Source organism: Ranitomeya variabilis, chromosome 1, assembly GCF_051348905.1.
Source record: "Ranitomeya variabilis isolate aRanVar5 chromosome 1, aRanVar5.hap1, whole genome shotgun sequence".
Classification (NCBI taxonomy): domain Eukaryota; kingdom Metazoa; phylum Chordata; class Amphibia; order Anura; family Dendrobatidae; genus Ranitomeya; species Ranitomeya variabilis.
Window position 1 is genome coordinate 544,267,094 of NC_135232.1, and position 72,089 is coordinate 544,339,182.

Here is a 72,089-nt window from a genome sequence, read left to right on the forward strand (position 1 = left end):
TCAGCCAACGGCAAGAAGGTCACCCAATCATCCTGATCAGAAGAGACAAAACACCTCAAATACGCCTCCAGAGTCTGATTAGTTCGTTCCGTTTGTCCGTTAGTCTGTGGATGAAAAGCGGACGAAAACGACAATTCAATGCCCATCCTACCACAAAAGGATCGCCAGAACCTGGAAACAAACTGGGATCCTCTGTCCGACACAATATTCTCAGGAATGCCGTGCAAACGAACCACGTTCTGGAAGAACACAGGAACCAGATCAGAAGAGGAAGGCAGCTTAGGCAAAGGAACCAGATGGACCATCTTGGAGAAACGATCACATATCACCCAGATGACAGACATGCCCTGAGACACCGGAAGATCCGAAATGAAATCCATAGAGATGTGTGTCCAAGGTCTCTTCGGGACAGGCAAGGGCAAGAGCAACCCGCTGGCACGTGAACAGCAAGGCTTAGCTCGAGCACAAGTACCACAGGACTGCACAAATGACCGCACATCCCTTGACAAGGAAGGCCACCAAAAGGACCTGGCCACCAGATCTCTGGTGCCAAAAATTCCCGGGTGCCCTGCCAACACTGAGGAATGAACCTCGGAAATGACTCTGTTGGTCCATTTAGCAGGCACAAACAATCTGTCAGGTGGACAAGAGTCAGGCCTACCAGCCTGAAATCTCTGCAACACACGTCGCAGATCTGGAGAAATAGCTGACAAGATAACTCCTTCCTTAAGAATACCCACAGGTTCAGCGACTCCAGGAGCATCAGGCACAAAGCTCCTAGACAGAGCATCGGCCTTCACATTCTTAGAACCTGGTAAATACGAGACCACAAAGTCAAAACGGGAGAAAAACAATGACCAGCGGGCCTGTCTAGGATTCAGGCGTTTAGCAGACTCGAGATACATCAGATTTTTGTGATCAGTCAATACCACCACACGATGCTTAGCACCCTCGAGCCAATGACGCCACTCCTCAAATGCCCACTTCATGGCCAACAACTCCCGATTGCCCACATCATAATTTCGCTCTGCCGGCGAAAACTTCCTAGAGAAAAAGGCACAAGGTCTCATAGTAGAGCAACCAGGGCCTCTCTGCGACAAAACGGCCCCTGCCCCAATCTCCGAAGCATCCACCTCAACCTGAAAGGGAAGTGAGACGTCAGGCTGGCACAAAACAGGCGCCGAAGTAAACCGGCGTTTCAACTCCTGGAAAGCCTCCACGGCAGCAGGAGCCCAGTTAGCCACATCAGAGCCTTTCTTGGTCATATCCGTCAACGGTTTAACAACGCTAGAAAAATTAGCGATAAAACTACGGTAGAAGTTAGCAAAACCCAAGAACTTCTGAAGACTCTTAACTGACGAGGGTTGAGTCCAATCATGAATAGCTCGGACCTTGACTGGGTCCATCTCCACAGCAGAAGGGGAAAAAATGAACCCCAAAAAGGGAACCTTCTGTACACCAAAGAGACACTTTGAGCCTTTAACAAACAAAGAATTTTCACGCAAAATCTTGAAAACCATCCTGACCTGCTCCACATGCGAGTCCCAATCATCAGAAAAAAACAGAATATCATCCAGATAAACGATCAAAAATTTATCCAGATACTTCCGGAAGATGTCATGCATAAAGTACTGAAAAACTGAAGGTGCATTAGAGAGCCCAAATGGCATCACCAAGTACTCAAAATGACCTTCGGGCGTATTGAATGCGGTTTTCCATTCATCTCCTTGCTTAATGCGCACAAGGTTGTACGCACCACGAAGGTCTATCTTGGTGAACCACTTGGCACCTTTAATCCGGGCAAACAAGTCTGACAACAGCGGCAAAGGATACTGAAATTTGACAGTGATCTTATTTAAAAGCCGATAGTCAATACAAGGCCTCAAAGATCCGTCCTTTTTGGCCACAAAAAAGAATCCCGCACCAAGAGGGGAAGAAGAAGGACGGATATGCCCCTTCTCCAGAGACTCCTTGATATATGAACGCATCGCGGTATGTTCAGGTACCGACAGATTAAACAGTCTTCCCTTAGGAAACTTACTGCCTGGAATCAAATCTATTGCACAGTCACATTCCCTATGAGGAGGCAATGCACTTGACCTAGACTCGCTGAAGACATCCTGATAATCAGACAAATACGCCGGAACTTCCGAAGGCGTAGAAGTAGCAATAGACACGGGCAGGGAATCTCCATGAATTCCATGACAGCCCCAACTTGACACTGACATTGCCTTCCAGTCCAAGACTGGATTATGGGTCTGTAACCATGGCAAACCCAAAACAACCAAATCATGCATCTTATGCAGAACAAGAAAACGTATCACCTCCCGATGTTCAGGAGTCATGCACATGGTAACCTGTGTCCAAAACTGCGGTTTATTTTCTGCCAATGGCGTAACATCAATACCCCTAAGAGGGATAGGATTTTCTAATGGCTCAAGAACAAAACCGCAGCGCTTGGCAAATGACAGATCCATAAGACTCAGGGCAGCACCTGAATCCACAAACGCCATGACAGGATACGATGACAGTGAGCAAATCAAAGTTACAGATAGAATAAACTTAGGTTGCAAATTACCAATGGCGACAGGACTAACAACCTTAGTAGGACGCTTAGAGCATGCTGAGATAACATGTGTAGAATCACCACAGTAGTAACACAAGCCATTCTGGCGTCTATGAATTTTCCGCTCATTTCTAGTCAGGATTCTATCACATTGCATTAAATCAGGTGCCTGTTCAGATAACACCATGAGGGAATTTGCGGTTTTGCGCTCCCGCAACCGCCGGTCAATTTGAATTGCCAGGGCCATGGAATCATTCAGACCTGTGGGAATGGGAAAACCCACCATCACATTCTTAATGGCTTCAGAAAGGCCATTTCTAAAATTTGCAGCCAATGCACACTCGTTCCACTGGGTCAGCACGGACCATTTCCGAAATTTTTGGCAATACACTTCAGCCTCGTCCTGGCCCTGAGACATAGCCAGCAAGGCTTTTTCTGCCTGAATCTCAAGATTGGGTTCCTCATAAAGCAAACCGAGCGCCAGAAAAAACGCATCAATATCAGCCAATGCCGGATCTCCTGGCGCCAGCGAGAAAGCCCAATCCTGAGGGTCGCCCCGTAAAAAAGAAATAACAATTTTCACTTGCTGAGCGGAGTCTCCCGAGGAACAGGGTCTCAGGGACAAAAACAATTTACAATTATTCCTGAAATTTCTAAACTTAAATCGGTCTCCGGAAAACAGTTCAGGAATCGGTATCTTAGGTTCTGACATAGGATTTCTGGTAACATAATCTTGTATGCCCTGCACACGAGCAGCAAGCTGGTCCACACTTGTAATCAAGGTCTGGACATTCATGTCTGCAGCAATCACAAGCCACTCAGAGGTAAAGGGGAAAAGAAAAAAAAATGAGAGAAAGAAAAAAAAAACTCAGAACTTTCTTTCTTATAATCCCGCTTCTGCAATGCATTTAACATTTAATACTGGCCTGGCAAACTGTTATGACCCCAATGGCGAGGGTCTCAGAGATATCAGCCAGTCTGCGAAGTACAAAAATCCAGCACATAGGGCAGTGGTAACTGGGTTAACCATATATCTACTCCTAACGCCAACACTAGAAGTAGCCGGGGAACATGCCTACGTTGGTCACTAGATGTCTCGCGCCAGCCGGAGAGCTAACTACCCCTAGAAGAGGAAAACAAAGACCTCTCTTGCCTCCAGAGAAAGGACCCCAAAAGTAGGATACAAGCCCCCCACAAATAATAACGGTGAGGTAAGAGGAAATGACAAACACAGAGATGAACTAGGTTTAGCAAAGAGAGGCCCACTTACTAATAGCAGAATGTAGTAAGATAACTTATATGGTCAACAAAAACCCTATCAAAAATCCATGCTGGAGATTCAAGAACCCCCGAACCGTCTAACGGCCCGGGGGGAGAACACCAGCCACCCTAGAGCTTCCAGCAAGGTCAGGATACAGATTATATACAAGCTGGACAAAAATGCAAACAAAAACAAATAGCAAAAGGCAAGAAAGCAGACTTAGCTTAATCAAACAGGAACCAGGATCAGAAGACAAGAGCACTACAGATTAGCTCTGATATCAACGTTGCCAGGCATTGAACTGAAGGTCCAGGGAGCTTATATAGCAACACCCCTGACCTAACGACCCAGGTGAGCATACAAGGGATGAATGACATACCCAGAGTCAAATCACTAGTAGCCACTAGAGGGAGCCAAAAGGTAAATTCACAACAGGAGTCATCTGCGGGGGCGTTCAAACCAGCTATCTCTAGCACATGTACGGCTAGATCCGTTATGGTGTGGATATTCCAGCTGGAGGAACAGCTGAAATCCAAGGCGCCCAGAGACAAAATGCTGAACTCCCTTTCACAAATACGGGATGGTGTGGCGTATTTAGCGGATGCATCAGTGGATTCCTTAAAATTAGCAGCGAGATCGGCGGGTCTCTCAAATGCTGCTCGCAGAGCCCTATGGCTTAAGACCTGGAAAGGGGATGCCCAGGCAAGAGCTAAACTGTGTACAATACCGTGTAGGGGTGAGTACCTGTTTGGCCCAGTATTGGATGACATCCTAGCTAAGGCTGAGGATAGGAAGAAAGGTTTTCCTAAAACTTTCAATCCTACCTTTAGGAATACCTTCAGAAGACGCTTCCAATACCGAAGACCTTACCACAACCGAGATTGGGAACCAACGGACCCAAAAAAGAAAGGTTCGGACTTTAATGCCTCATCATCTTCCTCAAGAAGAAGAAGAAATTATCGCTAATAAAAATCTTCCAGTAGGGGGCAGATTAAAATATTTCTATGCTCAGTGGGCTAAAATAACTGCAAGTAACTGGGTTTTAGGTATAATTAATTCAGGGTTAAAATTAGAGTTCCGGGAGAGACCTTCTGACTTTTATGTTTTGACTGCCCCCGATTCCTTACACCAACAAGAGGCCCTTGAGAAAGAGGTCCAGACGTTAGTAAGGAAGAAAGTTATAGTGGAGGTTCCTAAACATCAGCAGGGGAAAGGGTTCTATTCCCCTTTATTTTTAATCTCCAAACCAGATGGTTCCTTTCGAACCATCATAAATTTACGGAGATTGAACAAACATCTACAATATCATGCCTTCAAAATGGAATCTATTAAAACGGCATCTAAACTTCTTTTTCCCAGATGTTATATGACAGTCTTGGATTTAAAAGATGCATATTATCATCTGCCCATTCACCAGGATCATCAACAATTCCTCAGAATGGCGGTGCGCTTAAACGACCAGGTCAGACATTTTCAGTTTACTGCAATGCCGTTTGGTCTATCTATGGCACCGAGAGTGTTTACTAAGGTCATGGCGGAAGTAATGGCCTATGTCAGGGAACAGGATACATTAATTGTACCCTACTTGGATGACTTCCTGGTAGTGGGAAATTCGTATTTCCAGTGTGGTGGTCGCCTAAATCATGTAATATCTTCCTTACAGGACTTGGGTTGGATAGTCAATATGGAAAAATCAAGATTGGAACCATCTATGACTCAGACTTTCCTAGGCATTCTGCTAAATTCGGAAGAGCAACTATGTTTCCTTCCGGAAGAGAAAAAGCAGAAAATTCTGCACAAAGTCAGTACGGTAACAAGAAAACCAGTTCTGACTTTGAGAGACGCTATGTCCCTGCTGGGGTCTCTAACGTCTTGCATACCAGCCGTTCAGTGGGCTCAATTCCACACCCGGGTGTTGCAGGCCCAGGTCTTGAATGCAGAGAGCAGTCTTCAGGGGCAATTAAGCAGAAGACTCAGGCTGTCCGCCGCCACTCTACACAGTCTGAGATGGTGGTTAAACAAGCGACATTTAGGGAAAGGAGTACGCTGGAGTATAATTCCAGACAATGTGGTTACAACCGATGCCAGTCCCATAGGATGGGGAGCTCATATAGGAGATGTTTGGACTCAAGGGCAATGGTCTCTCTTAGAGGCCCAGGAGTCCTCCAATTGGAAGGAGCTCACGGCAGTAAAAAAGGCCCTTTTCAGGTTACTACCATCTCTGCAGGATTCGCATGTAAGAGTCCAATCAGACAACACAACAGTGGTAGCATATCTCAACCATCAAGGAGGTACAAAGTCAAGATCTCTAATGAACACCACCACAGACATCTTCAACATAGCCGAAAACCACGTTCGCTCTCTGTCAGCCGTTCACATTCAGGGAGAGCTCAACACAGAGGCAGATTACCTCAGTCGTCATTCTCTGCATCAGGGAGAATGGGTTCTAAGTCGACGGGTGTTCAAACGGATAGTAGACCTATGGGGATTGCCCGTTATAGACCTATTTGCAACGAGAGAGAACAGACAGACCAACAGATTTGCTTCTCTTCGGGTGGTGGACAAGCCCTGTATAATAGACTCCCTTCAAATACACTGGGATTTCCCTCTGGCTTATGCGTTCCCCCCAATGTGTCTGATCCCTGTAGTACTCAGGAAGATCAGGGAGGAGAGGGCGAGAGTGATCCTGATTGCCCCCTTTTGGCCCAGGAGGGCATGGTTCTCGTTACTCAGGACAATGTCTGTGACCGATCCCTGGGTATTGCCAGACAGTCCGGAGCTTCTTTCGCAGGGTCCATTCCGTTACCCCAATGTGGAATCCCTGCATCTGACGGCGTGGAATTTGAGAGGGAGCTATTGAGGAGAAGAGGGTTTTCAGAGGCTCTGATAGCTACCCTTTTAAATAGTCGTAAAGAGATTACTACCAAGATCTATGCTAAGACTTGGAAAAAATTCCTTGCCTTCTACCAAAAACCCTTTTCAGGCAAGGTCCCAATTCCGGCTATTCTGGAGTTTTTACAGAAAGGCCGAGAGTTGGGCTTGGCAGTAAATACTCTTAGAGTCCAAATTTCAGCTTTAGGGGCGTTATATAACAGCGATGTGGCGGGAAATAGATGGGTTTCCCGATTTATTAAGGCCACTGAACGCAGTAACCCAGTGTATATTCCTAGATTACCCCCATGGGAATTGAATTTGGTATTACACGCCTTAACAGAACCCCCCTTTGAGCCATTAGATTCTGTCTCCATAAAAAATTTAACCTTAAAAACAGCCTTCCTGCTAGCTCTGACCTCTGCTAGGAGAGTGAGTGATTTACAAGCATTGTCAATTGATCCTCCTTATTTAATGGTCTTTCAAGATAGGGTAGTATTAAAACCGGACCCTGCATACCTACCAAAAGTAGCTTCTAAATTTCATAGAAGTCAAGAAATAGTTTTACCGTCTTTCTGTGACAATCCGAATTCGGCTGATGAGCAGAAATATCACATGTTGGATGTTAGAAGAGCTGTATTAGATTACATACGCAAAACAGAACCATGGAGGCAGAGTAGGGCTCTGTTTGTTTCCTTTCAGAATCCAAGGAAGGGGGCGACGGTAACTAAGACGTCTATCGCCAGATGGATAAGAGATGCCATATATCTTGCTTATACGGCTAAAGGCCAGACACCACCAGATGGCATCAGGGCCCACTCCACTCGAGCCATGGCCTCATCCTGGGCGGAAAGAGCGGACGTCTCCATAGACGTAATATGTAAGGCGGCAACGTGGTCATCTCCTTCCACCTTTTATAGACACTACCGTCTTGACCTATCATCAGAGGCCAATTTAGCTTTTGGCCGTTCAGTACTTAGTGCTGTAGTCCCTCCCAGGTGATTGATCTTTGAAAATCTCTCGTAGGGGTGCTGTCGTGGCGATAGGAAAACCGGTGTTTACGTACCGGTAATAGGATTTTACGGAGCCATGACAGCACCCGCACATACCCCCCCGTAGTTAATCACTGGATTCCTGCACTCTTTTGAAGGTGTGCTATTAGTTATCACTCTTTAGAGGTGATGGTGTTTAGTAATGTTTAAGTATATTTGATTATGTACTAACTCAATGGGCGGTGTCCCTTATACTCTGAAACACAAACTGGAGTGGTGAGGGGGACCGCCCCTTTAAATCCTGTAGGTTCCTGTCCGGAAGGTGGGCGGATCCCCTCTCTCGTAGGGGTGCTGTCGTGGCTCCGTAAAATCCTATTACCGGTACGTAAACACCAGTTTCCCTGTAATACGGGTCCTAGGATTGTAATTACTTTTTACATCATCATGCTGATCTTCAGCGGGAAAATTACACTTTTGTTTGGGACCTCAATCTCCCAGATCCCTTAAAGAATTGCCTCCAATGTATTGGCGATTGTTTTCCCAGTCTGATTTACCATTAGCGTCATCATGACATGTTTATAAGCTGGAGGGGCATTTCTAATGATACTATTTCTAACAGACACATTTACAACAACTTGCATATAATCATCATAGGTGTTTGCTGAAATAGCATTTTTCATGACCTCCTCCTTCAACCTCTGAGCACAATCTTTCAACGAGAACCATGGTTTTTCATTGGGCCACCAGTCCACCTCAGATGGGTATTTATGCTGCAATGCCATAGCCACAACATCAAGCATACTACACACCACATGTGGTTTCTTGGTTATCAAAGTACGAAATGCCTCCTTCACTACAGGCTCATGACTGAGTTGGACAAATTTGGGGCCATCCACAGCGTCCACCTGTACTCCATGAGCCCCCATCTCCCATAATCTGACTGCCCAAGCTACCAGAGATTCATTTGACTTTTGAGAAAAGCGATCATGTAGGTCATTAAGCTCCTTCTGACTGTAATCTACCGCATTCTCATTCGCATTCTCATTCCATCTACCAGTCGCTGTCTCTACAATCTATATAGGATGAGCTTTCACTGGGTTAAGAGGAGGATCAATTTCCCTCTTCCCATGGAAATGTTCATCCTCAGACTCGGGATCGGTGATGTTTTCGGAGTCTGTTGAATTCCAAATATCCACATCCCACTGATCTGGGTCCCACTCTATCCCTGCTTTGGCTATGGCCAAAGCTACTTTGTTTTTATTCACCTTCCCTCGCCTCTTCTGTATTTATACTCTGCTACACGTACGGCAGCCTTTTCTGCAACATGCTGATACCCATCACATCTGTCCATTAATAACTTATTCTGACATTGTGCTCTAACCAATGCATTCTGGGCCTCACCCCCAACTGTTTTTCCAATTTCTGGACTTTTGTTAACATACATATTCTTTCCTCATGCTGTTTTCTATATGCCGACAACAATATCCATCCGCGCCTAGCAACAGCGCCCAACTCTTTACCTTTCTCCACTTTCACTTTCTGCAAGCATGCAACAACATCAGCAGGTTCAGCATCCTTCAAACATTTGTCCCATGCTTCACCCAAACCAGCACTGTGCGACCACTTGGTTGCCAAAATATGATAAGGAGCCTGTTCCCAACCTGGAATAGTCAATAGACTCACTCACCGCCACCTTTTTCTTAAAGAGAGGCATGTTTTACACAATATGACACTATCACACAGAGTCCTGTAAATATTATAAACCTCTGAGCCTTCTGTGTATCCTGCCGACTACGCCAAATTATGTATTGCCAAGTTTTTAACACTAAGGTTCGGATACGGCTTTAAAGAAGGCTACTACTTGCGATATAACGCAATTTTATTTCAAAGTACAAAATTAAAGGAATAATATGATTGAATAGCATGATTGCATAAACATTAGTATATTTTAAGATACAAAAGGTTAAGTACTGTACATATAAGGATTAAATTCATATAATGATTAAGTACATATACTCACATCATCCGTCACCAAGGAGCTTTTAAACAACATCCGTCTGGAAAATCAGAGAAGAAACAACAAGACAGAGAACCCCTGGAAAATTCACAACACTGCATGGGCATCCCCACTTATGCAGGTATTACAACACTGTACACATGTAAGTACAGGTACACCAGTTTATGCTTCTATCTTAGTCATGTTTTTCTGGTGTTATATAGTGATTTGCACTATGTGTAACTCTAGTTTCATCCCGCCCTTCAAGTGGCCAGCTTTCAAGGTGGGATGAGACTGAGATACCATGGAATCATCAGACAATGGGAGATAAACCCATAGATACATAAAAGCCCACAAGGGTTAGATAAAACTACCATAGACAGAGATTAAGGGTACCGTCTCACAGTGGCACTTTTGTCGCTACGAAGGTACGATCCGTGACGTTCCAGCGATATCCATACGATATCGCTGTGTCTGACATGCAGCAGCGATCAGGGACCCTGCTGAGAATCGTACGTCGTAGCAGATCGTTTGGAACTTTCTTTCGTCGCTGGATCTCCCGCTGTCATCGCTGGATCGGTGTGTGTGACACAGATCCAGCGATGCATTCGCTTGTAACCCGGGTAAACATCGGGTTACTAAGCACAGGGCCGCGCTTAGTAACCCGATGTTTACCCTGGTTACCATCGTAAATGTAAAAAAAAAAAAACCGTACATACTCACATTCCGGTGTCCGTCAGGTCCCTCGCCGTCTGCTTCCCGCACTGACTGACTGCCGGCCGGAAAGTAAAAGCAGAGCACAGCGGTGACGTCACCATCAATAGTAAAAGATAGAATGTTTAAAAATAATTAAAAAAATTAAAAAAAAAGGTTATACTCACCTGCAGACAGCTGATCTCCTTGGCGGCGTCCGTTACTATATATGGTTTGTGTGTGAAGGACCTTCGATGACGTCGCGGCTTGTGATTGGTCGCGTGAGCGGTCACATGAGCGGTCACGCGACCAATCACAAGACCGTGACGTCATCGCAGGTCCTTCACACAGACCATCTAAAGGAACGGAAGCGGCAGCATGCACCGGAGAGGCGGGAACACTCCGGGGGCCATCAGAGGGTGAGTATATGACTATTTTTTATTTTACTTCTTTTTTTTTACCAATTATATGGTGCCCAGTCCGTGGAGGAGAGTCTCCTCTCTTCCACCCTGGGTACCAACCGCACATAATCTGCTTACTTCCCGCATGGTGTGCACAGCCCCGTGCGGGAAGTAAGCAGATCAATGCACTCCTAGGTGTGCGGAATCCCTGCGATTCCGCAATTTTAATGAACATGTTGCTTTTTTTTCCGCTATGCGATTTTTTCGTGGAAAAAAATGCAACATTTGCACAAAAAATGCGGAATACCCTTTAAATAATAGGAGGCATATGTTAGCGTTTTTTTCGCGTTTTTATCACATTTTTATAGCGAAAAAACGCAAAAAAAAGCGAAAAATCCTGAACGTGTGCACATGGCCTTAATAAACCTTAATGTTTTACAATAACAAACAAACTTAAAACTGTTTGTAAACTCAAAGGTCTTCAGACAATAAATAAACAGCTCTCAAGATTGTGTCACAATGAGCATTGTCTGTCTGTAAATGTATGACAAGAAATGCTGCTCTGCAATGGTCTGTATGCGTTCAGTGTATTTCAATATGGACTCAAAATAGCAATTTTTATATTCACATTACAGCGTCATAAACTGTAGTGAAACACCTGGGGTTCAAAGCTCTCACAACACATCTAGATAAGTTCACTAGGGGGTCTACTTTCCAAAATGGTGTCACTTGTGGGGGGTTTCAATGTTTAGGCACATCAGGGGCTCTCCAAATGCAACATGGCGTTCCATCTTTATTCCAGCCAATTTTGCATTGAAAAGTCAAACAGCGCTCCTTCCCTTCCGAGCTCTGCCATGCACCCAAACAGTGGTTTACCCCTACATATGGGGTATCAGCGTACTCAGGACAAATTGCACAACAATGTTTGGGGTACAATTTCTTCTGGTAACCTTGGGAAAATAAAAAATTGGGGGAGAAAAGTTCATTTTTGTGAAAAAATATTATATTTTATTTTTACGGCTCTACATTTTAAACTTCTGTGAAGCACTTGGTGGGTTAAAGTGCTCACCACAAATCTAGATAAGTTCCTTAGGGGGTCTACTTTCCAAAATGGTATCACTTGTGGGGGGTTTCAATGTTTAGGCACATTAGTGGCTCTCCAAATGCAACATGGCGTCCCATCTCAATTCCAGCCAATTTTGCATTGAAAAGTCAAATGGCGCTCCTTCCAGTCCGAGCTCTGCCATGCACCCAAACAGTTGTTTACCCCCACATATGGGGTATCGGGGTACTCAGGACAAATTGTACAACAGCTTTTAACCCCTTCCCGACATTTGACGTACTATCCCGTCGAGGTGGGGTGGGCCCCCATGACCGCCGACGGGATAGTACGTCATACGCGATCGGCCGCGCTCACGGGGGGAGCGCGGCCGAGTGTCGGCTGCATATCGCAGCTGACATCCGGCACTATGTGCCAGGAGCGGTCACGGACCGCCCCCGGCACATTAACCCCCGGCACACCGCGATCAAACATGATCGCGGTGTACCGGCGGTACAGGGAAGCATCGCGCAGGGAGGGGGCTCCCTACGTGCTTCCCTGAGACGATCGGTACAAGGTGATGTACTCACCTCGTACCGAACGTCTTCTCCCTGCAGGCCCCGGATCCAAAATGGCCGAGGGGCTGTATCCGGGTCCTCCAGGGAGCACTTCCGGGTCGGAGCAGGCTGCAGATGAAAGCTGCAGCCTGCTCCGATGAAAGTATGATCGCCGATCTGATAGAGTGCTGTGCACACTATCAGATCTGCGATCTGTGATGTCCCCCCCTGGGACAAAGTAAAAAAGTAAAAAAAAAAATTTCCACATGTGTAAAAAAAAAAAAAAAAAAATCCTAAATAAATAATAATAAAAAAAAAAATATTATTCCCATAAATACATTTCTTTATCTAAAAAAAACAAACAAAAACAATAAAAGTACACATATTTAGTATCGCCGCGTCCGTAACGACCCAACCTATAAAACTGGCCCACTAGTTAACCCCTTCAGTAAACACCGTAAGAAAAAAAAAAAAAAAACGAGGCAAAAAACAACGCTTTATTACCATACCGCCGAACAAAAAGTGGAATAACACGCGATCAAAAAGACGGATATAAATAACCATGTTACCGCTGAAAACGTCATCTTGTCCCGCAAAAAACGAGCCGCCATACAGCATCATCAGCAAAAAAATAAAAAAGTTATAGTCCTCAGAATAAAGCGATGCCAAAATAATTATTTTTTCTATAAAATAGTTTTTATCGTATAAAAGCGTCAAAACATAAAAAAATGATATAAATGAGGTATCGCTGTAATCGTACTGACCCGACGAATAAAACTGCTTTATCAATTTTACCAAGCGCAGAACGGTATAAACGCCTCTCCCAAAAGAAATTCATGAATAGCTGGTTTTTGGTTATTCTGCCTCACAAAAATCGGAATAAAAAGTGATAAAAAATGGTCACGTGTCCGAAAATGTTACCAATAAAAACGTCAACTCGTCCCGCAAAAAACAAGACCTTACATGACTCTGTGGACCAAAATGTGGAAAAATTATAGCTCTCAAAATGTGGAGACGCAAAAACTTTTTTGCTATAAAAAGCGTCTTTTAGTCTGGTTTCACACTTGCGTTTTTATCTGCATGCGTTTTTTAAAAAAACCACGTGTGAAAAAATGCATGTAAACGCGTTAAAACGCATGCGTTTTTATAGAAAAACACAAGAAAACAAGAAAAAAACAAAAAACCCTAACCCTACCCCTAACCCTACCCCTAACCTGAAATACGTGGCACTGAAATACGTGGCACTGAAATATACGTTTATATACGTATATACGTATATAAGTGCCACGATATTTCAGAGGCCACGTATATAAGTGCCACGTATTTAAGTGCCACGTATTTAAGTGCCACATATTTACGTGCCACGTATTTACGTGCCACGTATTTACGTGCCACGTATTTTTCAGTGCCTGAAATACGTGGCACTGAAATACGTGGCACTGAAATACGTGGCACTGAAATATCGTGGCACTTAAATACGTGGCACTTAAATACGTGGCTCTTAAATACGTGGCACTTAAATACGTGGCACTTAAATACGTGGCACTTAAATACGTGGCTCTTAAATACGTGGCACTTAAATACGTGGCACTTAAATACGTGGCACTTAAATACGTGGCTCTTAAATACGTGGCACTTATATACGTGGCACTTATGACTGTCAGAAAATGTTCAGTAAACGGTTAGGGTTGAGGTTAGGGGAAGGGTTTCAGGTAGAATTGGGGAGTTTCCACTGTTCAGGCACATCAGGGGCTCTCCAAACGCGACATGGCGTCCAATCTCAATTCCAGCCAATTCTGCGTTGAAAAAGTAAAACAGTGCTCCTTCCCTTCCGAGCTCTCCCGTGCGTCCAAAAAGGGGTTTACCCCAACATATGGGGTATCAGCGTACTAGGGACAAATTGAACAACAACTTCTGGGGTCCAAGTTCTCTTGTTATCCTTGGGAAAATAAAAATTTGGGGGGCTAAAAATCATTTTTGTGGGAAAAAAAATATGTTTTATTTTCACGGCTCTGCGTTGTAAACTGTAGTGAAACACTTGGGGGTTCAAAGTTCTCACAACACATCTAGATAAGTTCCTTGGGAGGTCTAGTTTCCAATATGGGGTCACTTGTGGGGGGTTTGTACTATTTGGGTACATCAGGGGCTCTGCAAATGCAACGTGACGCCTGCAGACCAATCCATTTAAGTCTGCATTCCAAATGGCGCTCCTTCCCTTCCGAGCTCTGTCATGCGCCCAAACAGTGGTTCCCCCCCACATAGGGGGTATCAGCGTACTCAGGACAAATTGGACAACAACTTTTAGGGTCCAATTTATCCTGATACCCTTGTGAAAATACAAAACTGGGGGCTAAAAAAATCATTTTTGTGAAAAAAAAAATAATTTTTATTTTCACGGCTCTGCGTTATAAACTGTAGTGAAACACTTGGGGGTTCAAAGTTCTCACAACACATCTAGATAAGTTCCTTGGGGGGTCTAGTTTCCAATATGGGGTCACTTGTGGGGGGTTTGTACTGTTTGGGTACATCAGGGGCTCTGCAAATGCAACGTGACGCCTGCAGACCAATCCATTTAAGTCTGCATTCCAAATGGCGCTCCTTCCCTTCCGAGCTCTGTCATGCGCCCAAACAGTGGTCCCCCCCCCACAAATGGGGTATCAGCGTACTCCAGACAAATTGGACAACAACTTTTGGGGTCCAATTTATCCTGATACCCTTGTGAAAATACAAAACTGGGGGCTAAAAAATCATTTTTGTGAAAAAAAAAAATAATTTTTATTTTCACGGCTCTGCGTTATAAACTGTAGTGAAACACTTGGGGGTTCAAAGCTCTCAAAACACATCTAGATAAGTTCCTTAGGGGGTCTACTTTCCAAAATGGTGTCACTTGTGGGGGGGTTTAATGTTTAGGCACATCAGGGGCTCTCCAAACGCAACATGGCATCCCATCTTAATTCCAGTCAATTTTGCATTGAAAAGTAAAATAGCGCTTCTTCCCTTCTGAGTTCTGCTATGCTCCCAAACAATGGTTTACACCCACATATGGGGTATCGTCGTACTCAGGACAAATTGCACAACAACTTTTGTGGTCTAATTTCTTCTCTTACCCTTGGGGAAATAAAAAAATGGGGGTGAAAAGATCATTTTTGTGAAAAAATATGATTTTTTATTTTTACGGCTCTGCATTATAAACTTCTGTGAAGCACTTGTTGGGTCAAAGTGCTCAACACACATCTAGATAAGTTCCTTAAGGGGTCTACTTTCCAAAATGGTGTCACTCGTGGGGGGTTTCAATGTTTAGGCACATTAGGGGCTCTCCAAACGCAACATGGCGTCCCATCTCAATTCCAGTCAATTTTGCATTGAAAAGTCAAATGGCGCTCCTTCCCTTCTGAGCTCTGCCCTGCGCCCAAACAATGGTTTACACCCACATATGGGGTATCAGTGTACTCAGGACAAATTGCACAACAATTTTTGGGGTCCAATTTCTTCTCTTACCCTTGGGAAAATAAAAAATTGGGGGTGAAAAGATCATTTTTGTGAAAAAATATGATTTTTTATTTTTACGGCTCTGCATTATAAACTTCTGTAAAGCACTTGTTGGGTCAAAGTGCTCACCACACATCTAGATAAGTTCCTTAGGGGGTCTACTTTCCAAAATGGTGTCACTTGTTAGGGGTTTCAATGTTTAGGCACATCAAGGGCTCTCTAAATGCAACATGGCGTCCCATCTCAATTCCAGTCAATTTTGCATTGAAAAGTCAAATGGCGCTCCTTCCCTTCCGAGCTCTGCCCTGCGCCCAAACAATGGTTTACACCCACATATGGGGTATCAGCGTACTCAGGACAAATTGCACAACAATTTTTGGGGTCCAATTTCTTCTCTCACCCTTGGGAAAATAAAAAATTGGGGGTGAAAAGATCATTTTTGTGAAAAAATATGATTTTTTATTTTTACGGCTCTGCATTATAAACTTCTGTAAAGCACTTGTTGGGTCAAAGTGCTCACCACACATCTAGATAAGTTCCTTAGGGGGTCTACTTTCCAAAATGGTGTCACTTGTTAGGGGTTTCAATGTTTAGGCACATCAGGGGCTCTCCAAATGCAACATGGCGTCCCATCTCAATTCCAGTCAATTTTGCATTGAAAAGTCAAATGGCGCTCCTTTGCTTCCAAGCTCTGCCATGCGCCCAAACTGTGGTTTACCCCCACATATGGGGTATCAGCGTACTCAGGACAAATTGTACAACAACTTTTGGGTTCTATTTTCTCCTGTTACCCTTGGTAAAATAAAACAAATTGGAGCTGAAATAAATTTTGTGTGAAAAAAAGTTAAATGTTCATTTTTATTTAAACATTCCAAAAATTCCTGTGAAACACCTGAAGGGTTAATAAACTTCTTGAAAGTGGTTTTGAGTACCTTGAGGGGTGCAGTTTTTAGAATGGTGTCACACTTGGGTATTTTCTATCATATAGACCCGTCAAAATGACTTCAAATGAGATGTGGTCCCTAAAAAAAAATGGTGTTGTAAAAATGAGAAATTGCTGGTCAACTTTTAACCCTTATAACTCCGTCACAAAAAAAAATTTTGGTTCCAAAATTGTGCTGATGTAAAGTAGACATGTGGGAAATGTTATTTATTAAGTATTTTGTGTGACATATGTCTGTGATTTAAGGGCATAAAAATTCAAAGTTGGAAAATTGCGAAATTTTCAAAATTTTCGCCAAATATTCATTTTTTTCACAAATAAACGCAAGTTATATCGAAGAAATTTTACCACTAACATGAAGTACAATATGTCACGAGAAAACAATGTCAGAATCGCCAAGATCCGTTGAAGCGTTCCAGAGTTATAACCTCATAAAGGGACAGTGGTCAGAATTGTAAAAATTGGCCCGGTCATTAACGTGCAAACCACCCTTGGGGGTGAAGGGGTTAAGGTCCATTTTCTCCTGTTACCCATGGTAAAATAAAACAAATTGGAGCTGAAGTAAATTTTTTGTGAAAAAAAATAAAATGTTCATTTTTTTTTTTTAAGCATTCCAAAAATTCCTGTGAAGCACCAGAAGGGTTAATAAACTTCTTGAATGTGGTTTTGAGCACCTTGAGGGGTGCAGTTTTTAGAATGGTGACACATTTGGTTATTTTCTATCATATAGACACCTCAAAAAGACTTCAAATGTGATGTGTTGCCTAAAAAAATGGTGTTGTAAAAATGAGAAATTGCTGGTCAACTTTAAACTCTTATAACTCCCTAACAAAAAAAAATTTGTTTCCAAAATTGTGCTGACGCAAAGTAGACATGTGGGAAATGTTACTTATTAAGTATATTGTGTGAGATATCTCTGTGATTTAAGGGCATAAAAATTCAAAGTTGGAAAATTGCGACATTTTCAACATTTTCGCCACATTTCCGTTTTTTTTTCACAAATAAACGCAGGTAATATCAAAGAAATGTTACCACTATCATGAAGTACAATATGTCTCGAGAAAACATTGGCAGAATCACCGGGATCCGTTGAAGTGTTCCAGTTATAACCTCATAAAGGGACAATGGTCAGAATTGTAAAAATTGGCCCGGTCATTAACGTGCAAAAAACCCTCGGGGCTTAATGGGTTAATATCTACTTTCCTGGGACAAGTAGAATTCTGTCCCCAAATCTCACCAGGGGGTGGTGCTGAGATCCAAAAAGAAAGGGAACATTTGACACCTCCTAGCTCTTGGAAGGGAGATGCTAATTACGGCCTGATAGTATCTCTGAGAGAGCTGTTACTCAAAGGATCTCAAGAGAAAATAATATATTCATTGGGGGGCACGGCCGTGGTCCAATCAAAAAACAAGCAATTATATTAACCTGAGGGGCTCATCTAGAAACCTGATCTCCAGACCAAAGCTATAAATTGGACCTGTATTCAGAGAATCAGGTTCACATAATGGGGGCGGCCGAGCTGGTGTGTTCCAATCTACATTCATTCTACCCTCAGGGAGCAGAAAGCAGACTACAAGTTCGATGATTTCTGTAAGTTTTCTCCTGTTTATTTCATATTGTTTTGCATAAGTTGTATGTCTTTTTATTATCATATTATTATCATATTTTTATATATTTTCTTACTGTAAGCACTGAACCTTTTTGTTATTAAAGTATAAAACTTTGACAAGTTGAACCTTGAATGTTCTAAAAGAATCCATAGCCTAAGGTGTGTGAGCTTTATGAGTGGTAGACATTATTAGTACTAATATTTCCGGGACTCATCGCCCGTGTATTCGGTGAGTGGTGGCAGCGTGTATGAGCGGGTGTGTGACCTGGGTCGGTGTGTGATTTATGCTCCCATTACAGCATAGGACAGAGGTTGAATGCTGGACTGAGATTGGGGAGATAGATTAACCCTTGCAGGCACAATCCAAGTCACGTGCTGAGAGCGGGCACGTGACAAATTAGTGACACCACGGAGAAGGGATCCGTGACAGTAACTTATTCAAGTATGTGAAAATCAGTTGTTTGCCCACATTGATGCCAGTTCTGATGCCCAGAACCCATTTGGGCCAGGCTGGAGGGACATGGTTTTGTTTTGGAGCATCACTATCTGTGTATTCTTAGTGTGAGATCAGTGGCCCAAAGTCACTTAACCCCTTAAAAACCAGTTACTTCTTCAAATATGTGAAAATGGGATGTATGCCCCACTTTGATGCCAATTATGATGCCAAGAACCCATTTGGCCCAGGCTAGAGGGACCTGGGTTTGATGCGGGGCATCACTGTCTGTGTAGTCTTTGTGTTAGATCAGTGGCACAAAGTCATTTAACTCATTAGAAACATCAGTTACTTATTCAAATCTGTGAAAATGGGCTGTTTGCCCACTTTGATGCCAGTTCTGATGCCCAGAACCCATTTGGGCCAGGCTGAAGAGACCTGGTTTTGATGTGGCGCTCCCTGTTCTATATGTCTGCACTGTGATATCAGTGGCTCAAAGTCATTTATCCCTTTAAAACGTCAGTTACTTACTCAAATGTGTGAAAATCGGCCGTTTGCCCACTTTGATGCCAATTCTGATGCCCAGAAACGATTTCGGCTAGGCTACCGAGACCTGGTTTTGATGTGCGATGCCCTATTCTATACGTCTGCTCTGCACTGTGAGATCAGTGGCCCAAAGTCATTTAACCCTTTCACTAACACGCTTCGGCGCCCACTTTGTTGCCCATTTTTGTGCCAGTTTTATCATTTTTTTTTTAGCAGTTTTTAAGTGTAGTCACATCAGGGCACCTCACTGCATTCTATGCTATTATTGTGATGCTTATGTTTGAGGATAAACCTATAAAACACAAAACAGAAAAAATTGCTGAATAAGAAACTGATGGAATATGAAACCAATCGTTGCACAATAAGTATACAGTCTGCCAACCACAAGATGGCACTCACCTGACTCTCCACAGGGCGCGTGTGCATTAAGTTTAGGACGGTTGGGCGGGATCTTGATGTTGCGGTGACGTCAGAGGGCGGTGTGTTTTGCTGTAAAGACGCCTCCATTTTAATTCTGAGGCTCCTTCCAGTGACTCCATTTTGTAGCGCTGTTACCCGTTGGGTGATTCCGGGCGCAGTATAAGAGCCGCCGTTTCTGCAGTAGTCTTTTCGTGTACACATCTGGGCTGACAGAACAGGTCGCAGCGGTAGTCACAGGACGTCAGGTGACTATCTAGTTTTGGGCAATTGCGGGGGGGGGGCTGTATATATGAGTGGGGTGCTCCTTTTCCATGTTTGGACAGGTGGGGCCAGAACCTGCACGGTCCGGTGGGGGGTTTGATGTGCAGCGTGTTACTGTTGGTGCAGAAATGTATGGGAGAGAAGTTGATCGGTCATTTCTATTTGGAGGGGGAGACTTGTCCTCAGGCTTGTCTTTATTTGAGGTGGGGAGGGCTTGCTTTTATTGGGGGGAGAGTTGGGCTGTAGTGATGTTGCCTCAGCTGTGTCATCTCCTTGCCTTGCAGGTGGTCCTGCAGTAAGGATGACCTCTCCGTCAGCATCAAAAGTTGTATTAAAGAGCACTACCAAGCTGTCCCTGAACGAGCGGTGAGGAAGCTGAAATCCTCTGCACCACGTAACATAGAAAATGTAGCCCATGTCCTCCCAGTAGCCATGTTACACTGGGGCGTGGTAATACACAGTGAGAGGTGGCCTGGCGCCCTTCCCTTTCTTCCACCTGTAATACATGGGTTCTGGCTGCAGCCTGGTAGCATGTGACCCGTGCTGCGTGATACCCGCTGCCGTGTCCGAGGCTGGCACACTGAGGTGTGGTCAGAGCTGTAAGAGGCATGATACGGGTCACCCTCCCTGCCCAGAGACCTTTGTTGTAGGGTCTTGTAAGAGGCGTCTGCTTCGCTGTCACATCTGTCTTCATGTCCTCCATCTTCTTACCTGTTCTGTCTCCATTTGTGGTGTCCTCATTCTCCTCCCTGTGACTTTTGGGTTCTGCCCTTCTTTTCTGTGTTCTATACTGTAGATTCTTTTTTTTCTTATTTATTTTTTTACTGCTGTGCACATGTGGAAGTTGCGGAGGATAGATCATGGGCAACATGTGTGCCCCCCCAAAAAAAGTCCAGTGGTGAAAGCTCCTGTGGGGGGCCTTGAGGTACGCACTAGTGTCTGTTGAATCTTTATCTAAACCCTCCCCCCATTTTGTTCGACCTTGAAGCTTTACTAACATGCTGAAGAACAAACACCCGATGCCAGTGAATATCCGCGCCACGATGCAGCAGCAGAGCCTGGCCAGTGCCAGGAACAGAAGACTGGCGCAGCAGATGGAGAACCGGCCGTCTGTGCAAGCCGCACTGAAGCTCAAGCAGGTGAGACTCCTCCCCAGGGTGTGGCTGTCACCCACAGCGTGTCGGCTCCTGCTAGCGACCATGTATCCTTCTCTGCATGGTGAGGGGAAGGTTCTGGTCTCACTTGCGGCTGTTACCCACAGCGGGTTGGCTCCTGCTAGTGGCCATGTATCCTTCTCTGCATGGTGAGGGGAAGGTTCTAGTCTCACTTGCGGCTGTCACCCGCAGCTGGTCGGCTCCTAGCGACCATCTATCCTTCTCTGCATGGTGAGGGGAAGGTTCTGGTCTCACTGGCCGCTGTCACCCGCAGCTGGTCGGCTCCTAGCGACCATCTATCCTTCTCTGCATGGTGAGGGGAAGGTTCTGGTCTTAGCTGTAGTCAGCGATTAAAGCCCACCTTGTTTACATGTGGAGCCATGTGCATGAGGAGTTCCCTGCACCGATGCATTGTATAAATCTTATAAAGAATTGGTTCAAGGAGACCATACTGCAGAATTATTATTAAAGAAGACATTTTATTTCAACAATATTCATAAAATATATAAAACAGCTGAACCAATGGGTGGTACACATCAAAGAAGGCAAGCGCCGAAATGCATGTAGGGGACTTCGGTTACACATTCAAAGTTTGGGTCAATGTATAATTTTTGTCCTTGCCTCTTCTCATTGCACCGTTAGCTAGGGCTCTGCAGCAACCTATGATTAAATCCACGGCGGCACAACCAGCACATATCTATACTCTATCTAAGGCTACGTTCACACTTTGCGGGTTTTGCCGCGAATCCGCAGTGGATTTGACACTGCGGATCCGCAGCAGTTTTCCATGCAGGGTACAGTACAATGTTACCCTATGGAAAACAAAACCCGCTGTGCCAATGCTGCGATTTCTGCGGAAAAAGCCGCGCGGCTTTTCTGCGGAAAAAAAGGAGCATGTCACTTCTTGGTGCAGAATCGCAGCGATTCTGCACCCATAGAAATGCATTGATCCACTCACTTTCCGCATGGGGCTGTGCCCACGTTGCGGGAAGTTAAGCGGATAATGTGCAGATGGTACCCGGGGTGGAGGAGAGGAGACTCTCCTCCAGGCCCTGGAAACCATATTTTGGTGTAAAAAAAAAAAAAATAAAAAAATTAAAATAAAAAATGATGCTATACTCACCTCTCAGCGCTGCCCGCGGCGTCCGGTCTCAGTTGCTGTGCTAGCAGGACCTGTGGTGACGTTGCGGTCACATGACCGTGATGACGCCGCGGTCACATGACCGTGACGTCACGAAGGTCCTTGTCGGCACAGCCGCCTGCAGCACCGAGGAGATCCGGACATCGGAGGGTGAGCATAACCAATTTTTATTATTTTTTACATTACTATTGATGCTGCATATGCAGCATCAATAGTATAGGCGGAAACCGCGGACCAAACCGCGATAAATCTGCAGGGATAACCGCAGCGGTTTTGCCCTGCAGATTTATCAATTCCGCTGCGGGATTAACCCGCAGAGCAGGCCGCAAAGTGTGAACGTGGCCTAACCGTCCCCAGACAGTAACGTTCTGTAAGCTCAAATTGCAGTTACACTTTACTTCATGTGATTACTACTGGTGCTTACCGTTTTCTTGGTATATGTATACCTGATCTGCCTTATATTATGAAGTACTGAATAGGTTAATTGCATATTTGTATAGCTGGCTACTATTATTCAGGACTATATACAACTCCTGTACTATGTAAGCTTAATGAAACTGGAGACAATGCAATCATGTGTATTTGATTTAATACCCCTTTACCCCTTCTCTGACCTGTACTGCCTATTGGCTCAGCTGCTTTATATACAGTACAGACCAAAAGTTTGGACACACCTTCTCATTTAAAGATTTTTCTGTATTTTCATGACTATGAAAATTGTACATTCACACTGAAGGCATCAAAACTATGAATTAACACATGTGGAATTATATACTTAACAAAAAAGTGTGAAACAACTGAAAATATGTCTTGGGCTACTTTCACACTTGCGTCGGGCTCGGTCCGTTGCAGTGCGTCGGGCCGAGGTCACCGACTCTAGCGTTGTCTCCGCCGCACAACGGGGGCAGCGGATGCATTTTTCCAGCGCATCCGCTGCCCCATGGGGAGGTGGGGGCGGAGTTCCGGCCGCGCATGCGCGGTCGGAAAAAGCGGACCGTCGTGAGCAAAAAACGTTACATGTAACGTTTTTTGCTCCCGACGGTCCGCCACAACACGGCGCAACCGTCGCACGACGGTTGCGACGTGTGTCAATGCTTCGCAAATGCGTCGCTAATGTTAGTCAATGCAGAAAAAATGCATCCTGCAAGCACTTTTGCAGGATGCGTTTTTTCGGCAAAACGACGCTTTGCGACGTATTGCAGTTAACGCCAGTGTGAAAGTAGCCTTATATTCTAGGTTCTTCAAAGTAGCCACCCTTTGCTTTGATGACTGCTTTGCACACTCTTGGCATTCTCTTGATGAGCTTCAAGAGGTAGTCACGGGGAATGGTTTTCACTTCACAGGTGTGTCGGGTTTAACCCCTTCATGACCCAGCCTATTTTGACCTTAATGACCTGGCCGTTTGTTGCATTTCTGACCAGTGTCCCTTTATGAGGTAATAACTCAAAAACGCTTCAACGGATCTCAGCGGTTCTGAGTTTTTTCGTGACATATTGGGCTTCATGTTAGTGGTAAATTTAAGTCGATAATTTTTGCGTTGATTTGTGAAAAAAAAAAAATGGAAATTTGCCAAAAATTTTGAAAATTTTTACTTTTTATTCTTTTAAAACAGAGTTATGTGACACAAAATAGTTAATAAATAACATTACCCACATGTCTACTTTACATCGGCACAATTTTGGAAACAAATTTTTGCTAGGAAGTTATAAAGGTTAAAATTTGACCAGCGATTTCTCATTTTTACACCGAAATTTACAAAACCATTTTTTTAGGGACCACCTCACATTTGAAGTCAGTTTGAGGGGTCTATGGCTGAAAATAACCAAAAGTGACACCATTCTCAAAACTATACCCCTCAAGGTGCTCAAAACCACATTCAAGAAGTTTATTAACCTTTCGGGTGAAGCAGCAGAAGCTTTTTGGAAGTGCATTTGAACAGCAAGGTGGATTGCTGTTGAGGGGAAATAGAGAAAAAAAAAATCTATAAATCTTCAGCATAGCAAGTGTGAGCGAGCTGAGTGTGACCTGAGCGTAAGTGTGAACGGCGGTAAGTGTGACTTGTGATTCAAAGGGTTTCCAAGGGAGGAATTGCTGTCTGTATTTTATTAATACTTGGTATTTATTTTTTATTTAACGTTTGTGTGGTGCAATCCCCATTAGGAAATGTGCTCCACTATTGTTAATGCCATCCAGTGCACATCTTGCCACATGTATGCAGTCCTTGATCAGCCGGTCGAGGGTGCATACTGCTGTGCGAGATGTGAGCACGTTGAGCATTTGGAAGCCCAGATTCTGGATCTAAATGTGCAGCTGGCAACACTGAGATCCATTGACAACATGGAAAGGAGTCTTCTGCTCACTGAGCAGACGCTCAATGGGATAGATGATGGGGGGGGGGGGGATGGTAGGATGGAGCTGCAGGACAGTGAAGTAGCAAGCTGGGTGACACTCAGAAAGCGGGGTAGAGGGAAGAGTGCCAGGGAGGTTAGTCCTGATCTGGCACACCCTAACAAGTTTGCTAAGTTGGCAGATGAGGGGGATGCCAGTACAGGGGTAGCGCTGCTGCAGCCAGGCATGTCCTCTGAAAGCCGGAGGAGTGACTGCTCCAGTAAGGAGGGAAATAGGAGAGCAGGGCAGGCCAGACAGGTGCTGGTAGTGGGCGACTCAATTATTAGGGGAACAGATAAGGCAATCTGTCACAAAGACAGGGATCGTCGAACGGTGTGCTGCCTACCTGGCGCTCGAGTCCGACACATCGCTGATCGGGTGGACAGATTACTGGGAGGGGCTGGTGAGGACCCAGCGGTCATGGTGCACATTGGTACAAATGACAAAGTTAGAGGTAGGTGGAAGGTCCTTAACCCCTTAAGCCCCGAGGGTGGTTTGCACGTTAATGACCGGGCCAATTTTTACAATTCTGACCACTGTCCCTTTATGAGGTTATAACTCTGGAACGCTTCAACGGATCTTGGCGATTCTGACATTGTTTTCTCGTGACATATTGTACTTCATGTTAGTGGTAAAATTTCTTCGATATAACTTGCGTTTATTTGTGAAAAAAACGAATATTTGGCGAAAATTTTGAAAATTTCGCAATTTTCCAACTTTGAATTTTTATGCCCTTAAATCACAGACATATGTCACACAAAATACTTAATAAATAACATTTCCCACATGTCTACTTTACATCAGCACAATTTTGGAACCAAAATTTTTTTTTGTGACGGAGTTATAAGGGTTAAAAGTTGACCAGCAATTTCTCATTTTTACAACACCATTTTTTTTTTAGGGACCACATCTCATTTGAAGTCATTTTGACGGGTCTATATGATAGAAAATACCCAAGTGTGACACCATTCTAAAAACTGCACCCCTCAAGGTACTCAAAACCACTTTCAAGAAGTTTATTAACCCTTCAGGTGTTTCACAGGAATTTTTGGAATGTTTAAATAAAAATGAACATTTAACTTTTTTTCACACAAAATTTATTTCAGCTCCAATTTGTTTTATTTTACCAAGGGTAACAGGAGAAAATAGAACCCAAAAGTTGTTGTACAATTTGTCCTGAGTACGCTGATACCCCATATGTGGGGGTAAACCACAGTTTGGGCGCATGGCAGAGCTTGGAAGCAAAGGAGCGCCATTTGACTTTTCAATGCAAAATTGACTGGAATTGAGATGGGACGCCATGTTGCATTTGGAGAGCCCCTGATGTGCCTAAACATTGAAACCCCTAACAAGTGACACCATTTTGGAAAGTAGACCCCCTAAGGAACTTATCTAGATGTGTGGTGAGCACTTTGACCCAACAAGTGCTTTACAGAAGTTTATAATGCAGAGCCGTAAAAATAAAAAATCATATTTTTTCACAAAAATGATCTTTTCACCCCCAATTTTTTATTTTCCCAAGGGTGAGAGAAGAAATTGGACCCCAAAAATTGTTGTGCAATTTGTCCTGAGTACGCTGATACCCCATATGTGGGTGTAAACCATTGTTTGGGCGCAGGGCAGAGCTCGGAAGGGAAGGAGCGCCATTTGACTTTTCAATGCAAAATTGACTGGAATTGAGATGGGACGCCATGTTGCATTTAGAGAGCCCTTGATGTGCCTAAACATTGAAACCCCTAACAAGTGACACCATTTTGGAAAGTAGACCCCCTAAGGAACTTATCTAGATGTGTGGTGAGCACTTTGACCCAACAAGTGCTTTACAGAAGTTTATAATGCAGAGCCGTAAAAATAAAAAATCATATTTTTTCATAAAAATGATCTTTTCACCCCCAATTTTTTATTTTCCCAAGGGTGAGAGAAGAAATTGGACCCCAAAAATTGTTGTGCAATTTGTCCTGAGTACGCTGATACCCCATATGTGGGTGTAAACCATTGTTTGGGCGCAGGGCAGAGCTCGGAAGGGAAGGAGCGCCATTTGACTTTTCAATGCAAAATTGACTGGAATTGAGATGGGACGCCATGTTGCATTTAGAGAGCCCTTGATGTGCCTAAACATTGAAACCCCTAACAAGTGACACCATTTTGGAAAGTAGACCCCCTGAGGAACTTATCTAGATGTGTGGTGAGCACTTTGACCCAACAAGTGCTTCACAGAAGTTTATAATGCAGAGCCGTAAAAATAAAAAATCATATTTTTTCACAAAAATGATCTTTTCACCCCCATTTTTTTATTTCCCCAAGGGTAAGAGAAGAAATTAGACCACAAAAGTTGTTGTGCAATTTGTCCTGAGTACGACGATACCCCATATGTGGGTGTAAACCATTGTTTGGGCGCATAGCAGAGCTCAGAAGGGAAGAAGCGCTATTTTACTTTTCAATGCAAAATTGACTGGAATTAAGATGGGATGCCATGTTGCGTTTGGAGAGCCCCTGATGTGCCTAAACATTAAACCCCCCCACAAGTGACACCATTTTGGAAAGTAGACCCCCTAAGGAACTTATCTAGATGTGTTTTGAGAGCTTTGAACCCCCAAGTGTTTCACTACAGTTTATAACGCAGAGCCGTGAAAATAATTTTTTTTTTTTTTTTTCACAAAAATGAAATTTAGCCCCCAGTTTTGTATTTTCACAAGGGTATCAGGATAAATTGGACCCTAAAAGTTGTTGTCCAATTTGTCCTGAGTACGCTGATACCCCCTATGTGGGGGGGAACCACTGTTTGGGCGCATGACAGAGCTCGGAAGGGAAGGAGCGCCATTTGGAATGCAGACTTAAATGGATTGGTCTGCAGGCGTCACGTTGCATTTGCAGAGCCCCTGATGTACCCAAATAGTACAAACCCCCCACAAGTGACCCCATATTGGAAACTAGACCTCCCAAGGAACTTATCTAGATGTGTTGTGAGAACTTTGAACCCCCAAGTGTTTCACTACAGTTTACAACGCAGAGCCGTGAAAATAAAACATATTTTTTTCCCACAAAAATGATTTTTAGCCCCCCAAATTTTTATTTTCCCAAGGATAACAAGAGAACTTGGACCCCAGAAGTTGTTGTTCAATTTGTCCCTAGTACGCTGATACCCCATATGTTGGGGTAAACCCCTTTTTGGACGCACGGGAGAGCTCGGAAGGGAAGGAGCACTGTTTTACTTTTTCAACGCAGAATTGGCTGGAATTGAGATTGGACGCCATGTCGCGTTTGGAGAGCCCCTGATGTGCCTGAACAGTGGAAACTCCCCAATTCTACCTGAAACCCTACCCCTAACCTCAACCCTAACCGTTTACTGAACATTTTCTGACAGTCATAAGTGCCACGTATGTAAGTGCCACGTATGTAAGTGCCACGTATGTAAGTGCCACGTATGTAAGTGCCACGTATGTAAGTGCCACGTATGTAAGTGCCACGTATGTAAGTGCCACGTATGTAAGTGCCACGTATGTAAGTGCCACGTATGTAAGTGCCACGTATGTAAGTGCCACGTATGTAAGTGCCACGTATGTAAGTGCCACGTATGTAAGTGCCACGTATTTCAGTGCCACGTATTTCAGTGCCACGTATTTCAGTGCCACGTATGTAAGTGCCACGTATGTAAGTGCCACGTATGTAAGTGCCACGTATGTAAGTGCCACGTATTTCAGTGCCACGTATTTCAGGCACTGAAAAATACGTGGCACGTAAATACGTGGCACGTAAATACGTGGCACGTAAATACGTGGCACGTAAATACGTGGCACGTAAATACGTGGCACGTAAATACGTGGCACGTAAATACGTGGCACGTAAATACGTGGCACGTAAATACGTGGCACGTAAATACGTGGCACGTAAATACGTGGCACGTAAATACGTGGCACGTAAATACGTGGCACGTAAATACGTGGCACTTATATACGTGGCCACTGAAATATCGTGGCACTTATATACGTATATACGTATATAAACGTATATTTCAGTGCCACGTATTTCAGTGCCACGTATTTCAGGTTAGGGGTAGGGTTAGGGTTTTTTGTTTTTTTCTTGTTTTCTTGTGTTTTTCTATAAAAACGCATGCGTTTTACCGCGTTTACATGCATTTTTTCACACATGCGGTTTTTTTAAAAAACGCATGCAGATAAAAACGCAAGTGTGAAACCAGACTAAAAGACGCTTTTTATAGCAAAAAAGTTTTTGCGTCTCCACATTTTGAGACCTATAATTTTTCCACATTTTGGTCCACAGAGTCATGTGAGGTCTTGTTTTTTGCGGGACGAGTTGACGTTTTTATTGGTAACATTTTCGGACACGTGACCATTTTTTATCACTTTTTATTCCGATTTTTGTGAGGCAGAATAACCAAAAACCAGCTATTCATGAATTTCTTTTGGGAGAGGCGTTTATACCGTTCTGCGCTTGGTAAAATTGATAAAGCAGTTTTATTCGTCGGGTCAGTACGATTAGGCTACGTTCACATTAGCGTTAAGCTAATTTGCGTCGGGTTTGCGTCGGCGACGCAGCGGCGACGCATGCGTCATGCGCCCCTATACTTAACATGGGGGACGCATGCGTTTTTTTGTGTTGCGTTGTGCGACACTTGCGTCTTTTTTGCCGCAAGCGTCGGACCAAGAAAACGCAGCAAGTTGCATTTTTCTTGCGTCCGATTTTCGGCAAAAACCGACGCATGCGTCGCAAAACGCAGCGTTTTTGCGTGCGTTTTGCCGCGTTTTTGCGTGCGTTGTGCGTTGCGCCGCCGACGCAGCGGCGCACAACGCTAGTGTGAACTTAGCCTTACAGCGATACCTCATTTATATCATTTTTTTATGTTTTGACGCTTTTATACGATAAAAACTATTTTATAGAAAAAATAATTATTTTGGTATCGCTTTATTCTCAGGACTATAACTTTTTTATTTTTTTGCTGATGATGCTGTATGGCGGCTCGTTTTTTGCGGGACAAGATGACGTTTTCAGCGGTAACATGGTTATTTATATCCGTCTTTTTGATCGCGTGTTATTCCACTTTTTGTTCGGCGGTATGGTAATAAAGCGTTTTTTGCCTCGTTTTTTTTTTTTTTTCTTACGGTGTTTACTGAAGGGGTTAACTAGTGGGCCAGTTTTATAGGTTGGGTCGTTACGGACGCGGCGATACTAAATGTGTACTTTTATTGTTTTTGTTTGGTTTTTTTAGATAAAGAAATGTATTTATGGGAATAATATTTTTTTTTTTTATTATTATTTATTTAGGAATTTTTTTTATTTTTTTTTACACATGTGGAAATTTTTTTTTTTACTTTGTCCCAGGGGGGGACATTACAGATCGCTGATCTCAGTGTGCACAGCACTCTGTGAGATCTCCGATCTCACTTACAGCCGTGCAGGCTGCAGCTTTCATCTGCAGCCTGCTCCGACCCGGAAGTGCTCCCTGCAGGACCCGGATACAGCCCCTCGGCCATTTTGGATCCGGGGCCTGCAGGGAGAAGACGTTCGGTACGAGGTGAGTACATCACCTTGTACCGATCGTCTCAGGGAAGCCCGCAGGGAGCCCCCTCCCTGCGCGATGCTTCCCTGTACCGCCGGTACACCGCGATCATGTTTGATCGCGGTGTGCCGGGGGTTAATGTGCCGGGGGCGGTCTGTGACCGCTCCTGGCACATAGTGCCGGATGTCAGCTGCGATATGCAGCCGACACCCGGCCGCGATCGGCCGCGCTCCCCCCGTGAGCGCGGCCGATCGCGTATGACGTACTATACCGTCACCGGGAATTAAGGCCCACCCCACCTCGACGGTATAGTACGTCATACGGGATTAAGGGGTTAAAGATGATTTCAGGGAATTAGGCTGAAAGCAAGGACCTCCAACGTGGTATTTTCCGAAATACTGCCTGTACCACGTGCCACGCCAGAGAGGCAACGGGAGACTAGGGAGGTTCATAAGTGGCTCAAGAATTGGTGCAGGAAGGAGGGGTTTGGGTTCCTGCAGAACTGGGCTGACTTCTCAGTTGGCTACAGGCTCTACGCTAGGGACGGGCTGCACCTCAATGGGGAAGGTGCAGCTGTGCTGGGGGAGAAAATGGCTAGAAGGTTGGAGGAGTGTTTAAACTAGGGATTGGGGGGGAGGGTATTCAATTTATAGGAGGGGAAGATAGTGCAGATAGAGACCTGGGCACAAATAAGGAAGTTGGGGGTGGCGGTGGCATGGGGGGTGGGGTTAGAACAGTTAGTAATTTAAGAAAGAATAGAGGTACAGAGAGGAACATCAAGTGCATGTATACTAATGCCAGAAGCCTCGCCAACAAAATGGACAAATTAGAACTAATGTTGTTGGAGCATAATTATGACATGGTGGGGATATCTGAAACATGGCTGGATGAGAGCCATGACTGGGCTGTTAACTTGCAGGGCTATAGCCTGTTCAGAAATGACCGTACAGATAAGCGAGGGGGTGGGGTGTGTCTATATGTAAAATCGTCCTTAAAACCCATCCTGCGTGATAATATAGGTGGATTTAATGAAAATGTAGAGTCCCTGTGGGTGGAGATAAGGGGAGGAGGAAAAAATAATAAATTACTGATAGGGGTTTGTTATAAATCTCCAAAAATAATGGAAGCAATGGAGAATATCCTTGTAAAGCAAATAGATGAAGCTGCGACTCAAGGAGAAGTCCTTATTATGGGGGACTTCAACTACCCTGAAATAGATTGGGGAACAGAAACCTGCAGTTCCAGTAAAGGTAATCGGTTTTTGACAACTATGAGAGACAATTACCTTTCACAACTGGTTCAGGACCCAACAAGAAGGGGAGCACTGCTAGACCTAACATTAACCAACAGGCCAGACCGCATATCAAATATAAGGGTCGGGGGTCACTTGGGTAATAGTGATCATAAAATAATAAGTTTTCATGTATCCTTTAAAAAGATGTGTAGTAGAGGGGTGACAAGGACACTAAACTTCAGGAGGGCAAATTTCCAATGGATGAGAGAGGATCTTGGTGCAATTAACTGGGACGATATCCTGAGACATAAAAATACACAAAGAAAATGGGAGACGTTTATTAGCATCCTGGATAGGACCTGTGCACAGTATATACCGTATGGGAATAGACATACTAGAAATAGGATGAAACCAATATGGCTAAATAGAGCTGTAAGGGGCGCAATAAGTGACAAAAAGAAAGCATTTAGAGAATTAAAGGTGGTAGGTAGTGATGAGGCAATAAATAAATACAGAAAATTAAATAAATTCTGTAAAAAGCAAATCAAGGCAGCGAAGATTGAGACAGAGAGACTCATTGCCAGAGAGAGTAAAAATAATCCCAAAATATTCTTTAACTACATAAATAGTAAGAAACTAAAAAATGATAGTGTTGGCCCCCTTAAAAATAGTCTGGGTGAAATGGTGGATGAGGAAAAAGCCAATGTGCTAAATGACTTTTTTTCATCAGAATTTACAAAAGAATATCCCATGGCAGACAAAATGACTAGTGATAAAAATTCCCAATTAAATGTCACCTGCTTAACCCAGCAGGAAGTACGGCGGCGTCTAAAAATCACTAAAATTGACAAATCTCCGGGCCTGGATGGGATACACCCTCGAGTACTGAAGGAATTAAGTACAGTCATTGATAGACCATTATATTTAAAGGGCCACTGTCCTCCCCCCCCCCCCCCCCCCCCCCCCCCAGCCGTTATAAAGTAAAAGAGCCACCTTGTGCAGCAGTAATGCTGCAGTCTAACAAGGTGGCTCTTTTAGTTTTTGATTAATTTATTACCTCAATAAAGCGTTTTAAGAATGGGCCACAAATACCAGATATTGTATCTGGAGGCGGTCCAAATCGTCCTCTATCAATCTCCCAACTGCCGTCACTCTTCTGTTCAGGGGCCTGCGCTGTGCGTGCCTGCCTGGGGCCCGCACTGTTATTCATTATGCACAGTGCGGGGCTGGGGTTCCTGGGCATGCGCACTGCGCTTGTCAGACGCTCCCGTAATGAATAACACAGTGCGGGCCCCAGGCAGGCACGCACAGCGCAGGCGCCGGATTTAAGAAGCAACAGCGCTCAGGGGGGCGGAGACCATCGCCCCTGAAGAGAAGAGTGATGGCAGTTGGGAGATTGATAGAGGACGATTCGGACCGCCTCCAGATACAATATCTGGTATTTGTGGCCAATTTTTAAAACGCTTTATTGAGGTAATAAATGAATCAAAAACTAAAAGAGCCACCTTGTTAGACTGCAGCATTACTGCTGCACAAGGTGGCTCTTTTAGTTTATAACGGCTGGGGGGGGGGGGGGGTGACAGTGGCCCTTTAATCTTTAAAGACTCCATAATAACAGGGTCTGTACCACAGGACTGGCGTATAGCAAATGTGGTGCCAATATTCAAAAAGGGGACAAAAACTGAACTCTGTAATTATAGGCCAGTAAGCTTAACCTCTACTGTGGGTAAAATCCTGGAGGGCTTTCTAAGGCCGGTTTCACACGTCAGTGACTCCGGTACGTGAGGTGACAGTTTCCTCACGTACCGGAGCCACTGACACACGTAGACACATTGAAATCAATGCATCTGTGCAGATGTCATTGATTTTTTGCGGACCGTGTCTCCGTGTGCCAAACACGGAGACATGTCAGTGTTCGTGGGATTACACGGACCCATTAAAGTCAATGGGTCCGTGTAAAACACGTACCTCACACGGACGTTGTCCATGTGCCGTGCAGGAGACAGCGCTACAGTAAGCGCTGTCCCCCCCACATGGTGCTGAAGCCGCCATTCATATCTTCTCTGCAGCAGCGTTTGCTGTAGAGAAGATATGAATAATCCTTTTTTTTTGTTTTTGCTTCTCGTGTTTAACATAAAGATCCATGTCCCCACCCCCTGTGCGCCCGCCCGCTGTTATTAACATACTCACCCGCCTCCCTCGCAGTGTCCTGTTCTGGCCGCAGCTTCTCCTGTATGCGGTCACGTGGGGCCGCCCATTACAGAAATGAATATGTGGCTCCACCCCTATGGGAGGTGGAGCTGCATATTCATGACTGTAATCGGCGGCCCCACGTGACCGCTCATACAGTAGAAGGTGCGGCCAGGACAGGAAGCAGCGCCAGTGAGGGAGCCGGGTGAGTATTTTAATAACAATGGGCGGGCGCACAAGGGGTGGGGACATGGATCTTTATGTTAAACACGAGAAACAAAACAAAAAAAAAAGGATTATTCATATCTTCTCTACAGCAAACGCTGCTGCAGAGAAGATATGAATGGCGGCTTCAGCACCACGTGGGGGGGACAGCGCTTATCTCTAGCGCTGTCTCCTGCACGGTGCGTGTGGTACCCAGTCGGCACACGTGTGCCACTGATTGTTAGAAAAAAATGTATCTTAGTGAGGATTGGGAAGAAAAGAAAAAATAGAATTGTTTGGATAAAACAGAACTCATTTAATGTCCATTCAAAAAGAGTGATTACAAAAATGAAGAAAAAGTAAATTATAAGTTCATTGCACACAAATTCAAGTATTAGGTTAAAAAGAAAATGAAAGCAAGCTTTGATCTTACATATGGTCTTGTGTGATGATGTGTTCGTCCATGTAGAGAGGCTCAAGGTATGAGGACTCTACCACATGCTGAGAAGAGACGGTTTATATACAAATCCGTCCCATAGGCTTTCATGGGTTTCTATTTTCTCCTACATAATATCCATATAAGGTAACCCACTTCCATGCCTATGGTCTATACCATAAAAGTAGATTCCAGAATATTCCTTATCTTAGTTACACTTGTTTACCGGCTAGAAATAACGCTAGACATCCAAATATAGGTTGGGCTTCACAAACACCCTCTAGCTTCTGACATGCAGAGGACAGATGGTCAATGACAAGACCTTCAGAAACTGTATCATACACTTTCCCTATACCCTTGGTTCTTTATCCATATGTAAGTGATTATATATATTATTATTGGATTTTACATTCCCCCCTGATTATGATTTGAGAATATCATAATTAACCCTAAAATCTTTCTCTCACCATTCGTATCACATTCATTCTTTATTCTGAAAACCTTGTATTAACATCTGTCTCGAATGTCACCTGAGTTTTGAAAACTAAAATTAGATTAGAGAATTATATTTTTCTTTTCAGCATTTCTCTTAAAATGTCATCTTCCTTTTTCATTTCTGTCTTTATCTTTTTATAAATGTTCTTAATTTTACACATAATAACTATTTGATATATTATACACAGCAAAACTATAATAAATATAATAACAATCGGATTAGATAATACATTTCCTACTGCCATTTTCGTTGAAGACTGTGACCAACTAGTTACTGATTTTCCTAAATTTTTCCACCAAGATGAGCCTGACATACTCGTCCATTCATGTTCAATATCATTTAAATTCCCTTGCTCATGTCTGAATACAATTTCAGCTTCTTTTAATTGTTTTGTTAACAAATTTAACAAACCCTTGTCTTTATTTCATTTGTCCACATATTCCAAGGAAAATTATTTATTTGGGACAAATTGAACTGTATTGGAAGGATTTTTAGGTTTCTTGAATGTATTAACGTAATATTAATACTTCCTTCCTTCTTTGAGAGAGTTTTCACATTTCCCTCGATACAATATAAACCTATTGTCAGATTTTCAGCATGTACACAAGATGGAAAGTATGCAGAAACAACTTCTTTCTCTGTCATAACTTGGAAACAAATCTTATTAGCGCTTACTGGTGTCACCAAGTCATGGATTGTGTGTACATTCTCAACTCTGGCATGACATGAGGTATGATTATGGAAACATGAATGATAAATGACTTTATCCTGTCCAGGTAAACACATTACCTTAGAAACAAAATTTAAACATGAAGAAATGTCTAATTGTTTAGTGTTTGTTCCGTCAAATGCAAAATCTGTGTACTGTAATTGATAATATAGCAATTGTGTGTGACTAACAGGAATTCCCAGAACAGTTATAGGAACCAGGGTTTCTTCTCTTCCTGACACTGGAATCAGTGATGTTCCTACACAAATATCCTGGTCACATCCTAACCACTTATTTACCCACAAATCTGTATGATTTAATGCAAAACTATATTCTGTAGGCAAATTTCTCATTAGCCCTAAAGGAGTAATTCCACTTTGTAAGGCTTGTGCAATCATTTTTAGATTGGTGGAATATTCAATCTGGATTAAGTCCTGTAGTAGCATGTAATATTGTGTCAGTGTCGTGTATGAAGTGTAGCTCAATACAGCATTTCACCCCATAACCCATGCAGATGTTTCCAGTAATATCTACTGAATTGTCCGGTATGTCTTCATCTTTAAGGTTTTGTAAACTTGATCCTCTTGGTTTCCTCGAATGTAGAGTTCTTCTGAAAGGTTCATTCACTTCACTAGTGTCTGTTTCACGATGTAAGATGTCTTCTGCGTAGATCACAGTTGAAATAGTACATAGCAGCAGAAATGCGATTCCCATCAGATAGTAACTTTTCCTGGGAACTGTCGTCTTTTCTCGAAGGATTGGTGTTGAATCCCTTCCATCAAGGTCATGGTGTTCCGTATTCCAGCTCTTATTGGAATTCATTTCTTCCTAAAAGAAATGCAGTATCATTATTTTGCAATATACAATTTGCATTGATCAACATGTACCCACACTCTTTGTTGCCTGCTTGTATTTTTAACCACGTTTGATGCTCGTTGCACAAGAATCATAACTTGTCCCATGGTTTCAATGATATCAAAGGGACCTTCCCAGTTACTTTCCCAAGGTCCATTCTTCCTGAAAGTTTTGATCATCACCTGAGCCCCTTTTTTGAATTTAGACTCATATGGTGGCTCCATTCTCTGCATTCTTGATGCAGCATGAGGAAGAATTGTTTTCAAATTTTCCTGCAACAATTGCAACCATTTGGACCTTGCAACAGCATCTTTTTGAGGTGTGGACAAAAATGGTTCATGTGGAAAAATCAATGGCATTTTTCTTCCTGTCATTAGTTCAAAAGGAGTGAACTGAGTTGTGGAAGAAGTTGTTCCTCTCACACTCAACAATACAAAAGGTACGGCATCAACCCAAGTATTGCCTTTGTCCAATAGCATCTTGGCAATTCTGGATTTTATTGTCCTATTCATCCTTTCCACAATACCAGCAGACTGTGGATGGTAAGGTACATGGAACTGTTGTTGTACCCCTAGAATAGTACAAACGGCTTGCATGATTTTTCCTGTAAAGTGACTTCCTCGATCAGAGGAGATCATTCTTGGGATCCCCCAAGTACAAAAGACATGATTAACTAATGCTCTAGCTGTAGACAAAGCATCATCTTTTCTGACAGGTAAAATTTCAACCCATTTGGAAAAAACATCTACCACAACCAATGCATACCTGAGACCATTTTTACCTGATGGTAACGGACCAATGTAGTCGATTTGTAGTGTAGACCATGGACCATCTGCAGGTGCGGTTCGGAGTAGTGGCGGTTTCTGTCCTTTTGGTCTTGGATTAATTTGGGCACAAATGAGACATGATTGGACAATACTTTGTACTGTCTCTTCCATCTTTTCCCAGTAAAATTTCTCTCTGAGAATGTCTAACAATATCTGTTGGCCCAAATGACCCAAACTTTCATGATTATATTTTGTGAACTCAGCCTGTAGATGTTTTGGTACAACAGGACGCAACTCCCCGTTTAAGTCATGACACAAAACCCCGTTTTCACAAACAAAGGGAGGTTTTGGATCAACCCAGGAAGCAACAAGAGATGTGTCTTTCTCCTGTTCTTCCGCAAAAGAAGGGATATGCGTGTCCGTTCTTTGAACTGCTAGAAGCTCAATAGTCTCTGGTTGAAACACTTCTTCTCCTGTCAGGGCTGCCTCTTTGGCTAACCTATCTGCAGTAGCATTTCCTACAGATAATTCATCATCAGTTTTTTTTATGGGCTGGTACTTTGACAATAGCAAAACCATTAGGGGTTTTTGATGCTATTTTGAAAATTGTTTTCAGTGTGTCACTATGTACAAGAGTCTTATTTGAAGAATCTACATAGCCTCTTTTTTCCCAAACTGGCAAATAATCTGTCAATGATCTAACAACATAGGAGCTATCACTGTAGATTACAATGGGACACTGATCATCAGCTTCGTTCAGCTGTAGCACCATTTTCACTGCTTCTAGCTCTGCTCTTTGAGCTGAAAAATGACTTGGTAATTTGTGTTTTACTACCTGTTCTCTTTTAGGATAAAAAATGGAATATCCTGCATAGTAGTGTCCATCTGCATAAAATCTGGAACCATCAACAAAAATTGGTTCATCTGTTGCCTCTGCCTTCCGTCTGAAAAGCGATGGACATGGATCCTGAAAAGACTGCAAACAATCATGAGTTTGTCCTTCATATTGCATCAACTGAGGAAGAACATATTTGGCTTTGTAATCTACCTCAATTTGTTTGGGAGACAATGACAATAACCAATGAGCAAATCTCTGATGTGACACACCTGGGATATTATTCTCAAAGAGAAGTTTTAGTGTAGAATGAGGAGTTTGCAAAGTAATTTTGTTGAACCCAACAATGTGTTCAGTTGCTTTGACTGCAAAGTACACACCTACCAGGTGTCTTGCACATGTCTCAAACCCTCTTTCAACAGGTGAGAGAAGCTTAGAAAAATAGCCCAAAATTCTCCACTCTTCTCCTTGCAACTGCAGCAGCACAGCAGACACAGAAGTCTCTGATGTGTGCACTTGCAAAGCAAATGGAGCCGTAGGATCTACTGTGGACAAAGCAGGTGCAGTTTGTAAATTCATTTTCAATTGTTCAAATGAGGTTTGTTGTTCATCACCCCAAGGACCAAAATACTCACTGTTTTCATTTTTTAAAAGATCATACAAAGGCCTGGCTTTGTCTGCAAAATTCTCAATGAACTCCCTTGAAAAATTTATAAGACCCAAGAAATGTCGTACTGCCTTGTGTGATGTTGGAACTGGCAAAGAAGCAATTGCATCGATCCGTTCCTGCAATGGTTGTCTTTTACCTGGGCTCAACAATACCCCTAAGAATCTGACCTCAGTCTGCAGCAATTTGACCTTTTTTGTGTTCAATTTCAACCCTGCATCATGCAGCAGCTCAAACAACTCTTTCAGAAGTGAAACATGTGACTCCTTATCTTCTGTGGATAGCAAAATATCATCCACATACTGTAAAATACAGTCCGGCCTTGAAAATTTAGACAATACCTTTGCCAATGCCTGATGAAAGATGCTCGGTGACAAATGAGCTCCCTGAGGTAACCTGCAAAACAGGTATTGCTCATCCAAGAAAGTAAAAGCAAACTTGTACTGACAACTCTTTTCAAGAGGTATACTGAAAAAAACGATTACTGATGTCTAGTACAGAAAAGTATTTTGCCTTTGCATTCAACCTTGCCATCATGTCATGAGTATCTGCAACAATGGGTGCTACATTGGGAGTATGTTTATTAAACATCCGCAGATCCAATATCATCCGATAAGAACCATCAGACTTCAAAACACACCACAAAGGATTGTTACTTACAGAATTAGCCTTTCGGATGACACCTTGTTTTAACAAATCCTGTATGATCTTTGACATAGACTCAATTGATTCTGGAGGCAATTTATACTGACGCTGAGGTGGGGGATCACGCCCCTCGACATTTACAATTACATCTTTCATGGTTTCTACTTCATTTCTGAACTGAGCCCAAAGAGAAGGAAAAAGCTGTACAATTTCTGTCAATACCTCATCACCACCAGTTTCAGGCCACAGATGATCTGTTGACACAACATCATTTAAGCAAATACTTCCAACATGGCTATAATCACTAGGATCAATGACTACAGGTTTACAACCATTAGAATCCTTCCAGATCACCTGATTTCCTAGATCAACAACCCATCCAAATTTCTGCATAAAATCCGTGCCAAATATATTTTCAGAGTCACGACAATACCAAATGTCAATTCCTGTTTTGAAAGAACTAGGTATTTCCAATATCACATCAGTAACTAAGGTTGCTCTAGTTCCACCTTTTCCACTAAAACCAACAATTGTACAAACTGGTGAATCTGGTTGTAGCTTCAGATCAAGATTTGTGACGCTTAACTGAGCTCCTGTATCAATGAGAAATACAACATTCTGTCCTGCTAGATTTACCTTGACAAATGGTCTTCCACATTCATCTAATGTAACTCGAGTCACAAATTCCAGTGGATGAGGTGTTGGAATTGTCTGTGATTGTCAGAAGGATGAAGGAGATGGGAGAAGTCCAGTGTCCTTCTTGAAAGCACTCGGCATTCTATTTCTGGACTCAGTCTCCTTAACTGTCATCTCTCTGATCTGTCTGATTAATGGTGCATATGGAGACTGCGTTTGTCTGTTGTCAGTGTGAGTGGGGGCATTAGACTGTAATGGAGGTGCAGAAGGTCTGGTGGATACTTTTGGCATGAGACCATTTTCCCTTCCAAGATTACCTGTCCCTTGTGTACCTGTCTCTGATTCTGCTCTCAAGAATTTTCTGCATTGCCACTTTAAGTGTCCAGGTATACCACAGAAATAACAATGGATATTGTTTCTTTGTGTAGTATTTTTTCCTCTTTGATCCACATAATCTCTGCTCTTGAATGTTACTGTGGGTCTAGGTTTCAGCTGACTATCCTCCTTTTCATGAATTACTGCTATTTTAGCCTTCACCTGATTTTGCTTCATGGATCTCCTTACTCTGTCGATAAAAACTGTTGCTTCTTGCAATGATGGCTGAGTACTAGCCATTTGTTCTGAGGCAGGATCCAAATATTTGAACTTTTTCACAAAAAATCTGATCATGGATGTTGGTTCCTGATTAGGCCCAATTTCCATCACCATTCTATAGGCCTGCTCAAATTTTACCAAAAATACAAATGGATCCTCATTAATATTAGTTTTTAATTGTTCCAAAATTTCAGCATTCGGAGTGGCCTCTCCTGTGATGTAAGAATTTAATTGCCTAAGTCTGTCCTCTCTTGTACTATGTGTCAATTCATGGTTCTCATTTAATCTGGGTGTGGTCTGTAACCTTCTTCCCATATGTGAGGGTAACCATACTTTGAAAATCTTGTTTTTCTGTTCATCATTAAGATTGTATTTGTCTGTGTTTGATTCAAAAATGTCTGCATTGTAAAAGGCATCTTGTCATTGAATTTTGGAATGTCTTTTGCAATTTTCATTAACTGATCGTGTATTTTTAGATTAATGCGTGCAGCTCTGTCATGGAATTTTTTCCGTTGCAATTCTTCTGCATGTAAATCTACTGATTCATCTAATTCTTGTGTGTCAGGTATAAATGATGCAGAAGCAGCATTGTCTTCTTGGTCTTTTGATCGTGTAACAACAGAAGCTTTTTTAATATCTTGTCTCAATTTGGACAATAATTCTGTTCTGGTATCAATTTGATCTTCCAATTGTTCAATATGTTCAGACAATATCAAACAATTTGGACAGTCAAAGTAATCTCCATCAGCTTCTTGTGTGACACCTTGTATGTCAGTATGATCAATGTCTTGTGTAATAGTACATATTTGTGTCTGTGTTTCAGTTTTATCAAAAACTAAATTATTGTACACTCGGACCATGTGCGTTACATTCTGCAGCTTCCTTTGCAACTTTTTTACAGAAAAAAACTTCTTATCAATTTTAAGATTCTCTGCTTCACATTGGTTATACAGACTAGACCATAATTGTGCATTTGTATGGCTATGAACAAACTGAAACTGTATATTACTCTTCTTAGAGAATTCATGGATAAACTCCATTTCTCTTACCTATGGAAATTCTTTTCCTCCTGGATTGGTCCAATAGTCAATGGAAGATCCTCTGTCTTTATGGATCCTTCAGAGCTCCGTATATGGGACTTGCATCACGTATCCTCACTTCTGTGTGTAGGTTCAGTCTGACTTTTGTAACACGATATAGTAGAATTTCTGTGCCTTTTAACAACTCAAAACAGGTGTTTTAGCAACCTCCCCCCTGAAAAGGCTGAAATTCCTCACAGAAAAGACAAAAATCAGATCTGGCTAAGGCTCGCCAAAATGTTAGAAAAAAAATGTATCTTAGTGAGGATTGGGAAGAAAAGAAAAAATAGAATTGTTTGGATAAAACAGAACTCATTTAATGTCCATTCAAAAAGAGTGATTACAAAAATGAAGAAAAAGTAAATTATAAGTTCATTGCACACAAATTCAAGTATTAGGTTAAAAAGAAAATGAAAGCAAGCAGTGATCTTACATATGGTCTTGTGTGATGATGTGTTCGTCCATGTAGAGAGGCTCAAGGTATGAGGACTCTACCACATGCTGAGAAGAGACGGTTTATATACAAATCCGTCCCATAGGCTTTCATGGGTTTCTATTTTCTCCTACATAATATCCATATAAGGTAACCCACTTCCATGCCTATGGTCTATACCATAAAAGTAGATTCCAGAATATTCCTTATCTTAGTTACACTTGTTTACCGGCTAGAAATAACGCTAGACATCCAAATATAGGTTGGGCTTCACAAACACCCTCTAGCTTCTGACATGCAGAGGACAGATGGTCAATGACAAGACCTTCAGAAACTGTATCATACACTTTCCCTATACCCTTGGTTCTTTATCCATATGTAAGTGATTATATATATTATTATTGGATTTTACACTGATGTGCCACAGAAACGCACAGGCACACTGACACGGATAATTCCGGTACCGATTTTTCCGGTACCGGAATTATCTGGATGTGTGGGACTGCCCTAAGGGATGCTATACTGGAGTATCTGAAGAGGAATAACCTCATGACCCAGTATCAGCACGGGTTTACTAGGGACCGTTCATGTCAGACTAATTTGATCAGCTTCTATGAAGAGGTAAGTTCTGGACCAAGGGAGCCCAGTGGATGTAGTGTATATGGACTTTTCAAAAGCTTTTGATACAGTGCCACACAAAAGGTTGTTACATAAAATGAAAATAATGGGGATAGGGGAAAATATGTGTAAGTGGATTGAGAGCTGGCTCAGGGATAGGATACAAAGGGTGGTTATTAATGGAGCACACTCTGATTGGGTCGCGGTTAGCAGTGGGGTACCACAGGGGTCAGTATTGGGCCCTCTTCTTTTTAACATATTTTATTAATGACCTTGTAGGGGGCATTCAGAGTAGAATTTCAATATTTGCAGATGACACTAAACTCTGTAGGGTAATCAATACAGGGGAGGACAATTTTATATTACAGGATGATTTATGTAAACTAGAAGCTTGGGCTGATAAATGGCAAATGAGCTTTAATGGAGATAAATGTAAGGTCATGCACTTGGGTAGAAGTAATAAGATGTATAACTATGTGCTTAATTCTAAAACTCTGGGCAAAACCGTCAATGACAAAGACCTGGGTGTATGGGTGGATGACAAACTCATATTCAGTGGCCAGTGTCAGGCAGCTGCTACAAAGGCAAATAAAATAATGGGATGTATTAAAAGAGGCATAGATGCTCATGAGAACATAATTTTACCTCTATACAAGTCACTAGTTCAACCACACTTAGAATACTGTGCACAGTTCTGGTCTCCGGTGTATAAGAAAGACATAGCTGAACTAGAGCGGGTGGAGAGAAGAGCGACCAAGGTTATTAGAGGACTGGGGGGTCTGCAATACCAAGATAGGTTATTACACTTGGGGCTATTTAGTTTGGTAAAACGAAGGCTAAGGGGTGATCTTATGTTAATGTATAAATATGAGGGGACAGTACAAAGACCTTTCTGATGATCTTTTTAATAATAGACCGGTGACAGGGACAAGGGGGCATCCTCTACGTCTGGAGGAAAGAAGGTTTAAGCATAATAACAGACGCGGATTCTTTACTGTAAGAGCAGTGAGACTATGGAACTCTCTGCCGTATGATGTTGTAATGAGTGATTCATTAATTAAATTTAAGAGGGGACTGGATACCTTTCTGGAAAAGTATAATGTTACAGGGTATATACACTAGATTCCTTGATAGGGCGTTGATCCAGGGAACTAGTCTGATTGCCGTATGTGGAGTCGGGAAGGAATTTTTTCTCCCCAATGTTGAGCTTACTCTTTGCCACATGGGTTTTTTTTGCCTTCAGAGCGATCGTAGCCACGTGGGGGCAAAGCCACCCCTCCTGGGCTAAAGTACCACTCCCCCTGTCCCTGCAGATCGGGTGAAATTGGAGTTAACCCTTTCACCCGATCTGCAGGGACGCGATCCCTCCATGACGCCACATAGGCGTCACAGGTCGGATTGGCACCGACTTTCATGACGCCTACGTGGCGTCACAGGTCGGGAAGGTGTTAATAAGTGGGATTTCTTGCCTTATAAATGGGGTTGGGATCATCAGTTGTGTTGTGTAGAAGTCTGGTGGATACACAGCTGATGGTCCTACTGAATAAACTGTTAGCTGTCTTTTTTCTTGCCATAATACAAATTCTAAGTAAAGAAAAACAAGTGGCCATCATTACTTTAAGAAATGCAGGTCAGTCAGTCCGAAAAATTGGGAAAACTTTGAAAGTGTCCCCAAGTGCAGTGGCAAAAGCCATCAAGCGCTACAAAGAAACTGGCTCACATGAGGACTGCCCCAGAAAAGGAAGACTAAGAGTCACCTCTGCTTCTGAGGATAAGTTTATCCGAGTCACCAGCCTCAGAAATCGCAGGTTAATGGCAGCTCAGATTATAGACCAGGTCAATGCCACACAGTTCTAGCAGCAGACGCATCTCTACAACAACTGTTAAGAGGATACTTTGTGCAGCAGGCCTTCATGGTAAAATAGCTGCTAGGAAACCACTGCTAAGGTCAGGCAACAAGCAGACTTGTTTGGGCTTAAGAACACAAGCAATGGACATTAGACCAGTGGAAATCTGTGCTTTGGTCTGATGAGTCCAAATTTGAGATCTTTGGTTCCAACCACCGTGTCTTTGTGCGATGCAGAAAAGGTGAACGGATGGACTCTACATGCCTGGTTCCCACCGTGAAGCATGGAGGAGGTGTGATGGTGTGGGGGTGCTTTGCTGGTGACACTGAGGATTTATTCAAAATTGAAGGCATACTGAACCAGCATGGCTACCACAGCATCTTGCAGCGGCATGCTATTCCATCCGGTTTGCGTTTAGTTGGACCATATTTTATTTTTCGACAGGACAATGACCCGAAACACCTCCAGGCTGTGTAAGGGCTATTTGACCAAGAAGGAGAAATATGGGGTGCTACGCCAGATGACCTGGCCTCCACAGTCACCAGACCTGAACCCAATCGAGATGGTTTAGGGTGAGCTGGACCATAGAGTGAAGGCAAAAGGGCCAACAAGAGCTAATCATCTCTTGGAACTCCTTCAAGATTGTTGGAAGACAATTCCTGGTGACTACCTCTTGAAGCTCATCAAGAGAATGCCAAGAGTGTGCAAAGCAGTCATCAAAGCAAAAGGCAGCTACTTTGAAGAACCTAGAATATAAGACATATTTTCAGTTGTCACACTTTTTTGTTAAGTATATAATTCCACATGTGTTAATTCATAGTTTTGATGCCTTCAGTGTGAATGTACAATTTTCATAGTCATGAAAATACAGAAAAATCTTTAAATGGGAAGGTGTGTCCAAACTGTTGGTCTGTACTGTATCTTATGAATATTGCTGAAATCAAATTTTGTATTTAATAATTCTGCAGTATGGTCTTGCACAATTTCTTTATAGGATTTTTTTCATTAATATGTCCATGACCCATGGTCCTATAATAATGATTATGCCTCAGTTTGTTCAACATTTGCTAATACTGATACACTGTAGCAAACAATTTCTGCTGCTGATGGATCTGTGTGCAAAATCTATAACTCTCCATTTACATACACATATACAGTAAATCTGTGAGGAACGTTCTGTATTCTCCTCTTCACAATTATTCAGCCATGGCTCAGGGTCTGGAGAAAATGTTGACATTCGTGGATGCTTTTTTTGCACGAGAAACACAACTGTCGAGCATTCATAGGATTATTAGCCGCTGTTAACTTGCCAGCAGTGTTGCGATGCACAGGTGACTTTTTACCTTTCTTGAAGGACATGATGTGCTGGTAGAGTTCGGGGGCCCCGTACATCAGATTGTGATGGGATCAGCTGGCCGCTAATGTATGATTGCCTGCCAACTTCTAGGCAGCAGGTTTGCCAATGTCTGTCTGTGTACGAGATGGACCTGGCAGTGGCTCATCGCTCCCTCTCCATAGAGGGCACGAGTATTGGTGTGTATGTGGGAGTTGGAAGACGTGACTGTTTGTCGTTTATGTATGGGGGCACAGTGTGGTAAAAAGGCCCTCTGATGGGGCACATGTCCTAGTTGGGTGATGTCTGTGAGAAGAAACGCAGTGGTGTTCATTGACGAGGTGTCCGTATGTGGCTCCTGTTCTGAGGCCTGGGTCCCCATGGTCTTTCTAAAGGCAGGAAACTGCCGATCAGATGGCCACAGCGGGCACCGACCATACCTAATGTTAATCTGTCATCTGGTTCCTCTGGACAGATCATCTGGGAAACCTCGTAAAACAAGATGCAGTGGATCTGTATTTAAGGGGTTACAAGACCTCATGGGCATAACGGGGGGGGGGGGGGTGCCACATGAAGACAAGAAGCTATGGTGTACTGTGCAGGCCTGACCTCTGCCACTCGCCAGACAGTGATGTTGATCGGATTTGTGGTGTTCCCTGCACATCAGATGGTGGGGGTCCGGAGTGCAAGGAATGCAGCGCTGTATCAAATGGGGGTTCCAGAGGTCAGAGCACACCAAGCGTAGGGATGCCTTTCAACCTTAAAGGGAACCTGTCACCTGAATTTGGCGGGACCAGTTTTGGGTCATATGGGCGGGGTTTTTGGGTGTTTGATTCACCCTTTCCTTACCCGCTGGCTGCATGCTGGCCGCAATATTGGATGGAGGACAGAGAATGAACTTCCATCCAATATTGCGGCCAGCATGCAGCCAGCGGGTAAGGAAAGGGTGAATCAAACACCCGAAAACCCCGCCCATATGACCCAAAACTGGTCCCGCCAAGTTCAGGTGACAGGTTCTCTTTAAGGTTCTTGTGATGAGATTGGTCATGTGTCAGCAGGAGGTGTGGAGCAGATGTTGCATTCACCCCAGAGACGGAGACCATGCTGTATGGCTGGATGATTGCCTGATTCACTTACAGCTGTACCTGCTGTTCTATAATTTTGTTTGTTTGTTTCTCTTCTCTCTCCTACTTTCACTGTCCTTTGGTTCAAAATGTGTAATCTGTCTACTTTCTCCCGCTAGAGTTTAAAGCAGCGGCTCGGTAAGAGCAATATCCAAGCACGATTGGGGAGACCATTGGGAGGGCTTCAGCGAGGGGCCAGTGGAATGCGTGGAGCTGGGATGGGGCTTCGGGGGTCACAAAGAGGAATCATGCGTGTTGGCCGAGGAGGCAGAGGAATGCAGCGTGGCGCTATGATGCGAGGTGGGTCCATTCTCTGTTCTGTTAACACCTTACATTCCCCCCCCCCCCCCCCCCCATGACAGCACCACAGAGAGAGGGGATCCGCCCATCAGGGACAGGGAACCTACAGATAAAAAGGCGGTACCTCTCCCACGCATCAGTTGGTTTCCTGTCCCTGACTGGGAACCTTCAGTTCTGCGGTACCTGTGAAAATTCCGGATGAAGATGATCCGGGGCCGGCCTGTCCAGTTCAGGCAGCGGGAAGGCCCCTGGTGTGGTGCCTGAGGCTGCCACTGCTGGGACCGAGGGTTTTGTGGGGGGTAAAGCGCAGCTACCGCTCCAGAGATGGATGCGGGGCTTCCGGGTTTTCCCACCTGGCGCACGTGCGGACTCGGCCTAAGCGCCCCCTGATGACGTGGCTGAGAGAGTAGGTACTTCTGAGGCAGACCGGAAGTGGGGATAAGGACGCTGGGTGGCAAATTCAAAAGGGAAAGTGTGGAGACTCTCCTTGCTGCATGCAGTCCCAGGGAACATGGAGGACAGCGAACCGCAGCTGCCGTCGACACCGCAACAGCAGGCTAAAAGACGCTTCTGCAGGCAAGCGGAGTGGACAATCCAGTAGCCATTCTATGCAGAGTAGCAGGAAATCTGGTACGATGGACAAATCCCCATCTTAAAAAAGCCCCTAATTGGATCCTATCACTCCTCCAGAACCGGAAAAGAAGAGATTGGGGAAAATCAAAGCACAGATGTTGTCCCACGTGTGATAGAACATTACCAGTCACCTGGGACAAGAGACTGTGCATAGGACAAGTACTATGCGAAGAAACCCAAGAATTCGCCTTCGGCTAAGATCCTTAATCAAAACAGAAGTCAAAAGTGCCTTTAAATCCCTCACGCAGGGAGATAAGGTCAGCGAGCAGAAAACTTCCAAATACTCCCAGTCTGAGTCCTCCAGGGACATAGGCTCAGATATCAGATTCCTCATCATCGGACGTCACTGCTTTCCCCTAGATGAGGTAGTCTGGTTAAAGGGAACCTGTCACCTGAATTTGGCGGGACCGGTTTTCGGTCATATGGGCGGGGTTTTCGGGTGTTTGATTCACCCTTTCCTTGCATGCTGGCCGCAATATTGGATTGAAGTTCATTCTCTCTACTCCGTAGTACACGCCTGCGCAAGGCAATCTTGCCTTGCGCACGCGCAGTATGCTTTGCCCAACTGCGAGCAAAGCCGAAAAGCATTAGTGCGCATGTGCCGGCGCACTATGTCCCGGAACACGGCGAAATACTTCCGGGACATAGTGCACCGGCGCATGTGCACTAATGCTTTTTGGCTTTGCTCGCAGTTGGGCAAAGCATACTGCGCAAGGCAAGATTGCCTTGCGCAGGCGTGTACTACGAAGGACAGAGAATGAACTTCAATCCAATATTGCAGGTAAGGAAAGGGTGAATCAAACACCCGAAAACCCCGCCCATATGACCAAAAACCGGTCCTGCAAAATTCAGGTGACAGGTTCCCTTTAAGGCGGTAAGATCTGCTATGGGGGTGATAGACCCTCGCCCTGACAAAACAGTACAGGAAATGTTTGGGGGATTGGGCTAGAGGAAGCGGATAGCTTTTCCCCTTAATGAGAACATTGAGGCCCTAATCAAAAATTCTGTCAGGCTTTTCCCACTCTTATTAGTACCTTTTGTTAAAAGAAAATACCTTGAGGCATCAACCTCCATGGGAATAAGCCCAAAAATTAGATGTTGCCAAGGCCTCTTTAAAAAAAAAAAAAAAAATTGCCCTCCCCATTGAAGACATGGGAACCTTGAAAGACCCTTTAGATAAAAAGACTGACTCCTTTCTTAAAGGGACTTGGGAATCATCGGGGGTTAATCTTAATCCCTTATGATATGGGTGGATCAGGTAGAGAATCTGTGAGATGGGATACCCAGAAGTAAGAAACTGGAGTTCATTCCCTTGATACGGGGGGTAGCTGCTTTCTTAGATTCTTCGGCTGACTCAGGTTAACATCAAAGTCTGCAGCTCTCTCAAATGCAGCCTGTAGAGCACGTTGGTTCAAATGCTGGCTAGAAAATTTGCAGACCAAGTTAAAGGGAACCTGTTAACCCCAAAATTGAAGGTGAGCTAAGCCCACTGGCATGAGGGGCTTATTTGCAGCATTCTGTAATGCTGTAGAGAAGACCCCGATGTATCCTGAAAGATGAGAAAAAGAGGTTAGATTATACTCACATGGGCGTCGCAGTCCGGACCAGGGCCTCCCATCTTTATAGGATGATATCCTCTTGTCTTCACGCTTTGGCGCAGGCGTACTTTGCCCTGTTGAGGGCAGAGCAAAGTACTGCAGCACGCAGGCATTGGGCCTCTCTGACCTTTCCTATAAATTACAAGTGACTGGCACACTCCAGAAGTGTTGTGATGCAAAATGGGGGTTTATTTTACATACAGTAATCACACAAACGTATCAGTCGTTACTGGACCTTCATCAGTGTGCTAAAGGGAAATGTATACAGAGAAAATGACATCCAATGCATAAAACAAAAGGAACAAAATATAGAAAATAAACAAACAAAATAAACAAAAGTATATACATCACATAGGAAGATACAGTCATGATTGAAGGTAAAAACAACAACTCCAATGGAGAACCCTCAAACAAAAATAGCCGAAGTATATTAGCTGCAAAATCCGGACGTGTATATGTATAGATGTGGTAGTGCACCACGGAGGGACAAAATAGGCCATAAGGTATGAGGAGGAAGATAGACCTACCTAATTGACCAGTATGTTTTGTGGAGCCCCAAATGGTAGAACTAGGTTGCATCTAAAAAGGAGAGGTAAATGTGCATAATGAAGTGAACATGTGAGTGCATATACAGGCTAGATGAAATCCTATTGGGACATATGGTGCCATGTATATAGTAAGACTTACATACCAATAAAAAGGCCTGAAGATATATGGGCCGCAGGTAGTGGAAACAGTCTGCAGGAGGAGGATAGTGTGTCACAAGTGACACTGTCTGCAGGAGAAAGATGGTGTGACATGGATGGCACAGTGAGCCGCTGTACTGTAAAAGCGTGCGGTGTATAGGACTTACCCGCCCAATGTAGCAGGAGCCACGCGGTATCCACCGCAAGTGCAGGCTAGAGGGTGGTGCGCCCGGGACCTCCCTATATAGTGAGTAGAGGGGATGGTGTGCGCATTGAATTGCCGGCATGTGAAGCCGGAAGAGGCGGAGCTAAGGTGACATGGGTGTCACATGACCGCAAGGGGCGGTGTGCGATGCGTTCCACTGTAGAGACTAAAGATGGAAGTGCGTTCCAGAGCGGTGGATTTGCTTGTGCAGTACGGTGGCCGCAGAGTGTCAGATGGCAGAGGAGTGGATTCAAAGAGGCCGATTCTGTAAGGAGAGGGAAAAGATTAGCATGATACCAGCCAACAGCATAATTAATAAATAACGGTCCTGCACATAATATATAGTATAATAAGGCAGATGTACGTATCTTAACATAAGAGGTCACATTAAATGTCACCTGTGAGTAAGGTGGAGTATATTGTCTAAATAAACATGTTCACGCCGGGTAGATGACAAAACAAAAATAAGCAAGTGAGCCCAGCTGTGCATTTGCATGATAAAAAAGGAACCTGGCTGACGGGCATCAGATATAGGACCGCAATGGTACATTTGGTAAAGGAGGTTGAGCTGAAAATGATAAACAATCATAAAAGGTAAACAAATATAATGCAAAGCCACATAATTATAAAGCCGTATAGCTCGGCTGGCCCCACAAATTTTCTATAGAGAGTAATATTGAGGCAATAACCTTAGATGAAAGATGATAACTCGTAGTCCCTGTTAAGCCCCCTGGGGCTCAGTGTATTGAGCTCGTGTATCCTGTACGTTTGAGTATTGAGACGCGGTCGCCGCCGCGGCGGGGTGGTGTGACTTGTTCTATTATTTGAAATTTGAGCTGAGATACATTGTGGCCTTTTTCGACAAAATGTGCTGGTATAGGAAGTAAGAGGTTCTTGCATCTTATTGTCGATTTGTGTTTAGATATCCTAGATTTAACTGGTTGGGTGGTTTCACCGATGTACAGAAGACCGCAGGGGCATTTAATCAGATATATCGCGAAGTTGGTGTTGCACGTGAAAAAACTGTTGATGGAGTATCTCTTGCCTGTATATGGGTGATGAAGATGCAAGAACCTCTTACTTCCTATACCAGCACATTTTGTCGAAAAAGGCCACAATGTATCTCAGTCATGTGACACCCACGTCACCTTAGCTCCGCCTCTTCCGGCTTCACATGCCGGCAATTCAACGCGCACACCATCCCCTCTCCTCACTATATAGGGAGGTCCCGGGCGCACCACCCTCTAGCCTGCACTTGCGGTGGATACCGCATGTCTCCTGTGCATAGTAGGCGGGTAAGTCCTGTGCACCGCACGCTCTTCCGCACAGCAGTTCACTGTGCCATCCATGACACACTATTTTCTCTATGCAGATAGTGCGCACTACCTTATAGCCAACACCTGCGGTGGATACCGCGTGGCTCCTGCTACACTGGGCGGGTAAGTCCTATACACCGCACGCTTTTACAGTACAGCGGCTCACTGTGCCATCCATGTCACACCATCTTTCTCCTGCAGACAGTGTCACTTGTGACACACTATCCTCCTCCTGCAGACTGTTTCCACTACCTGCGGCCCATATATCTTCAGGCCTTTTTATTGGTATGTAAGTCTTACTATATACATGGCACCATATGTCCCAATAGGATTTCATCTAGCCTGTATATGCACTCACATGTTCACTTCATTATGCACATTTACCTCTCCTTTTTAGATGCAACCTAGTTCTACCATTTGGGGCTCCACAAAACATACTGGTCAATTAGGTAGGTCTATCTTCCTCCTCATACCTTATGGCCTATTTTGTCCCTCCGTGGTGCACTACCACATCTATACATATACACGTCCGGATTTTGCAGCTAATATACTTCGGCTATTTTTGTTTGAGGGTTCTCCATTGGAGTTGTTGTTTTTACCTTCAATCATGACTGTATCTTCCTATGTGATGTATATACTTTTGTTTATTTTGTTTGTTTATTTTCTATATTTTGTTCCTTTTGTTTTATGCATTGGATGTCATTTTCTCTGTATACATTTCCCTTTAGCACACTGATGAAGGTCCAGTAACGACTGATACGTTTGTGTGATTACTGTATGTAAAATAAACCCCCATTTTGCATCACAACACTTCTGGAGTGTGCCAGTCACTTGTAATTTACACATTAAGGCTTGGGAACCTATGACCGTGCACCTCCTCCCTTTGGCTGTGCTGAACATTTTCTATATAACTTCTCTGACCCTTCCTGGCACCTACGCACTGCAGTACTTTGCTCTGCCCTCAACAGGGCAGACAAAGTACGCCTGCGCCGTAACCTTTTTCTCATCTCTCAGGATACAGATATCCTGAGAGCTGTAGATAAGCCCCTGATGTCAGTGGGCTTGGCTCACCTTCGATTTTGGGGGTGACAGGTTCCCTTTAAAATTATGTTCAATCCCATGTGAAGGGGAGTTCTTTTTTTTTTTTAATTTGGGGAAACATTAGATGACATTCTCCAGAAGGCAGGGGACAAGAAAAGAGTTCCCTAATCTAGCCACCCCCACACTTAAATGGTCATTCCGGAGCAGAAAATTCCTCCGTAGAAGGCTCCTGTGGGAGTAGAGTAGATGGGAAGAGGAAAGACAAGGGTTTCCTCTTCGGAAACTCCTCTCGGGATAGGAAATCCTCAAAGTTACTTTTTCTCGGGTGGGGGGCAGACTATACCATTTCCTTCCGGCCTGGGAAAAGATCTCGACCAGTCCCTGGATACTGAATCTTGTTGATCAGGCCTTCAGATAGACTCCCTCCCCATAACTTTGTCATGACTCCCTTACGGTCCTCTCCAGAGGAACAAGAAGCTTTGGAATGTGAGGTTTTGGATCATATAAACAAAGTCATTCTTTAGGAAATGGTGAAAAATTCAAGATGGAGTCGATGTCTACCGTCAAAATACTGTTTCCAAATTGTATGACCGTTCTGGATCTCGGAGACTCTTACTACCATGTCCCTATTCACACAAGACTCTCAGAGGTTCCGCAGGGTAGCGTTCTCCATAAAGGGGAGATAAGGTATTTCCAATAAAGTCTTTCCCTTTGGGTTAGCAATAGCCCCTTGGGTGTTCACCGAATTAGTGGCAGAGGCAATGGCACACCTGAGAGAACAGGACATTTTGATAGTCCCTTATTTGGCCAATTTTTGTGGGTGACTCTTTATAGGCATAGGTGGGTGACTCTTTGTATAGGTTCCCATACAGATGAAGACTTTATTCTAAGAGAAGATTGGCATCGTTGGGTCTTGGAAACGAGAAATGCCTTACCGTGGCTTCCAGGTACACATGAATTGCCCAATTTATGCACTAAGATTTCTCAATTTTTCATATTTCTAGTGCAGTAATTAAATTTTCATATTTCATGTTTGCAAGCTATGACGCTACAGAGTGCTGCCTTGTTTATTTTGACTCCGAAGCAGGAGTGCCCTCTCCCAATGCGGGGAAAAAAAGGGTGTTAAAAGACTCGCAGAACCTTACCATGACGTTGCAGAAGGCCATGTCCCTACTAAATTCCCTTTTTGCTTGTTTGCCAGGAGTTCGGTGGGCACAGCTACACACCAGGGACCTCCAGTGGAACATTAAAAAAAAAAAAAAAAAAAAAACCTTATTGGGACACATGGCTTTGTCTCTGACCACTATTCATTCCCTAGATTGGTGGGGAGACTGCAGCAATCTGTCCAAAGGGGTCCCTTGGGTAACAAAGGTGTCCCGGATAGTTGCCACCGACGCAAGCCCCACTGGATGGGGGGGCTCACCTGGACGACCGGGTTACTCAGCGGGTTTGGAGAGACCAGGAGCTCAAAGTATCCTCAAACCAAAAGGAGCTTTTGGCAGTAAGTTACACCCAGTTAGAATTCCTGGATGCTCTACAGGTTCATCCTGTGCGGGTATTTTCGGACAATCTGGTAGTAGTGGCCTATCTAAACAATCAGGGGGAACCAGGTCCTGGGCCCTAATGGAGGTAACATCCCAGATTTTCAATTTGGCAGAGAACAATTCCCTATCTGCACTACACATTCGGGCATAGAAAATCAAAAGGCAGATTTTCTGAGCCGCACTCGATTAAGACAGGGCGAGTGGGCTCTGTTTTCAAACAGATCGTGCCAGAACTGGAGCGGGTGCAGAGAAGAGCGACCAAGGTTATTAGAGGACTGGGGGGTCTGCAATACCAAGATAGGTTATTACACTTGGGGCTATTTAGTTTGGAAAAACGAAGACTAAGGGGTGATCTTATGTTAATGTATAAATATATGAGGGGACATTACAAAGACCTTTCTGATGATCTTTTTAATCATAGACCTGAGACGGGGACAAGGGGGCATCCTCTACGTCTGGAGGAAAGAAGGTTTAAGCATAATAACAGACGCGGATTCTTTACTGTAAGAGCAGTGAGACTATGGAACTCTCTGCCGTATGATGTTGTAATGAGTGATTCATTAATTAAATTTAAGAGGGGACTGGATACCTTTCTGGAAAAGTATAATGTTACAGGGTATATACACTAGATTCCTTGATAAGGCGTTGATCCAGGGAACTAGTCTGATTGCCTTATGTGGAGTCGGGAAGGAATTTTTTTCCCCATGGTGGAGTTACTCTTTGCCACATGGGGTTTTCTTGCCTTCCCCTGGATCAACATGTTAGGGCATGTTAGGTTAGGCTATGGGTTGAACTAGATGGACTTACAGTCTTCCTTCAACCTTAATAACTATGTAACTATGTAATATGGGGGATCCAGGTTATACATCTGTTTGCCAATGTCAACAACAAATAGGTAAATAGGTAGGTTTTTTTTTTTTGATTCCTAGATCCCAGAGGGAACCCTCAGATTTTAGATGCTTCTATGATCCCTTGGACTCAAAGCTTGACATGCCTGTCCCCTGGTTGCTCTCATCCCAGCGGTTCTACGGAAGATCAGGGAGGACAAATCAAGAATACTGGCCTTTTGGCCAAAAAGAACTTTGCTCTCCTGGCTGAGGGTGATGTCGATCACTGATCCTTTTGGGTTCTACCAGAACTTCAGGACCTTCTTAGGGACTGGTGTTCCACTCCCAGGCAGGGAACCTTCGTTTGACAGCATGGAATTTGAAGGGGTGCTGTTGGGAGATGGAGGGTTTTTCTCCAAATTTGGGTTTCCACCCTGCTAAAGAGTAGGAAAGTTGCTACCACAAGAGCTTATGGTAAAACCTGGAGAAAATTCGTGTCCACCTCAGGGGGTAAGAGTCCAGGATGGAGTTCCAATCACTGTAATCCTGGAATTTCTGCAGTAGGGGTCGGAACAAGGCCTGGCAATAAACACCTTTAAAAGTTCAGGTGGCAGCCCTAGGGGCCTTATATAATCAAGATATAGCGGGCAATCCATGGATAGCGTGATTTATTAGAGCTTCTGCAAGATCTAGGCCAATTGTTAGCCAGAAGATGGCGCCATGGGATTTAAATCTGGTCCTATCAGCAATAACAGGTCCTCCATTTGAACCTCTAAATTCAGTCCCTCTCAAGGTCCTGTCACTCAAAACGTTCCTACTTGTGGCTTTAACATCAGCCCAGAAGGTAAGCGACATACAGGCCTTATCTGTAAGGCCCTCCCTTCACTAAAATCCTAGATGATGGGGTTATTTTAAAAACCTGACCCTGCTTGCTTGCCCAAGGTAGCATCTTGTTTCCACAGATCACAAGAGGTAGTTCTAACCCTAAGAATAGGGAAGAAAGATTCTACACCTTAGGCCGGCGTCACACTCGGCGTATGAAAATACGGTCCTTTTTTCACGGCCGTAATACGCAGAAATGTTTCCAAAATAGTGATCCATATGTCATCCGTAGGCAGGGTGTGGCAGAATATTTTGCGCATGGCATCCTCTGTATGTAATCCGTATGGCATCCGTACTGCGTTATTTTCTCGCAGGCTTGCAAAACCGACATCTAATGGATTTATGGGCTCAAATGTTCGTTAAAACATATATCTATCTATCCTATTCTGTCACTGATTTTTACTGTACACCGCACTGAATTGCCGGCTTTTCTAGAGAACACCGCTGTGTATTTCTCTCAAGTCACACGCATGGTCCGTGTGTAATCCGTAATTTTCTCGCCCCATAGACTTTCATTGGCGCTCTTTTTTTTTTTTGCGCAATACGGTGACAAACGCAGCATGCTGCGATTTTCTACGGCCATACAAGACCGTGTAATACGGATCAGTAAAATACGGCAGATAGGAGCTGGGTCATAGAGAATCATTGTACCGTATGCGATCCGTATTTTCTGCACCTCTCATACGTCTGTACTACTCGCTAGTGTGACGCCGGCCTTAGACGTTAGATGTCTGGTTTAGTACCTAGAGTCCACCCAGAGGTGTAGGAAGGAAGGATCTGTTTGTATGAATTCAGGGGCCTAGAAAGGGACTCAAGGCCTCCAAGAGTACTTTGGCAAGATGGATAAGATGCAGTAGCCTTGGCCTACTCATCTAGTGTGAGTACTGCCCTGGAGGGTCTGCCAGCTCATTCTTCAAAAGCTGTGGCAACCTCCTGGGCAGAGAGGTTGGAGGTATCGGTAAAACAGATCTTTAAGGCTGCCACTTGGTCATCACCTTCAACAATTTTTAAGCACTAATGGCTGGACCTAGCCTCTTCTTTTGACCTAACTTTCAAGAGAAGGGTTCTTCAGGCTGTGGTCCCTCCCTAAAGTTACAAATCTCTGCAATCCTCTCAGTGGTGCTGTCATGGGGGAAGGAGAAAGATGTAATTACTTACCGGTAATGGGATTTCTCAGTGGCCATGACAGCACCCATCTATGTGTGGTGAGCACGTTTTTCACTGTTTGTAGTGTGTGTGTGTGTGTGTGTGTGTGTGTGTGTTTTTTTTTTTTTCTCTTAGGCAGTATATAAAGGATATATTTTTGTCATTAACATGGAGGTCCTCCTATGCTCTGTACACCAACTGATGTGAGGTACTACCCTTTTTATCTGTAGGTTCCCTGTCCCTGAAGGGTGAATCCCCTCTCTCTGTGGTGCTGTCATGGGCTCTGAGAAATCCCATTACCAGTAAGTAACTGTCTTTTTCTGCTATTCTGACTTCCAGTTCTCCTGATCTTCTAGGTCAAAACATGCGAGGCAGAGGTGGTGCTACCAGGATGGGGTTGAGGAGAGGAGGCATCCGAGGTCGTGGAAGTCCTGGCCGAGGTCTCATGAGAGGGGGAGCACTGGGCCGTGGAGGCATGGGTGGCAGAGGTTAGTGATTGTCTAGGGTCTAACCAATGTGATTGGGGGTTGCTGTCAATGTGAGATGTAATTATAGGTTTCCCCACAGGCCGTGGAGGGGTGATGCTTCGGGGCAGAGGAGGCTTTGGCCGAGGCAGAGGCCGTGGTAGAGGAAGAGGAGCAGCCCGTCCTGCACTGACCAGAGAGCAGCTTGACAACCAGCTGGATGCCTACATGTCCAAGACGAAGGGTCACCTGGACGCTGAGCTGGACGCTTACATGGCTCAGGCTGACCCAGAGTCCAATGACTGATGCAATAAAGCTTTATGTAAGGGAATGCCTTCTGACTGGCACCGGACCACTGCAGCATCAGTTCATCACCTCGTTTTAGAGTTTGTTTTTTTTGTTTATTTGTTTTTTTTTTTCCCCAATCCTATTGATTATCGAATGTATGGAGACAGCTGAATTCTGACCCCTGGGGATTGCTCTGTCATGTGGTCGCTGCTGGACACTTCATGTTGTCTGCTTTTAGTGGCCCATAAATCTGAATTTGTACATCTCCATGACCATAGGGTTCATGTCCAGCTGCCGTGAGTTGTTTGTTCCTGTGCAGCAATCATTAAACACTTAACAGTTTGTACCTGATCCTGTCCATTACTGGCCACTCAGTGGGGGGCAAAATTGAAGACCTCTATGGCTGTTGATGCCGGCTTGCTGTGAGCGCCACATTGTGGTCGGCGCACATAGCAAGCCTGTAATTCAGCTGCATAGAAGCGATCGTTAGATCGCTCCTATGTAGCTGAGCCAATCCAGTTGTGCCAGCTTCTAGCCTCCCATGGAGGCTATTGAAGCATGGCAAAAAATTAAAAAAAAAAAAAAAAAAATTAAGTATAAAAGTTTGTCACCCCCCCACCCCCTTTCGTCCCATTGAAATGCAATAACGGGCGATCAAAAGAACGTATCTGCACAAAAGCAGTATCACTAAAAACGTCGGCTCGGCACGCAAAAAATAAGCCCTCATCTGACCCGAGATGCAGAAAAATGGAAACGCTACAGGTATCGGAAAATGGCGCAATTTTTTTTTCTTTTAGCAAAGTTTGGAATTTATATTTTTTTCACCACTTAGATGCCAAACATATCAAGGTTATTTTTTATCTATGAACTCGTAATGGCATGGAGAATCACAATGGCAGGTCAGTTTTAGCATTTATTGAACCTAGCAAAAAAGCCAAACAAAAAACTAGTGTGGGATTGCACTTCTGCAATCTCACCACACTTGTAATTTTTTTTTCCCCCGTTTTCTAGTACAAGACATGGTTAAACAATGGTGCCGTTCAAAAGTACAACTCGTCCCGCAAAAAATAAGCCCTCACATGGCCATATTGATGGAGAAATAAAAGTTATGGCTCTGGGAAGGAGGGGAGTGAAAAAGGGCTGCGTCTTGAAGGGGTTAATTTGGCACTGGATGACTGCCTGTGCAATTGTCCCTGCGGGTATCATATCCACAGCACAACCCCTTTTAAGGCTCCATGCTCATGAGATGGAGAATAACTGGTGATGAGTCTCGAACATCTGTGCCCCTCCCAACCCCCTCCCATCTTAATTATTTGCTGATCTGTCAATCTGAACCCATCCTGTGGTGTGTGGGAGAGGCGCTGTAGGTGGTCACTTGTCAGATTTCTTTTCAAACTTGGAGGAGGGAGTAGTTTTAGGTTTAAACACCCTATAGGGGTACAATATAGCATCACTGCTCCCAATATGGCTTGTAATCTCATCTAATGTCCCCTATAGTTAAAAGGAACCTGTCAGCATGAGCTCAGTAACTACAGACCGTGCCAGGTCGGCACCGTTATCCTGATTACACTGATGCCTGGTGAAGAAATCAGTTTGGTTGTTTAATGATGTGCTCTGGGGTGGGGCTATGTGGTGGGGTCTTCATGTGGTGCTCTACTTATGTATTCATATCTTTGGCATCTGACAGGTCACTGATCCCTCACTAACCTGCCCCCTAGTGTACATAATGAATATTGCATATTTAAAAATAAAAAATCAGTCTGAAGATGGCGTCTGCTTTTTTTTTTTTTTAGTTATGTATACCATCAAAAAAGAATTAACTACACATTTTAAATGAGATCATACTGCAGCATCGGCACCATTTTTTTTTTTTTTTCCCCCTTTTATATATAATATTCATTAAGTAAACTAGGGGCTGGGTCAGTGACCTGTCAGATGCCATACAGATAAATATGTAAGCAGAGCACCAAATGAAGAATCTCTTTCTCTCCCCCCTCATCGCCCTGGAGCACGAGCCTATCATTAACTCAAAACTGAAAATACAGATTACACAACAACCACAAGATGGATTTCATCACCAAGTGTAATCAGTATATCAGCGCCGACCTGACACTGTCTGTAGTTACTGAGCCCAATCCTGATGACAGGGTCACTTTAAGGCTATGTGCACACTGTTTTTTGATGCATTTTTCTGCTCAGAAATGGTCCAAAAAAGCATTGGAATCCTTATGCAAGGCAATTCAATGACAATCCTGAAGTGTTGTGCACATGATCAATAAAATTCCTTTTGAGTATTTGCAGTGTTTTATTTATTTATTTTATTTTTTTCCTGCAGTATGTTAATTCTTTTTGGGTTTCTGCACTCATTGACTTCAATTGAGTCAGTCAAATCCGCAACACAAATGCAGGTTTAAAAATTTTTCCGGATTTGCTGAGTTTTGGTATACCGTCTTTTTATGGTGTTTCTCACGCTGTCACACAGATGACCACCGGCGTGGTAGTTCTTATCGGCAGTAAGGCCATCGGTCAGAGCGCTTGTGGGGTCATACTGTCAGCATGATCCTACAGTTGTGACTGTCACGGGCAGTAATGTTACTGCAGACTGTTGGTCAGAGCACTGCTGGCTCATGCAGGTAGATGTCAGGGTGATCCCATAGATGTGACTGACCTTCAGGCGTGGGCCGATGAGGCTACTGCTCCTAACGGGATACGTCTGCTGCCACTGATAAGTGACAGCAGGTGCCGCTGATGGGAGAAGTATTATCTACCTGTGCTCTGTTAAAAAAAAAAAAAAAAAAAAGACATTCACATAAAAATAAAAATATATACTCACCTAACACCAAATCCCCCGATGCCCTATTCTCCTAGAAATAATGTAAAATAACAAACCACCATATATTCACCTGTCCTCCGTAGTCCAGGTAATCTGAGTTTCCCACAGCAATCTCGCGTGTAGAACAGTCCGATGTGACCACTCCACCCGGTCGCTTGCGATACACTGACAGGAGGTAATCGCTCCCGCCGTGTATCACTCAGCTCCCGTGAGTTCACCGGAGTTGATGAACTCTTAGGGTACATGTCCACGGTCAGGAAACGCTGCGTGTTTGACTCTGCGTGGGGCCGCAGCGTCAAACACGCAGCGTCCAGATGTTCCAGCATAGTGGAGGGGATTTTTTGAAATCCCGTGTCCACTATGCGTGGAAACACGCACGCAGCGGCACTGCGACTCTGGACATGCTGCGCGTCTTTTCAGATCGCAGCATGTCCGTGTTCCTTGCGGCGACGCTGCGTCGCCGCAAGGAATAACACAGGGCCCTATGCGAGGAGTGCGATGATCCCGGATGTGTACAATGAACACATCCGGCATCATCGCGTCCCAGAAGGGGGCGGGGCTTTGCCGCTCCGACGATACCGCCGGCCATCCTGACCGTGGACACGTACACTTACGGCACTGCTGTGTGAACTTTCCCATGCACCAGTAGTGCCATAAGGGACACCAGCTGATGAACTCAGGTGACCTCTCTCATGGCAGCTCAGTGATACACTGACAAGAGGTAATCGCTCCCACAGTGTATTGCCGGCTGTCTTTAAGAGCAGTCACATCACTGATGTGAGTGCTCTCAAAATGATCAGAATCGTTGTGGGACATTATGGGATTATCTTCTCTGCGGACAGGTTAGGAATATTGTGGTTTATTTTTGTAGCAGGAGATGTTGGTTTCGGTGGATTAAGCGTTTGGTAACTATGGTTGAGTTAAGAATATTAAAGGAGTCTCATTATTTCAAATGAAGGACTTTATTCTGGGTGTCTGTGTTTTTAGACAATATCACTATTGGGTTAGTAATGGATAGCTGTCTTATAAACGCCTCTCCATTACTAACCTGTGGACTTGATGTCACCCGACAGTATGAAGAGCGAGGCTATGCGCCAGATTTGGCTCATCTTATAGATGGTTTTTAGTCTGGGAGGGGCCAATATCCATGGCACCTTCCTAGGCTATTAATATCAGCCCACAGCTGTTTGCCTAGCCTTTGCTGGTAAGACTTTATAGGGGGACCCGATGTGAATTTTTTTTATCTGGGGTCCCCTGTAAACTAGTCGGTAAAGGCTAAGCAAACAGTTGTGAGCTGATAGTAATATTTTGGGAACCTTTATGGCTATTGGCTCCTTCCCAGAAAGTTAATGGTCCCCGGCCATCAGCTTTCCTTCTGCTGGTTATTAAAATTATGCGGGAGCCCAGACTTTTTCTCTTAAAATTAGCAGTTGCTGTTTAGTTACAGCCCATGTTCCTTCCTTCTATTAACCCTCTTACATAGGCTGGTGACTGTGTTTACGTATCGGGTGCCGAGCTGACACCTTTTTAATTACTAAAGGTACCTTCACACTGAACAACTTAACGATAGCGATCCGTGACGTTGCAGCGTCCTGGATAGCGATATCGTTGTGTTTGACACGCAGCAGCGATCAGGATCCTGCTGTGATATCGTTGGTCGGAGCTAGAAGGCCAGCACCTTATTTCGTCACTGGATCACCCGCTGACATCGCTGGATCGGTGTGTGTGACACCGATCCAGCGATGTCTTCACTGGTAACCAGGGTAAACATCGGGTTACTAAGCGCAGGGCCGCGCTTAGTAACCCGATATTTACCCTGGTTACCATTGTAAATGTAAAAAAAACCACACTACATACTCACCTTCTGATGTCTGTCACGTCCCTTGGCGTCCGCTTCCCTGTGTCAGCGCCGTCCGGCCGTAAAGCAGAGCACAGCGGTGACGTCACCGCTCTGCTTTAGGGCCGGCGCTTACACAGTGCAGGGAAGCGGACGCCGGGGGACGCGACAGGCACCGGAATGTAAATATGTAGTGTTTGGTTTTTGTGTTTTTTTAAATTTACACTGGTAACCAGGGTAAACATCGGGTTACTAAGCGCAGGGCCGCGCTTAGTAACCCAATGTTTACCCTGGTTACCCGGGGACTTCGGCATCGTTGGTCGCTGGAGAGCTGTCTGTGTGACAGCTCTCCAGCGACCACACAACGACGAAACAGCGACGCTGCAGCAATCGGCATCGTTGTCTATGTCGCTGCAGCGTCGCTTAATGTAACGGTACCTTAAGCCTAGAGCTACTTGTCAATAACAACTGCCGCCCTAATCCCATTACCCTGATGCCACACTGCATCAGCATGAAGGAGGTGTTAAACCAAGCATTTGCATAACATTTTATTTTTTTATAATCTTTATTTCGCTCAAAAAAAGTATTCATTGCTGTGCAAAAATGCATGTTTTTGCCTCAGCGGTTTTCCTGCCAAGAGATGCAGAAACTTCTACAAGCAAAAACTCAATGTGCGCGCACAGCCTTTAAAGCAAAAAAGTGTCAGCACTGAGAGCCTTAGGCTATGTGCATACGTTGAGTATTTGCTTGCAGAAATTTCTGCATCTTAGCAGGAAAAACGCGCATTTTTGGATGGAGCGGACATGGGCCGAGTCCAAAGCGCTGCCTGTTCCTGGCCGGGGGAACATACCCTTTAGATGGAGGTGTAGTCCTCAGACGGCCCTGGCTTCTGCTCCAGACCCATCCGGCTGCTGTTACAGCTTTTCTATACCAAAGCACTGCCGACTTTTGAACGCAAGTGATTCCGCATGTGTTCATTGAACCGTGCGGAATCACTGCGCCCAATACATTGGACAGGAAATTTATCTTGCGAAGCCGGAAGCATCCATGCACGCATGATGGAGATGAGTTTTCTGCTCTGTCCAAAGCGCCGGCAATCCGGACCGTGGACCCTAAGGGTATGTTTCCACAGTCGGGAACATTGCATGTGTTTGTTTTTTTTTTTTGTTACTTGAAATAAAGCTAATTGAAAGTTGGCTTCTGGGTAAAAAAAAATGATTTCCTGTTTGCAGATATATTGGGGATATGTTCCCACGGTCAGTAAACGCTGCGTACATCTGCAGCATTCAGCTGTTACAGCATAGTGAATGGGATTTCAAGAAACTCCATGCCCACTATGTGTACACCAATGCCCGTGGCTCACCCGCAAAGACAGACATGCGGCGAGTCTTTCCAGACCGCAGCATGTCAATTTATATAGTAGAGACACTCAGTCTCCGCTGCGTAAATTACCCATAGACCAGCGTCACACTTAATGTATTAAAAATCAGTCCGATTCTCTTGGCCAAGAATCGCACGAGTGCTCTGTGTGGTCATCCGTGTGTAATCCGTTTGCAATGCAATGATGTGACTTCCTCGCATCTATGTATCCGTATGCAATGTGATTTTAACATGAGCTTTTACATACAGCAGTTCTCTTGTTTGCACATCGTTTTAAAATGAAGTATTCTTCAAAACACACATATAGATTAAAAGCTGGCAAATGATCTCCTGTCTACAGTATAACCACAGAGTGACAGGTTAGAATAGAAATGTACACACAGAATATATTTTATATACACACGTATTTATATTGCACAGAATGATAGAAGAAAAGCCGGTAATTCATCTGCCGGCTTCTGTAAAATCGTTGCAGGAGCCAACAGGATAGAAGACATGGTTTACATATGGTAAATAGATGGCAGTGACCAATCCAATTAGTAGTGTGTGTGTGTGTAAATTATGGGACATGTATGTAATTAATGATTTTTTTTTTTTTTTTTTTTTTTTTTTTTTTTGGGTGGGGGGGGGGGGGGGGATCATGTGGGATCCCATGCAATTTTCAAAACCAGCAGAGGGAAAGCCAGCGACCAGGAGCTGATCTCAATAGCCTAGGAAGGGACTATGGTTATTGGGGGGGGGGGCCCTGGCTAAAAACATGAGCTCCCAGCCACCCCAGAAAAGGTGCATCGCTAAGATGCGCCAATACTGGCTCTTAGCCTCGCTTATCCCACTTGCCCTGTAGTGGTCGCAAGTCGGGTAATAGTTGTGGGGCTGATAACACCTTTGTGTTGTAAGGTGACATCAAGCCCACAGCTTAGTAATAGAGAGGTGTCAATAAGACACCTATCCATTACTAAGCCTATAATTGTTACATGTTAAATAAAGACACAGCCATAATAAAGTATTTTAAAGAAATAAAACAACACAGTTTTCCCATTGTATTGCTAATCCTACAAATGCCCTCGATCTCCTGTAATAAAAATAAAAAACCAACAATATACCCATACCTGTCCATCCTTGTGTCCCACGCAGTAATCCATATGTAGGGAATATACAGTTTTCAACCAGGATGGTGCCAAGATGCGACCGCCCCGGCTGAAAACTACTGGTGAATGAGAAGATGCTGGGAGCGGAACTTCAGTGACTAGCGGCGACGTCACAGCCTGCGCTACCTCACAGCCTAACATATGCTGAACTCTGGAACGTGGGAAAATGAACTGGCATTTTTCCCCGTTCCAGAGTTCAGCGCATTTTAGGCTGTGAAGGAGCGCAGCTTCAGTGACATCACCGCTAGTCACTAAAGCTCCACACTCAGCAGCTCATTCACCAGTGGTTTTCCGCTAAGACGGTCGCATCTTGGCACCATCCTGGTTGAAAGCTGTATATCCCCAAGATATGGATTACTGCGTGGGACACAACGACTGACAGGTATGAATATATTGTTGGTTTGTTATTTTTATTACAGGAGATCGAGGGCGTCGCGGAATTGGGTGTGGCAGTAAGTATGGTTTAATATAGAACAATAAAGGAGTCTGGCAATATCCATGGGCCCCTTCCTAGGCTATTAATATCAGCCCTCAGCTGTGTGTATAGCCTTTGCTGGTTATTAATTCTAAGGGGACCCCAATTTTTTTTTTTTTTTGCAGTAAAAGCCAAGTATACCGTTGTGAGCTGATATTAATAAACTGGGAAGCTTCATGGGTATTAGCCACTTCCCAGGCTATAAACATCTGCCAACAGTTTCTGGCTTTCCCTCTGCTGGTTTTGAAAATTGCACAGGAGCCTTTTTTTCCATAAAATAATCTTTTATTAAATACATGTCCAGTGATTTGCACACACTGTACTAATTGTATTTGTTACTGACATCTATATATCTACCTATTCTATATGTATTTACTGTATGTAATCCATCTCTTCTATCCTGTCGGCTCCTGCTGTGATTTTACAGAAGCTGTCAGATGAATTACCGGCTTTTCTTCTATCTTTCTGTGCAATATAAATATAATATTAGTGTTACTGACTGATTCTAATCTGTCAGTGTGATTTTACTGTACACCGCACGTGAATTAGCGGCTTTTCAAAGGAAACCGGTGCGCACATATAGATTTGCAGTGGTGAGACTTGGCCGATATACATGTAAAATCGCAGCATGCTACAATTTCACTCGCACGTAGAATACGCCCGAGAAAAAGAACGGTGGTGTGAGCTTCCCCATAGATTAGCACTTGTCCGTATTATATGCTAGTGTGACCTCTGCCATACACTTTCATTAGATGCGGTAAAACCGCATGATCTTCCTAGTCACATGCGTATTAAGTGCAGGAACGCAGCTTACTGCGCATGTGTACTGTGGTGAAATGTGTGTGTGATATATATATATATATATATATATATATATATATATAGTCTAATATATATATATATATATATATATATGTGTAGATTTATTGTGTCATTGGCAATAATGTAACATCTGTCTTGAAAAGCTGCAGGTCGCACCCAGGTGTTAACCCCTTTCTACCATTGGACGTACTATTCCGTCAATGTGGGGTGGGCCCTACTTCCCAAGGACGGGATAGTACGTCCAGAGCGATCAGACGTGCTCACGAGGGGAGCGCGGCCGAGTGTCAGCTGACATCAGGCACTATGTGCCAGGAGTGGTCACGGACCACCCCCGGCACACTGCGATCAAACATGATCGCAGTGTTCCGGCGGTATAGGGAAGCATTGCGCAGGGAGGGGGCTCCCTGCGTGCTTCCCTGAGACCCTCGGCGCAACGCGATGTGATCGCGTTGCTGCGAGGGTCTGTTACCTCCTGCCTGCAGGCCCGGATCCAAAATGGCCGCGGGGCTGCATCTGGGTCCTGCAGGGAGGTGGCTTCACTGCGCCTGCAAAGAGCAGGCGCCGGGAAGCCTCTCTGCTGTGCATGTCAGATCGCTTATCTGACACAGTGCACAGCAAAGTGTCAGATCAGCGATCTGTCACTTTACTGTGATGTCTCCCCCTGGGGCAAAGTAAAAAAAAAAAAAACACGTGTGAAAGAAAAAAAAAAAAAAAGTTCCAATAAATACACTCCTTTATCTAAATTAAAAAAAAACAAAAACAAAAGTACACACATTTAGTATCGCCGCGTCTGTAACGACCCGACCTATAAAACTGCCCCACTAGTTAACCCCTTCAGTGAACACCGTAAAAAAAAGGGCAAAAAACAACGCTTTATTATCATACCACTGAACAAAAAGTGGAATAACACGCGATCAAAAAGACTGATATAAATACCATGGTACCGCTGAAAACATCGTGTCCCACAAAAAACGAGCCGCCATACAGCATCATCAGCAAAAAAATAAAAGTTTATAGTCCTCAGAATAAAGTGATGCAAAAATAATAATTTTTTCTGTAATTGTTTTTATCGTATAAAAGCGTCAAAACATAAAAAAACGATATAAATGAGGTATCGCTGTAATCGTACTGACCCGAAGAATAAGGCTGCTTTATCCATTTTACCAAACGCGGAACGGTATAAATGCGCCCCACCCCCCCCCCAAAAAAAAAAAAATTCATTAATAGCTGTTTTTTGGTCATACTGCCTCACAAAAATCGGAATAAAAAGCGATCAAAAAATGTCACGTGCCCTAAAATGTTACTAATAAAAACGTCAACTCGTCCTGCAAAAAACAAGACCTCACATGACTCTGAACCAAAATATGGAAAAATTATAGCTCTCATTGTGGTAACGCAAAAAATATTTTTTTGCAATAAAAAGCGTCTTTTAGTGTGTGACGGCTGCCAATCCTAAAAATCTGCTAAAAAGCCCACTGTAAATAGTAAATCAAACCCCCCCTTCATCACCCCCTTTGTTAGGGAAAAATTAAAAAATGTATTTCCATTTTCCCGTTGGGGCTAGGGTTAGGGCTACAGTTAGGGTTGGGACTAAAGTTAGGGATAGGGTTGGGACTAAAGTTAGGGTCGGGATTAGGGATAGGGGTGTGGCTAGGGTTACCATTGAGATTAGGGTTAAGGGTGTGTTTGGATTAGGGTTTCAGTTATAATTGGGGGTTTCCTCTGTTCAGGCACATCAGGGGCTCTCCAAACGCGACATTGCGTCCGATCTCAATTCCAGCCAATTCTGCGTTGAAAAAGTAAAACAGTGCTCCTTCCCTTCCGAGCTCTCCCGTTTGCCAAAACAAGGGGTTTACCCCAACATATGGGGTATCAGCGTACTCGGGACACATTGGACAACAACTTTTGGGGTCAATTTCTCCTGTTACCCTTGGGAAAATACAAAACTGAGGGCTAAAAAATAATTTCTGTGGAAAAAGATTTTTTTATTTTCTCACAACACATCTAGATGAGTTCCTTAGGGGGTCTACTTTCCAAAATGGTGTCACTTGTGGGGGGGTTTCAATGTTTAGGCACATCAGTGGCTCTCCAAACGCAACATGGCGTCCCATCTCAATTCCAGTCAATTTTGCATTGAAAAGTCAAATGGCGCTCCTTCGCTTCCGAGCTCTGCCATGCGCCCAAACAGTAGTTTACCCCCACATATGGGATATTGGCGTACTCAGGACAAATTGTACAACAACTTTTGGGGTCCATTTTCTCCTGTTACCCTTGGTAAAATAAAATAAATTGGAGCTGAAGTACATTTTTTGTGAAAAAAAGTTAAATGTTCATTTCTATTTAGGTCTAAGGGGTATCGTTTCTCCTTATGGAGAGTGACATACCATCTCTGGCTTGTCAAGGTAAGGAGGCTTATTTGCCGTACAATGCTCCTCTGGGAAATTAAATATGCAAATTGCCTCTTCTGAGAAAAAGAGGACTTAACTCTATAGCACCACCTGTTGGAAGTAGCGATCCTACAAGTCACAATCAACCCTCTAACGAGTCGTGCAATATGACTTAGGATAAAAGCCAAATCAGTATCTCAATTCGCAGACACGGTGTTTCGGGCTGTTGGCCCTCGTCAGTGTCACTCTCCATAAGGAGAAACGATACCCCTGTATGATAGTAAGTCGTATGAGATCGGCCGCGCTCACGGGAGCGCGGCCGGGCGTCAGCTGACTATCACAGATGACATCCGGCACTATGTGCCAGGAGCGATCACGGACCGCCCCCGGCACATTAACCCCCGGCACACTGCGATCAAACATAATTGCAGTGTACTGGCGGTACAGGGAAGCATCGCGCAGGGAGGGGGCTCCCTGCGTGCTTCCCTGAGATGATCGGTACAAGGCAATGTACTCACTTTGTACCGAGCAGCTCCTCCCTGCAGTCTCCGGATCCAAAATGGCCGCGGGGCTGCATCCGGGTCCTGCAGGGAGTACTTCCGGGTCCACTGCAGGCGCTGGTAATCCTGCACGGCTGTATGTGCAAACTGTCAGATCAGCGATCTTTGATGTCCCCCCCCTGGGACAAAGTAAAAAAAAAAAAATTTACACCGTGTAAAAAAATAAAAATAAAAAATTCCTAAATAAAGAAAAAATATATATATATTATTCCCATAAATACATTTCTTTATCTAAAAAAAACAAAAAAAAAAAACAATAAAAGTACACATTTAGTATCGCCGCGTCCGTAACGACCCAACCTATAAAACTGTCCCACTAGTTAACCCCTTCAGTGAACACCGTTAGAAAAAAAAAAGACCCAAAAAACGCTTTATCATACCGCCGAACAAAAAGTGGAATAACACGCGATCAAAAAGACGGATATAAATAACCATGGTACCGCTGAAAACGATCTGCCGTACAGCATCATAAGCAAAAAAATAAAGTTAGTTATAGTCCTCAGAATAAAGCGATGCCAAAATCATTATTTTTTCTATAAAATAGTTATCGTATAAAAGCGCCAAAACATTAAAAAATGATATAAATGAGATCGCTGTAATCGTACTGACCCGAAGAATAAAACTGCTTTATCAATTTTACCAAACGTGGAACGGTATAAACGCCTCCCCCAAAATAAATTCATGAATAGCTGGTTTTTGGTCACTCTGCCTCACAAAAATCAGAATAAAAAGTGATCAAAAACTGTCACGTGTCCGAAAATGTTACCAATAAAAACGTCAACTCGTCCCGCAAAAAACAAGACCTCACATGACTCTGTGGACCAAAATATGGAAAAATGATAGGTCTCAAAATGTGGAGACGCAAAAACTTTTTTGCTATAAAAAGCGTCTTTTAGTGTGTGACAGCTGCCAATCATAAAAATCCGATAAAAAATGCTATAAAAGTAAATCAAACCCCCCTTCATCACCCCCTTAGTTAGGGAAAAATAATAACATTTAAAAAATGTATTTCCATTTTCCCATTAGGGTTAGGGTTAGGGTTGGGGCTAGGGTTAGTGTTTGGATTACATTTACGGTTGGGATTAGAGTTAGGGGGTGTGTCAGGGGTGTGGTTAGGGTTACTGTTGGGATTAGGATTAGGGGTGTGTTTGGATTAGGGTTTCAGGTAGAATTTGGGAGTTTCCACTGTTCAGGTACATCAGGGGCTCTCCAAACGCGACATTGCGTCTGATCTCAATTCCAGCCAATTCTGCGTTGAAAAAGTAAAACAGTGCTCCTTCCCTTCCGAGCTCTCCCGTGCGCCCCAAACAGGGGTTTACCCCAACATATGGGGTATCAGCGTACTCGGGACAAATTGGACAACAACTTTTGAGGTCGAATTTTTCTTGTTATCCTTGGGGAAAATAAAAATTTGAGGGGCTAAAAATCATTTTTGTGGGGAAAAAAAAAAGATTTTTTTATTTTCACGGCTCTGCGTTGTAAACTGTAGTGAAACACTTGGGGGTTCAAAGTTCTCACAACACATCTAGATAAGTTCCGTGGGAGGTCTAGTTTCCAATATGGGGTCACTTGTGGGGAGTTTGTACTGTTTGGGTACATCAGGGGCTCTGCAAATGCAACGTGACGCCTGCAGACCAATCCATCTAATTCTGCATTCCAAATGGCGCTACTTCCCTTCCGAGCTCTGCCATGCGCCCAAACAGTGGTTCCCCCCACATATGGGGTATCAGCGTACTCGGGACAAATTGGACAACAACTTTTGGGGTCGAATTTTTCTTGTTATCCTTGGGGAAAATAAAAATTTGAGGGGCTAAAAATCATTTTTCTGGGGAAAAAAAAAGATTTTTTTATTTTCACGGCTCTGCGTTATAAACTGTAGTGAAACACTTGGGGGTTGAAAGCTCTCAAAACACATCTAGATAAGTTCCTTAGGGGCTCTACTTTCCAAAATGGTGTCACTTGTGGGAGGTTTTTATGTTTAGGCACATCAGGGGCTCTCCAAACGCGACATGGTGTCCCATCTCAATTCCAGTCAATTTTGCATTGAAAAGTCAAACTGCGCTCCTTCCCTTCCGAGCTCTGCCATGCTCCCAAACAATTGTTTACCCCCACATATGAGGTATCAGCGTATTCAGGACAAATTGTACAACATCTTTTGGGGTCCATTTTCTCCTGTTACCCTTGGTAAAATAAAACAAATTGGAGCTGAAATAAATTTTGTGTGAAAAAAAGTTAAATGTTCATTTTTATTTAAACATTCCAAAAATTTCTGTGAAACACCTGAAGGGTTAATAAACTTCTTGAATGTGGTTTTGAGCACCTTGAGGGGTGCAGTTTTTAGAATGGTGTCACACTTGGGTATTTTCTATCATATAGACCCTCAAAATGACTTCAATTTTTTTTTAGGGACCACATCTCATTTGGTGTTGTAAAAATGAGACATTTCTGGTCAACTTTTAACCTTTATAACTCCCTAAAAAAAAAATTTTGGTTACACAATTGTGCTGATGTAAAGTAGACATGTGGGAAATGTTACTAAGTATTTTGCGTGACATATCTCTGATTTAAGGGCATAAAAATTCAAAGTTGGAAAATTGTGAAATTTTCAAAATTTTCGCCAAATTTCTGTTTTTTTCACAAATAAATGCTAGTTATATCGAATAAATTTTACCACTAACATGAAGTACAATATCTCTCGAGAAAACAATGTCAGAATCGCCAAGATCCGTTGAAGCG

The 72,089-nt window shown here is 43.8% G+C and overlaps 1 protein-coding gene across 1 annotated transcript; it reads left to right on the forward strand.

Annotated features, from left to right (window-relative positions):
• Window positions 1-19,848: 19,848 nt before the first annotated feature.
• On the forward strand, window positions 19,849-60,205 carry CHTOP (chromatin target of PRMT1). Its single transcript, XM_077254912.1, has 6 exons — window positions 19,849-20,062; window positions 20,363-20,444; window positions 21,067-21,217; window positions 47,101-47,281; window positions 57,516-57,647; window positions 57,727-60,205. The coding sequence occupies exons 2-6, from the start codon at window positions 20,380-20,382 to the stop codon at window positions 57,927-57,929; spliced, it is 732 nt and encodes a 243-aa protein (XP_077111027.1). The 5' UTR covers window positions 19,849-20,062; window positions 20,363-20,379; the 3' UTR covers window positions 57,930-60,205.
• The last annotated feature ends 11,884 nt before the right edge of the window (window positions 60,206-72,089 follow it).

Bases quoted from the DNA above. Each gene is read 5' to 3' on its own strand.
- CHTOP (XM_077254912.1), top strand. From the start codon at position 20,380: ATGACCTCTCCGTCAGCATCAAAAGTTGTATTAAAGAGCACTACCAAG. The intron at 20,445-21,066 runs GTGAGGAAGCTG...TCGACCTTGAAG, and splicing joins AAGCTGTCCCTGAACGAGCG to CTTTACTAACATGCTGAAGA. The intron at 57,648-57,726 runs GTTAGTGATTGT...GTTTCCCCACAG, and splicing joins TGGAGGCATGGGTGGCAGAG to GCCGTGGAGGGGTGATGCTT.